The sequence below is a fragment of the Manihot esculenta genome, chromosome 9, assembly GCF_001659605.2.
Source record: "Manihot esculenta cultivar AM560-2 chromosome 9, M.esculenta_v8, whole genome shotgun sequence".
Classification (NCBI taxonomy): Eukaryota; Viridiplantae; Streptophyta; class Magnoliopsida; order Malpighiales; family Euphorbiaceae; genus Manihot; species Manihot esculenta.
The window spans coordinates 24,177,861-24,249,949 of NC_035169.2; positions in this window are offsets into that span (position 1 = coordinate 24,177,861).

Here is a 72,089-nt window from a genome sequence, read left to right on the forward strand (position 1 = left end):
ACCGCTTTCATGGTACTCGGTTCAGAATGAATACAGCTGTTTCCAAGGCGTAACCCCAAAACTATAAAGGGAGATCTGTTTGACTCATCATAGATTGAACCATATCTAATAAAGTTCGAATTTTCCTTTTAGAAACACCAATCCATTGTGGATTTCTTGGAGGAATTAATTGTGAAACAATTCCACAGTTTTTAAGATGTTCATCAAACTCTTGGCTCAAATATTCACCACCTCGATCAGATCGAAGCATCTTAATAGTTCTACCAAGTTGATTTTATACTTCATTTTTGAAAAGTTCTAAACATTTCAAAAGATTCATGCTTATGTTTCATTAGGTAGACATAGCCATACCTACTGAAATCATCAGTGAATGTAATGAAGTACTGATAACCTCCCCTAGCACTAATGCTTAGTGGGCCACAAACATCTGTATGTATTAAGCCCAATAAGTCTGAAGCCCTTTGACCTTGTCCAGTAAAAAGGTCCTTTGTCATCTTACCTAGCAAACAAGATTCACAATTTTCAAATGATTCAAAATCAAATGAATCTAATAAACCATCTTTATGGAGCTTAGATATGCGATTCTCATTTATATGGCTAAGACGACAGTGCCATAAATATGTTGGGTTTAACTCATTTGGCTTAGTTTTCTTAGAAGTTATGTTATAGATATTGTTGTCTCTAGAATCATCTAGATTAAGGACATAAAGGCCATCATATGAATTTGCAATACAATAAAGCAAACCATCTTTATTAATGGAGCATTTCTTATCCTTGATAAGAAATGAAAAACCTTCATCGTCCAAAACTGAAACTGAAATAATATTCCTACTCAAAGTAGGAACATAAAAGCAATTATTTAGAACTAGCAAAAGCCCATTGGGCAACACAAGTTCATATGTCCCTACAGCTATGGCAACAACTCTTGCTCCATTGCCTACACGTAGGTCCACATCGCCCCTTTTCAGTTTTCTACTCCTTTTGAGACTCTTCACATTTGTACAAATGTGAGAACCACATCCGGTATCTAATACCCATGAAGTAGAAATAGATAAATTAATATCTATAACATAAATAACTGAAGTCGTAGTCTCACTACTCTTCTTCTTCTTGCACTCATCCAAATAGAGTTTGTAATTTCTCTTCCAATGTCCTGGTTCCTTGCAATGGAAGCAGATTCCTTCCTTAGGAACTATTTCCTTAGGAACTATTTCCTTAGGAACTTTTACCTCGGATTGCCATTTAGGCTTGCCTCGTCCCTTAGGCCCATTACCACCTTTAGACTTAGGCTTCCCCTTAATTTTCATGGGCTGACCCTTATTGACATTCAAAATTTGGGTAGGCCTTTCATCTTTAAAACATGAGCACTAACTGATTCACATTCAGCCATTTTGCAATCATGCAATGCAATGGTGGTTTCATACCTATCCTGCCTAGCTTATTGTTGGACAGCCTGTTTGAGATGGACACTCATCTCATAGGCCTCAAGGTGCTCCAGATCCTTCTGAAGTTCTGGTCACATAGTTGCCAACATAAGACATCCAATGTCATTAGAATCATCCATATGCTTCTTATGCTTGTTCTTAACAGCATTAGTAGCATCAGCAGGAGGTGGTTCAGGGACAGCTTCATCAAGCACGTAGGACTTTTTCTCTTGCTTGAGAACAATTCTCAAGTTTCTAAACCAGTCAACAAAATTAGTCCCATTTTCTTTCAGTTTATCCTTCTCAAGGATAGATCGCAGTGATAAGGTGGAATTGTTATTAGCAGCCATAATTGTAACGCCCCGGTAATCCGGACCGCTACCGGCGCTAGGATTCAGGTCGGCTTAAGGCCGCCGGAACCCGTAGCAAGCCTACATACATCCTGTATACCTGTTTAATCCCATACATGATCAACAAACATACATAAGAATTAAAAACTTTTCTTTTTCTTCATTCACCAAACTCAACCTGTGCATGCACTATAATCATCATATACATAAACATTAATCCCTCTGTGGGATTTCATCAAAGCCTCAATGGCCAATATATATCCTGTGTTGAGTTGGTTCACATATACATCATAAAATAAGATCATGTACATACCAAGGGATTAACATACACTATGGTCAAGCACAACTCTATCCTCAATAACATAATTACATTACATTCTTATCATTTTCATGTCCACATACTCTAACTATTACATACATATGACTTTTCTCTTCTTTTCTTCTCTATCAATCCCGTACCTGCAAACCTGGGGTTAGGGGAGAGGGGTGAGCTAAAAGCCCAGTGAGCAGAAACTAAAAACATCATATTAAAATTCATGCTTTCATGAAATGCATCACATCACAGACAATCCACATCAAGGGTGAACCTGTCACCAATTAGTCCCAACATAGTCTCGTGCCAGGCCGTAGCATGGGGTCCTGGTCTTCCTGTCATAACATACATAAAGTCTCGTGCCAGGCCGTAGCATGGGGTCCTGGTCTTCCTGTCATATCATATATAAAGCCTCGTGCCAGGCCGTAGCATGGGGTCCTGGTCTTCCTGTCATATCATATATAAAGCCTCGTGCCAGGCCGTAGCATGGGGTCCTGGTCTTCCTGTCATAACATACATAAAGTCTCGTGCCAGGCCGTAGCATGGGGTCCTGGTCTTCCTGTTATATCATATGGACTAATTGGATCATACAGCATTCACCCACAACCACAGAGTAAAATGCAATGCGACATATTCGTGAACTAATGCAATCAGCCTATTACATGTCATCATGATGCGTGAAGCATGCTCAAAACATTTAATTGCTTGATTTAAAACATTAAGCTTGTTTCCACTCACCTCTGGTTAGCTCTGACCAGACACTGAAGCAGCTCACTCACTGCTGGGGTCCTCGGTTCCTCGGGTCCGAACCTACACAGGTGGACTCCAATGAGGGACCAAACATATATAAACATAGCTCTAATATATCCCCCAAAAACCCCCTAAAACATCAGGAAAACATCACAGAAAATATGCATGAAAAGGCTGAACAGGGCACCTTCGGCGGCACCTTCGGCGGCCGAAAGTCCTGGACAGAGACGAAACTCAGCTAGGTTCGGCGGCACCTTCGGCGGCCGAAAGTGCCAGACAGAGACGAAAGTCTCTTTTCGGGGGCACCTTCGGCAGCCGAAAGCTGCCTTCACAAGAGGGGTTCGGCGGCCGAAACTCCCTTCGGCTGCCGAACCTGGTTTCTGCCAAACGGCAGAAACTTGGTTCAAATGAACCTCCTGCCTCCCAAAACCATAGATCATGCATATTTCTCAACCAAAACACACATACAAGCTCCTAGGGGCCTCCAACATGCATATACCCCATCTACAACACTTCATTCACACACAAACAAGCTACATTGCTCAAACATCATCAAAACCCATAAACTCAACATATACCCTAACATGCATTCTACCCATAGATCTTACTTAAAACTTGTTTAAAACATAAAAAGGGTTCAAGATCGACCCTTACCTCTTGAAGAAACGAGAGGAAAGCGATCCTAGCTTGGAGATGGAGAGATTAAGCTCTTTGAACCTCCAAGCACTCAAAACTTGCTCAAAGCTCACAAATCTTCAAAACAAAGTTATAAACTTGTTAAAACCATGAAAGATCTAGAGGAAACACTCAAGATCGAGGGAGGAACGGTGGAGACTCACCTTGGCCGACAATGAGAGAGAAAAAGCTCGCCCGTGCGGACCAAGGGGACCCTTTTATAGTGGCTGGCCAGGCCACGTTCGGGGGCCGAATGTGCCTCCGCATCCATGCAATGTTCGGCGGCCGAACATGAGGTTCGGCGGCCGAACCTGCACTTCCCTCACTTAGACTTTCGGGGGCCTAACGTGCCTCCCAAAGTCCATGCATGTTCGGCGGCCGAAAGTGAGTTTCGGCGGCCGAACTTGAGTTTTTCCCTTAAAGAATTTTCATGCAAAAACTTATTTAAAATCATACTTAAAACATTAAAATACATGAAAACATTTTATAAAAACATGCTTTTACCCTTCTAGAGGTTTCCGACACCCAAATTCCACCGGACGGTAGGAATTCCGATACCGGAGTCTAGCCGGGTATTACATTCTCCCCCCCTTAAGAACATTCGTCCCCGAATGTTCCTCAACTAATACATGCATAGAGAAACAAACATAACATACACATATAGTACATGGAACACATCTCAACTAACCTTAGAAGAGGTGGGGGTACTGCTGGAGCATGGACTCCCGGGTCTCCCAAGTGCATTCTTCCAAATTGTGGTGGTTCCAAAGGACTTTCACCATCGGGATTTCCTTGTTCCTCAACTTTCTGATCTGAGTGTCAAGAATCCGCACTGGCTGTTCAACATAAGTGAGATCCTCTTGGATCTCCACATCAGGCTCGCTAAGAACCTTGCCCGGATCTGACACGAACTTCCTCAACATGGAAACATGGAAAACCGGATGGATTCTCTCCATAGAAGCAGGCAAGTCCAGCTTGTACGATACATTCCCAATCCTTTGCAGGACTTCAAAGGGTCCAATGTACCGCGGAGCTAGCTTACCCTTCTTACCAAATCGAACCACCCCTTTCATCGGAGACACCTTGAGCAATACTAGATCCCCCTCCTGAAACTCTACCTGTTTCCTGCGGATGTCTGCATAACTTTTCTGCCTGCTGGTGGCAGTCTTTATCCTTTCTCTGATAATGGGCACCACCCTGCTGGTGATCTCAACAAGCTCAGGCCCTGCTAAGGACCTCTCTCCAACCTCTTCCCAGCAAACGGGTGACCTGCACTTCCTCCCATACAAAGCTTCATATGGAGCCATCCCTATGCTAGCATGATAGCTGTTATTGTAGGCAAACTCCACCAAAGGTAGATGTTGCTTCCAAGAACCGCCAAAATCTAGCACACACATTCTGAGCATATCTTCTATGGTCTGGATGGTCCTCTCTGACTGTCCGTCTGTCTGTGGATGGAAGGCAGTGCTAAAATCCAGCCTAGTACCCATAGCACTCTGCAGACTCCGCCAAAACCTGGAGGTAAACTGGGGCCCTCTATCTGACACTATAGATACCGGGACCCCATGTAGTCTGACGACTTCATCCACATAAACCTGCGCTAACTTATCCACAGAGTAGTTGCTCCTAACTGGAATGAAGTGAGCAGATTTGGTAAGTCTGTCCACAATCACCCATATGGAGTCTAGTCTGTTGGATGTTGCCGGTAACCCCACTACAAAATCCATAGCTATGTTCTCCCATTTCCATTCTGGAATAGGTAGCGGGTTAAGCATTCCAGCCGGCTTCTGATGTTCCAGCTTCACCCTCTGACATATTTCGCAGGCTGACACGAATTGTGCCACTTCCCTCTTCATAGCTGGCCACCAATAAACCTTCTTTAGATCTTGATACATCTTGGTGGCTCCAGGGTGAATGCTGTATCTTGCATTATGAGCCTCTCTCATAATGTCTCCTTTAAGCCCGATGTCATCTGGTACACATAGTCTGTTCCCATAGCGGAGGATCCCCTTATCATCGAATCTGAACTCACTATCTTTGCCTGACTGAACAGTCCTGGCAATCTTCACTAACTCTGGGTCCTCGTGCTGTTTCTGAGCCACCTGCTCCAGAAACACGGGGGTTACTTTCATCTGTGCAATCAAAGCACCTGTACCAGACAACTCCATCTGTAGACCCTCCTCAATGAGCTTATAGAATTCCTTCACCACCGGTCTCCTCTCTGCCGTGATGTGGGATAGACTGCCAAGTGATTTCCGGCTTAAGGCGTCAGCTACTACATTAGCCTTACCCGGATGGTACTGTATCTTACAATCATAGTCACTGAGCAGTTCCACCCATCTCCTCTGCCTCAAGTTCAAATCTCTCTGACTCAAGATGTGCTGCAGGCTCTTATGATCTGTGAAGATCTCACATTTTACCCCATAGAGGTAATGCCTCCACATCTTGAGGGCAAAGATAACTGCTGCCATCTCCAGATCGTGTGTGGGGTAATTCATCTCATGCCTCTTTAGCTGTCTAGAAGCATAAGCGATCACCCTACCATTCTGCATCAACACACAACCCAAGCCTACTCTGGATGCATCACAGAATACTGTGAAGTCCTCATTGCTGGTTGGCAGAGCTAACACTGGTGCTGAAGTCAACCTCTTCTTGAGCTCCTCAAAGCTTTCTTCACATCGATCGGTCCACTCGAACCTCTGATTCTTTCTGGTCAATCTGGTTAAAGGAGCTGCAATTTTGGAGAAGTCCTGTACGAACCTCCTGTAATAACCAGCCAAACCCAAGAAACTTCTGATCTCTGTCACTGAGGTGGGTCTGGGCCAGTTAGTCACAGCCTCTACTTTCTTGGGGTCTACCTCTATTCCATTCTCTGACACTATATGCCCCAAGAATGATATGCTCCTTAACCAGAACTCACACTTGGAGAACTTGGCATACAAGCCATGTTCCCTCAAGGTCTGCAGAACTATCCTCAGATGATGGGCATGCTCCTCTGCATTCCTGGAATACACTAGGATATCATCTATGAAGACAATAACGAAGTGATCCAGGTATGGTCTGAATATTCTGTTCATGAGGTCCATGAATGCTGCAGGGGCGTTGGTTAACCCAAACGGCATTACAAGGAACTCATAGTGCCCATATCTGGTCCTGAAGGCCGTCTTTGGCACGTCCTCCTCTCTGATTCTCAACTGATGGTACCCGGATCTCAGATCTATTTTGGAGAAACAACCCGCTCCTGCTAGCTGGTCGAATAGATCGTCGATCCTTGGCAATGGGTACTTATTCTTGATGGTGACTTTGTTCAACTGCCTGTAGTCGATACAAAGCCTGAGGGATCCATCCTTTTTCTTCACAAAGAGTACTGGAGCACCCCAAGGTGAGGTACTCGGTCGGATGAAACCCTTGTCTACCAGTTCCTGCAACTGTTCTTTCAACTCTTTCATCTCAGCTGGTGCCATCCTGTAGGGAGGGATAGAGATAGGCCTAGTTCCATGCATCAGCTCTATTTCAAACTCTATCTCCCTTGCAGGTGGTAACCCTGGCAGCTCGTCTGGGAAAACATCTAAGAACTCACCACAGGCACTGAGGCGGGCTCTCTAACATGACTATCCAACTCCCTCACATGAGCTAGAAACCCCTGACATCCCCTCCTAAGCAACCTACGAGCCTGAAGAGCTGAAATTAGACCTCTAGGTGTACCCCTCTTGTCTCCTCTGAAGACGACCTCTGACCCATCCTGACATCTGAACTTAACTACCTTGTCCCTGCAGTCCAAGGTAGCACCATGGGTAGATAGCCAATCCATCCCTAGAATGACGTCAAAGTCTGTCAAATCTAGAACCACAAGGTCGGCGGACAAGCATCTTCCCTCTATAAAAACTGGACTACACTGGCAGACTGCCTCTGCCACTGACGGGTCACACTTGGGTCCACTGACCCATAGGGGACACTCTAACCCAGAGACCATCAATCCTAACCTCTGAACGGCTCTCGGTGCAATAAAAGAGTGAGATGCACCCGGGTCCATTAATGCATACACATCAGAACACCCAATGATGAGATTACCTGACACCACGGTGTTGGATGTGTTAGCCTCCTGCTGCGTCATGGTGAAGATCCTGGCTGGAGCTGACGGACCCTCACCTCTGAACCCTGCTGAAGAAGAGGCTGACCCTCTCCCTCTGCCTCTGCCACTGGCCTGTGTAGCAGCTGGAGCTACTGGCTGTGCCACACTTCCTGAAGCTGTCTGCTGTGTCTGTGCCATAGGAACTGCTTTAGGACATTGCCATGACATATGCCCCTCTTGCCCACATCTGTAGCAGGTCGCCGTCCCATACCGGCATAAACCCCTGTGTGGCCTACCACACTTCGCACAAGCTGCATTATCTGCCCCAGAACTAGAACCACTGCCAAATCCCAGACTAGACTTGACCTTGTTCCAGAACTTATTCTTCTTGCCCTTGGGCTTACCCCATCTCTTACTGCCTGAAGCTGCTGCACTCAAGGTAGAGGGATCTAACCTTCCCCCACCCGGAGTTTTAGAACCAGAAGCTTGTGCCACTGTCTGTTTGACTGTCCCCTGAACGATGGCACTAGCCTCCATTCTCCTAGCCATGTCTACTATGGCGTGAAAACTCTCTCTATCTGCTGACTGTACCAAGGAGGAATACCTGGGATGGAGCTTCATGATATACCTCCTTGACTTCTTCTGGTCTGTGCTAAGGTCTTGCCCAGCAAAAGGCAGCAACTCCATAAACCTGTCAGTATACTCGTCTACACTCATGTCATCGGTTTGCCTCAACTGCTCGAATTCTATCATCTTCAATTCCCTTGAACTATCAGGGAAAGCCCATCCTGCAAATTCATTAGCGAACTCTTCCCACGATAGGCTATCCACCCTCGGCTTCACATAGTTTTTGAACCACTCACGGGCCTTTTTGCATTTCAAGGTGAAACCAGCCATCTGAATGGCTCTACTATCATCAGCTCCGATCTCCTCTGTGATTATCTTGACCTTCTCCAAATACACAAACGGGTCATCACCTGACTCAAACTGGGGAGCACCCAACTTCATGTAATCTGTCATTTTAGCCTTACTTCCCCCAGATGAGCTAGGCTGAGGTATCTGTGTATCTGGGCATGTAGGTGCTGGTGGTGGTGGAGGTACAGCATCCCCCGGAGTGGGGTTTGCTGGATTTGGATAGTATGGTGGAGGTGGGTACACTGGGTACTGTGGATATGGTGGGTAGTATGGTGGGTATGGCATCTGTGTGGGGTAGGGGTTAAAACTGGGGTAATCCGATGTACCTCCCATCGAATACCCGGGATTTTGGGTGTAGGGCGGATAGTGAGGTGGCTGAACAAATCCCGAGGCCTGAGTGCCTCCTTGGGATTCCCCCATACCCTCTTCTGACATACTGACGCCCAAACTGCCATCCCTCCTTTGATCAACATCCATCTGATCCCCCATATCTTCTGACATACCTCCCTGCACTGTTCCTCTGACTGATCTGCTTCTTCCCAGATCTAAAGACCTTCTAGGGTCTCTCACTGCTCGGTCCCTGTTGGACCTACTTGACATTGCCCTAGGCAATGTTGAAGGACGGGCATCAGTGCCCTCGTCCTGAGGTGGTATTCCAGTCAATCGTGCAGATCGACGGGTTCCTCTCATCCTGTTTTCTGAAAACAGCACATAGCACAGCAAATATTAGCATCATATGATTCATGTGGACACACATGAATCCTCATCACATACATATCATCATGGCATATCATACAATCATAGCAAGACAGGACTCTACATCCTATCCTAGTGGACATGATTTTTGCCTATTGTGCTTGACCTTCTATAACATCTATGAGCCCGACACTCTAGGTCCGACCATATGAACCTAGGGCTCTGATACCACTCTGTAACGCTCCGGTAATCCGGACCGCTACCGGCGCTAGGATTCAGGTCGGCTTAAGGCCGCCGGAACCCGTAGCAAGCCTACATACATCCTGTATACCTGTTTAATCCCATACATGATCAACAAACATACATAAGAATTAAAAACTTTTCTTTTTCTTCATTCACCAAACTCAACCTGTGCATGCACTATAATCATCATATACATAAACATTAATCCCTCTGTGGGATTTCATCAAAGCCTCAATGGCCAATATATATCCTGTGTTGAGTTGGTTCACATATACATCATAAAATAAGATCATGTACATACCAAGGGATTAACATACACTATGGTCAAGCACAACTCTATCCTCAATAACATAATTACATTACATTCTTATCATTTTCATGTCCACATACTCTAACTATTACATACATATGACTTTTCTCTTCTTTTCTTCTCTATCAATCCCGTACCTGCAAACCTGGGGTTAGGGGAGAGGGGTGAGCTAAAAGCCCAGTGAGCAGAAACTAAAAACATCATATTAAAATTCATGCTTTCATGAAATGCATCACATCACAGACAATCCACATCAAGGGTGAACCTGTCACCAATTAGTCCCAACATAGTCTCGTGCCAGGCCGTAGCATGGGGTCCTGGTCTTCCTGTCATAACATACATAAAGTCTCGTGCCAGGCCGTAGCATGGGGTCCTGGTCTTCCTGTCATATCATATATAAAGCCTCGTGCCAGGCCGTAGCATGGGGTCCTGGTCTTCCTGTCATATCATATATAAAGCCTCGTGCCAGGCCGTAGCATGGGGTCCTGGTCTTCCTGTCATAACATACATAAAGTCTCGTGCCAGGCCGTAGCATGGGGTCCTGGTCTTCCTGTTATATCATATGGACTAATTGGATCATACAGCATTCACCCACAACCACAGAGTAAAATGCAATGCGACATATTCGTGAACTAATGCAATCAGCCTATTACATGTCATCATGATGCGTGAAGCATGCTCAAAACATTTAATTGCTTGATTTAAAACATTAAGCTTGTTTCCACTCACCTCTGGTTAGCTCTGACCAGACACTGAAGCAGCTCACTCACTGCTGGGGTCCTCGGTTCCTCGGGTCCGAACCTACACAGGTGGACTCCAATGAGGGACCAAACATATATAAACATAGCTCTAATATATCCCCCAAAAACCCCCTAAAACATCAGGAAAACATCACAGAAAATATGCATGAAAAGGCTGAACAGGGCACCTTCGGCGGCACCTTCGGCGGCCGAAAGTCCTGGACAGAGACGAAACTCAGCTAGGTTCGGCGGCACCTTCGGCGGCCGAAAGTGCCAGACAGAGACGAAAGTCTCTTTTCGGGGGCACCTTCGGCAGCCGAAAGCTGCCTTCACAAGAGGGGTTCGGCGGCCGAAACTCCCTTCGGCTGCCGAACCTGGTTTCTGCCAAACGGCAGAAACTTGGTTCAAATGAACCTCCTGCCTCCCAAAACCATAGATCATGCATATTTCTCAACCAAAACACACATACAAGCTCCTAGGGGCCTCCAACATGCATATACCCCATCTACAACACTTCATTCACACACAAACAAGCTACATTGCTCAAACATCATCAAAACCCATAAACTCAACATATACCCTAACATGCATTCTACCCATAGATCTTACTTAAAACTTGTTTAAAACATAAAAAGGGTTCAAGATCGACCCTTACCTCTTGAAGAAACGAGAGGAAAGCGATCCTAGCTTGGAGATGGAGAGATTAAGCTCTTTGAACCTCCAAGCACTCAAAACTTGCTCAAAGCTCACAAATCTTCAAAACAAAGTTATAAACTTGTTAAAACCATGAAAGATCTAGAGGAAACACTCAAGATCGAGGGAGGAACGGTGGAGACTCACCTTGGCCGACAATGAGAGAGAAAAAGCTCGCCCGTGCGGACCAAGGGGACCCTTTTATAGTGGCTGGCCAGGCCACGTTCGGGGGCCGAATGTGCCTCCGCATCCATGCAATGTTCGGCGGCCGAACATGAGGTTCGGCGGCCGAACCTGCACTTCCCTCACTTAGACTTTCGGGGGCCTAACGTGCCTCCCAAAGTCCATGCATGTTCGGCGGCCGAAAGTGAGTTTCGGCGGCCGAACTTGAGTTTTTCCCTTAAAGAATTTTCATGCAAAAACTTATTTAAAATCATACTTAAAACATTAAAATACATGAAAACATTTTATAAAAACATGCTTTTACCCTTCTAGAGGTTTCCGACACCCAAATTCCACCGGACGGTAGGAATTCCGATACCGGAGTCTAGCCGGGTATTACAATAATTATCTACAAAAATATGCAAACATAATTATCTACAAAAATATGCAAACATAATTAATTTAGTAAACAAATTAATATTGAGGTGATAATAATCTCCCACTAAAATATAACCCTCAAAATAATAATAATGTTTTAGTGGGCTAAGATCCATATTTCACCTAATTCTAAGTCAGCTTTGGCATGACGCTTAGAATTAAGTTATTTAGGTAGGTAACCCCTTACCAATTACATCTAATGTAACTCTTAAATTATGAGGTTTTGACATCATATGTCAAATGCATGTTATACCTCATCTAATGCCTTAGGCCCAAAACCGTTTTGATAGCCTAATTAAGCTGAACCAAAATTAAATAAATGAGTAACCATTACTCATCCTACCTTACTAGGATAACCTAATGCACTTTGCTTTGGCAAAACCTGCATTTTGGTGATCTTAGTCTTGATAGGTTTTTAATATTTGGGTGGCATTAAAACTTAAAATTTTGAAATGAGGGTTCAATTTTAATTTTAATTATTTTGTCTTGCATGTGTATATATTATGACATCCAATATGCATACATATATAAACCATCATGCATAGTATCTCATACTAATGTATAACAAAATAATAAAATTATTTTACATAGTCATTTAAATCTGATTTAAAGACTAAAATAATTTATTTTCTAGTTTCTTATAATTATTTTGTCTTGCATATATATATTATAGCATCTATATGCATATGTATATATAGACAATAATATATAGTATCTCATACTAATATAAGACAAAATAATAAAATATAGTCATTTAAATCTCATTTAAAAGACTACAAATAATAATAATAAAATATAGTCTTTTAAATCTAATTTAAAGACTAAAAGAAAATAATTTTAAAATATTAAAATATTATTTTTTTATTATTATTATTATTTTTTTAATTTTAATTATAGGGGCATTATTGTAAATAGGCATCTTCTTCCTCATCAGGAAGAAACCATGGCCGCCGCTGTCGCTGCCCCTGCCGGCACGCAAAGCGCGCCAAGCCGGCGCTTGACCCACGGGCGTGCGACTCGCTGGGCGCACGGCCATCCGCGCCGCGCAGCCCTCCGGTCGTGCGACCCCCGGGGCGCGCAACCCATAGGGCTCGCGCTCCACCGGTCACCGCGCGACCCACTGGCGTTGCCAGCCCAGGAACCAGCGGATCGCGCAACGATTGCGCCTCCTTCGGTGCCGAGGCAGTGAGGTCGCGGCTCCCTTCGGTGACGCTTGAGCCTGCTGGTGTCCTACAGCCCAATGCAGGCAAGCTCGGAATTGCCGACTCACGAAATTCGGAGCTTCGCCGGTGACAGGCACACGACGGTTGCTCGACACATCGCTGCCATTGAGCAGCCCGATTGGTGATATAAGGGGCATTCATGTTCCACCATGAACACAATTTCTGGGTCACGATGAACAGTGAATCCAGTTGCAGATTCCAAATCCCAAATTCCCCTTTTTTTTTTTAATTAATAATTGTTGTTTTAATTTTAACAATTAAAACTTAAAACAACAAATCAACAATTTTGATTCTATATGTAAAATTTCAAGAAGATCAAAAATTTTAATTTTTCTAACAAAATTATCTAAATGATCCCATCATTCAACCAGAAATTTAACCATAATTATCATGCCATTCTAATAAATATATATCGCATATATAATTTCAATCATGGCATAATTAATTTAAACGAAAAGCACAGGTAAGCTCTGATACCACTGTTGGGAAATCCGGAGATTAATTGCAATCTAATTGCGCAGCGGAAAAATAAAATTTTGGATTTCCTTTCCCAGAATCCGAGTGCTCCGTTTAAATCATAAGAAAGATGTGAGACTAACCTGTTAATCTCGTAGTGAAGATACACTGGCGGACTGATGGTGCTGCCTTTTCAAACGAACACCCTCTATGGTATCCACACGAACGTCTTCTATCCTTCTAGAGTGCTAGCTCTTTTTAAGATGGATAGATTATGTGCTCTATGTTCTACAATCTTTTAGACTGAGTTTTCTCAAAACTTTTTAACCAAAAAAAAAAACACTACTCAATCTGTAGAAGGAGTATTTATAGGCCTCAGTCTTTTTATTTTCCCACAACTCTTTTCCTAAAAGAGTTGTGCTTAGAACCCACTATCACAATCTCACAGATACTCAAATATCTTTATGTGATAGAGTCCTTTATCTGTAACACTTACAGATAGACTGCAGATCTTTTAAATATTATTATCTCATAATAATAAATTATTATTATTAATAATAATAACACTTATTATTATTAATTATATTAATAATTAATATTAATAATAATATTAATAATAATAACACTTTATTATTATTAATTATACTAATGGGCTTTTAGCCCATTAATATAGCACATCAACAACGTTCTTGTGTGTGACCCAATAGGCTCATATTAATTGGCAATAGGCCCAGTCCAACAAGGCCTATAAGTCATAAGTGGCCTCTAGCAAGACATTATGACTACCCAACTAATATGAGGATCAATAGTCCGATAAAGCCTATTAAATAGAACATGTATTAATCCCTTTGTCTCACGATATCTAGTTTGAACATAAGTCATGGTCAATGTCAAACTTATAATGTTCAAACTTATGATTTCTCGATCTCTAAGTAGACTGATAAATTCAAATGATATTGATCACACTATCAATTCATTTGAGCACGGCCATGCATTTCTCAGTCTCACTTATCGAGGGGCCCAGAAGATATCTCTCTCATAGAGAGGGACAAATCCTATCTTGATTGTTCATTTTCCTCTACATAATTTCTATTATGCTCAATCATAACCTTTATGATTGTCCGATTAAAGACAACGTTTGATTATGTCAAAACATAACAGTCCTTATGTTGGAAACTATGACAATCTCAAGTCAAAGGATTAAGACATAACTACTTTGAGATTCACTTATGACAATGACCCATGTAGTGATCTCAATGCGGGTCCATCCAATACTTTGTTCTCTAACAAGTATTTATGATTATTGATTTATATCAACATATACATAATCATCTCATGATTATCAATCAATAATCATACTAGTTATATTTTATTATTATCAACATAATAATAAGTAACCAGGGATGATAATCATTATTATGTAACATGCAAACAAATAATAATGATAAAAACCTCTTTTATTAATAACCAAAATGACATACAAAAAGGTCCAAGATAATGGCCTAGGGCATATACACTAACACGAACCCCACTGACTTGCGGAAGCCACACCCATCGCCGAAGCTCACTCCGCAAACTGAACAGATTCGGCCGCCGAACCCAGAACCTTTTCGGTCGCCGAACCTCACCCAGCAGACTTCATCACAAGCAAGCTCCTCCGAACCTCCTTTGCAACCACCTTCTGATCTGAAGCCTCTTCCAGACCATCTGAAATACATGTACTTGGGAGCAAACAAGACACTCCCAGTAATAGTGTCCAATGAATTGAGCCAACAAGAAGAAGCAAGCCTCTTGAAGGTACTACAAAAACACAAAGGAGCCATAGGATGGACCATTGATGACATCAAAGGTATCTCTCCCTCCACCTGCATGCATAGAATTCATATGGAGGATGAGTGCAAGCCAGTCCGAGATGCCCAAAGAAGATTGAATCCACCCATGATGGAGGTAGTGAAAAAAGAGATAGTCAAGCTCCTTGATGCATGAATCATCTACCCAATCTCTGATAGCAAATGGGTGAGCCCTGTACATGTAGTTCCAAAGAAAACTGGAATCACCATTGTTCCAAATGCTAAAGGGGAACTTGTCCCCACTAGAGTTCAAAATGGATGGAGGGTATGCATGGACTATATGAAGCTCAATGCTGCAACAAGGAAGGACAACTTCCCACTGCCTTTCATTGATCAGATGCTAGAAAGGCTTGCAGGTAAAACTCACTATTGTTGTCTTGATGGATATTCAGGTTTCTACCAGATTCCAGTTGCTCCAGAAGACCAAGAGAAGACTACCTTCACTTGCCCTTTTGGCACTTTTGCCTTTAATCAAATCATCTCAAAACCCCCCCTTTTTTACTTTCCTTGCACTTGTTTCTATTTTTGTTTGATCACTTGCTTTCATTTGCGCTTTCAATTAGTTCTATTGGTCTTGATTGAGTTGAATAAATAAGTAATCAATTCTCTGTGGATACGATCCTTCACCACTGTCTACAGTTGTAATTTGTAGGTAACCAAGAAGGTCATTTTTGACCGGCTTCGACAACCGCTCCTGTCAAAAATTGGCGCCGTTGCCGGGGAATTGATTCACTTGTTTGTTTATTTTTCTTTCATGACCAGGTCTGAAAGAAGGGACACACTGCCCTTTGATCCAGAAATTTAACGCACTCTTGGAAGACTTGGAAAGCAAGCCGCACAACCTTCTGCCGAACCTTCGGCCGCTGAAACTCACCAACATTCAGCCGCCGAAAGTCCTTCAATCCAGCAACCGCATCTTGCACCAATGGCAGAACCTCAAGCACCAGCTGCTGCCCATGATGGACATGTTGTCCAAGGCCAGATCATTCAAGAAAATCCAGCAAATAGGCCACAAGCACAAAGGGAAAGAACCATGAGTGAGTTAGCAACCCCTATAGGTGATTATGCTCCACTTTGCATCACCTATCCACCTCTTACAGTTCCCTTTGAACTAAAATCAGGTTTGATTCATCAGCTCCCTAAATTTAGAGGTTTGCCAAATGAAAATCCACATAAGCACTTAAAAGAATTTAAAATTATTTGCTCATCCATGAGACCTCAAGGGATCTCTGAAGATCATGTTAAACTAAGAGCCTTCCCTTTTTCATTAGATGACCATGCTAAGGATTGGTTATTTTACTTGCCATCTGGATCTATAACTTCTTGGGATGATATGGTCCAAGCCTTTTTGGACAAATACTTCCCACCATCTAAATCAATTGGCATAATAAGAGAAATCACTAGCATAAAGCAAAGACCAACTGAGGACTTATATGATTATTGGGAAAGGTTTGAAAGACTATGTACAGGTTGTCCACAACATGATATGTCAGACAAAGCCCTCATTCAATTATTCTATGGAGGATTGACTCCATCAGAAAGGAAACTCATAACTGTAGCCTGTGGAGGATCTATCCTAGACAAGACACCTAGGGAGATGAAGGAACTCATATCCAGTCTTGCAGCCTCATCCAAGCAACATGAAGAAGAGGGGCAAACGCAAAGAGGAATCCATGAGGTAAGCACTCCTTCTGTTGAATCTCAAATTGCAAAACTAACCTCTCTTGTGGAAAAGATTGCCCTTGGCCAGATCCAACAAATTCAAGCACCCCAGCTTCGTAGGCCATGTGGGATTTGTTCATATGTGGGACACCCTACTGATCAATGTCCCACCCTCCAAGATGACAATCAGCAAGCCAATGCAATTGGGAGGTACAACAACCAACCTAGATATGATCCCTATTCCAATACATACAATCCAAGTTAGAGGGACCACCCCAATTTTAGCTATGGAAAGAGCAACAGTGATCAGAATAACCAAAATTACCAAAGAATTCAAGCCCAACCAACACCTTCAAATCCAAATCAGAACCTTGAGAAGATCATGCAAACAATGATGGAAACAATGGTGAACACCATGCAAAGCGTGCGACAAGACAGAAGCCAAATGGCCACCTCTATAGGCCAACTGCAATCTCAAGGTAAGCTCCCTTCTCAAACTGAAACTAACCCCAGACAGAATGTTAGTGCTATTACTTTGAGAAGTGGCAAAGAGCTTCAATATAATAATCATGAGCAAGAGGTAGAACCAAGGCCACATGAAGCCTCTCCATCTCAACTTGAACCACCTCCTGCACACAAGACTGATCCAAAGGTGAACTTTCACATCCCACCTCCTTTTCCAAAAAGATTTGAAAGAACGCAAAAAGAAAAAGAGGAAAAGGAGATTCTTGAGACCTTCAGAAAAGTAGAGATCAACATACCACTGCTAGATGCTGTCAAGCAAATTCCTAGGTATGCCAAATTTCTGAAAGAGTTGTGCACCAACAGAAGAAAGCTAGCTGAAAGAGAGAAAGTAAGTATAGGTGAGGTAGTTACTGCTGTTATTAAAAGAGAACTCCCTACCAAATGCAAGGACAAAGGTATGTTTGCTATCTCTTGTAAAATTGGGAATGTTGGTATCAAGAAAGCCATGTGTGATCTAGGTGCATCTATTAATGTCATGCCTCTCTCCATCTATAAATCTCTCAATGCATGTGCACTCAAAGAAACAAGGGTTGTGACACAATTGGCTGATAGATCTGTGGTATATCCCATAGGTGTTTTAGAAGATGTCTTAGTCTAAGTAGATGAACTTGTCTTTCCTGCTGATTTTTATGTGATTGATACTAAGGAAGATAGTTGCAATACTACTTCTGACATCCTTCTTGGGCGTCCTTTCTTGAGTACTGCTAGAACTAAGATTAATGTGCATGGTGGTACTCTTACCATGGAATTTGAAGGGGAAGTCATAAAGTACAATGTGTATGATGCCATGAAATATCCACATGATATGTCCCCTGTTTATGGTCTTGATATTATTGATTGTTTGAGCCAGGATGTGTTTAATGAAAATCAAGATTCTGTTCTAGATGATGATCTTTGCAGGATTGACAATCTGAAACTAAAGGAAACAATCTACAGCATTCAGCAAGTGGAGATCAAGCAGACAGAAGACATTCGGCCGCCGAACATCTTTCGGCCGCCGAACCCCACTGACTTGCGGATGCCACACCCATCGCCGAAGCTCACTCCGCAAACTGAACAGATTCGGCTGCTGAACCCAGAACCTTTTCGGCCGCCGAACCTCACCCAGCAGACTTCATCACAAGCAAGCTCCTCCGAACCTCCTTTGCAACACTTTCCTGAATCTGAAGAATCCAAGGAAGACCTACTTGAACAAATCTTTCTTGCTCAGTCTGATGAGCCATGGTACGCCGATATGGTAAACTACTTGGCCACGGGTAACTTACCTTCTGACATGCCTAAGCACACTAAAGATAAAATAAAAAAGGAGGCCAAATACTATGTTTGGGATGAACCTTATTTGTGGAAACATTGTGCTGACCAAATGATAAGGAGATGCATTCCTGATCAAGAAATAGCCTCTGTACTTACTTTTTGTCATTCATATCGTTGTGGAGGATACTTTGGTCCAAGGAAAACTGCTCACAAGATACTTGAAAGTGGCCTATTTTGGCCCACCATGTTTCGAGATGCTTTTCTGTTTTGCAGGACATGTGCTAGGTGTCAACAGACTGGAAATCTGAGCAAAAGAAATCAAATGCCACAGAAACCCATCATGGTATGTGAGGTATTTGATGTTTGGGGCATAGACTTCATGGGACCATTCCCACCATCCTTTGGATACACTTATATCATCCTTGCAGTGGATTATGTATCCAAGTGGGTGGAGGCTAGAGCAACTAAGACTGATGATGCCAAGGCAGTGGTAGACTTTGTGAAGACCGACATATTTGCCAGACATGGAGTATCAAAAGCAATCATCAGTGATAGAGGGACCCATTTTTGCAATAGGGTAGTGGAAAGCCTTCTCAGAAAACACAATGTGATCCATAGAACATCTACAGCCTACCACCCTCAGACAAATGGACAAGCTGAAGTATCCAACAGAGAAATCAAAGCCATCCTAGAGAAAACAGTTTCTCCGAACCGAAAGGATTGGAGTTTAAGATTAGAGGATGCCTTATAGGCCTATAGAACAGCCTACAAGACCCCCATCGGTATGTCTCCTTATAGACTTGTCTATGGGAAAGCTTGTCACCTTCCAGTTGAGCTTGAGCACAAGGCATATTGGGTTGTAAAGAATTGCAACATGGACCTCAAAGAAGCCGGACACCATCGCAAGTTACAACTGCAAGAGCTTGAGAAAATAAGACGAGATGCATATGAGAACTCTTGGAACTATAAAACAAAGACCAAAGCCTCCTATGACAATCATCTCTCAAGAACACAATTTGAGGTTGGTGATAAAGTCTTACTCTTTGATTCTCGTCTGAAATTGTTCCCAGGAAAGCTACGGTCTAGGTGGATTGGACCATTCATCGTAGAACATGCATACCCACATGGAGCTGTAGACATCAGAAGCATATAAACTGGAAAAATCTTCAAGGTGAATGGACATCGTCTGAAACCATACTTTGAAGGGTTCGCAGTACAAGTGGTGGAAGAAATTTCACTACAACATCCTTCTGCCTAGAGGATCATGCCACGCACACCACACCCCAGGGAAGTACTCAGTTTCTTTTGTTCTCTTTCTTCTCTTCTCTTTTACATTGAGGACAATGCATGATTTAAGTGTGGGGGTGCATATCTCTTCTTCATTCTTCCTTCTTCTTCTCTTCTCCTACTCTTCTCATGTTTTCTCATGCTTTCAGATGCAAAATTTTTTTCTTTTTAAGTCCTTTTTAGTTAATTTGCCACAGTTAAATTTTAATTTGTTTATGCTTTTAATAAAACACACACAACCACAACCATCTTCTTCTTTTTGTTTTGCTCTACTCAAACTGATGAACTATGTTAGATGAGTTTTTCTTTCCATGACCCCATTGATGTTGTTGCTAGAGTCCGGCATCGGAATTCTGCTTTCTGGTGGAGTTCAAGATGTCGGAAGTCTTTAGAAGGGTGAGATTTATGTTTTTCTTAAATGTTTTGCTTTGTTCATGAAGTTTTAAGCATAATGACATGTGTTTTTTGAGTGAAATGAACCAAGGCAGAAAAGCTAGGTTCGGCCGCCGAAGTTGAGGTTCGGCCGCCGAACATGCATGGCTTTCGGTTTCACGTGTGGCCGCCGAAGGTGGTCTGGCCAGCCACCTATAAATGGCCCTCAGTCGGTTGAAGCGGTAGAACACCGTTTCTTTCACTTGCTGAGGTGAAACTCTGCCCTTTTTGAGTATTTCTTCATGTTTTCATTAAATCATGCAAAGATTTGATTAGTTTTTATGATCTTTTGAAGGTTTTAAGCTAAAAACTTAAAGTTGTGAAGTTTGGAGAGTTTGAAGGAGAGTTGCTCCAAAACTCCACGTGAGGATCCTTCATCTACTTGTTTTCACAAGGTAAGTGAAGATCCTGAGCTTGTTTGTATGTTTTCTGAAGGTTTTATGGGATTTATAGAAAGAGATGCATGAATAGGGTTATGTGTGAGGTTTTGATGATTTTGTGCATAGAGCTTGTTTCTGTGTTGTTTGCGTTGTGTTTTTGGGGTTTTCAGGTAGTTTTTGACCCCTTGGAGCATATACATGAGTGTATGCAAGTGGAGGAAGTGTGGTGTGAAGTTGGAGGAGAGTTTGGTGCATTTGGCGAGAGGCAGGGCAAGTTTCTGCCCTGCTGATGAACTCAGGTTCGGCAGCCGAAGGTACATTCGGCCGCCGAACCCTTGAAGAGGTGTGAGGAGGTGGCTTCGGCTGCCCAAGCTTGCCCCCGAGCTTTTAGACTTTCGGCTCTGGAGGGAAGTTCGGCCGCCGAAGGTGCCGCCGAAGGTTAGAGACTTTCATCTCTGGAGTGCCTTTTGGCCTCCGAAACTTGCCCCCGAAAGGGTTCGGCAGCCGAAAGTGGAAGTTCGGCCGCCGAAGGTGCTTGAGTTTCGTCTCTGGAGAGGACTTTCGGCCGCCGAACCTGCCGCTGAAAGTGTTCTGTCCAGCTTTCTTTTGCATGCTTTGCATGGATATTAGAGTGAGTTTAAGGGGATTCTTGGGGAGTTTAATAGAATTGTTCAGAAGCTAGTTTGGTCCCTCATATGAGTCTATCTATATAGGTACAGACCAGAGGAACCAGAGAGAGCAGCAGTGAGTACTGCTCCAGAGTTTACAGAGCCTGCAGAGTCAGTCAGTCCAGATAGCCAGAGGTGAGTGGAACTAAACTTAACTCTTTTACTTGCACAATGGAATGTTTTAGCATATTTCATGCATCATGATTATGCAATAGGTTGAGTGCATTAGTATCCACGAATATGTTGCATTGCATAATACATTGTTGATGTGGGTAAATGCTGAATGATCCAATAGTCACAGACAGGAAGTCCAGGAGCCTTTGACTACGCCCTGGCAGGTATAGCAAAGTCCAGGAGCCTTTGACTACGCCCTGGCAGATTTATAGTAAAGACCAGGAGCCTTTGACTACGCCCTGGCAATGGTAAGTACACAGGTGTTATATACACATATACATATATGACAGGAAGATCAGGTGCTCGATGCTACACCCTGGCACAGAGTTACTGGGACTATGTGGTGACAGGTTTACTCTTGATGTGAATTGGCTGTGTTATGACGCATTTCATGAGATCATATTTTAATGAATTGTTTTACTGTTCTACTCACTGGGCTATAGAGCTCATCCCACTCCCTTTACCCCAGTCTTGCAGGTTCAGTGTACAGTGTACAAGGCAAGTCAGCAGATCACAGAAAGAGTAAAGAGAAATGTAATAGTGTAGAGTGGACATGTAATGTTAAAGAGATGTAATAGTTATGTTTTCAGTTACAGATGTGCTTGACTTAGTAGTTTGTATTGTAAATCTATTGTTATGTACATGATCTGTATATGTATATGTTTGACTGAGTATGTGAAAACCAGGCTTAACAGATATGAGTAACCCATCTAGAGCAAGCTCTAGTCAGGAGTACAGAGTACAGAGTACAGAGTACAGAGATAGCGCATGCACAGGTTAAGCCTTGGTATAGAGAAAAGAGTTTTTATTTTCACAGAAAATGTGTGATCATGTATGAGATTTACAGGTACACAGAGAGTATAGCAGGCTTGCTACGGGTTCTGGCGGCCTTAAGCCGACCTGAATCCTAGCGCCGGTGATGGTCCATTTTGGGGTCGTTACAGATTGGTATCAGAGCCCTAGGTTCACATGATCGGACCTATAGAGACAGTGTCGGGCTCAGACAAGTTAGAAGTGGTCAAGCACAACAGGAAATCATGTCCACTAGGATAGGGTCTTGAGTCCTATCTGCTATGATATGCCATGATTTTTGCATGTGTATTACTGATGTGTGATGTTTATGTGCTAAAGTGTTATGTTATATGTTGTGTTTCCAGAGTAAAGATGAGAGGAACTCGTCGATCAGCTCGATTGACTGGAGTCCCACCAGAGAGTGAGAGACCAGCTGCTCGTCCTCCTGCATTGCCCAGGGCAAGGTCGCAGAGATCTAGCAAGGAAGGTACGTCAATAGACCCTAGAAGGTCCGTAGACGAGAGCAGAAGAGGTACAGCTAGGGGAGAAAGATCAGAGGAAAGGAGGGAGGCTATGGAGATTGACCAGTCGAGAGATGATAGCATGGGTATAGGCAGATTTGAGGAAGGTATGGGAGAGTCGCAAGGAGGCGCTCAGACCTCAGGTTTTGGCTATCCAAAGTATCCGATGGGAGGTATGTCGGAGTACTCAAGTTTTGTGCCATATCCTTCTTACATGCCATATATGCCTTATCCTCCTTACTATCCACCATATCCTATGTATCCACCCTCCCCTACCCATCCAAGTGCAGCACACCCAGAGCCAAATGAACCAGTACCACCACCAGAACCAGTAGCTCCTGTTGTTGACAGACATCAACCTAGCTCATCTGGAGGTAAAGTGCAAATGACGGAGTATTTGAAATTGGATGCTCCTAAATACAACACGGGAGATGATCCATTTGATTACCTCAGAGCAGTTAGAATGATAACCAGTGAATTGGGAGCAGATGATAGGAGAGCCATTGAGATGGCGGAGTTTACACTTAAATGCAAGAAGGCCAGAGAATGGTTTAAGAACTATGTGGAACCCAGAATGGACAGCATGTCATGGGGAGAGTTCGCTAATGAGTTTGCAGGGTGGGCTTTTCCTGATAGCTCCAGGGAGATGAAAGTAATCGAGTTCGAACAGTTGAGACAGACAGATGAAATGAGTGTTGATGCATTCACAGATAAGTTCCTGGATTTGCTTCAGTACGTGGGTCAAGCCTATGATACTGATCAGAAGAAGGCAAGGAGATATACTATGAGATTGCATCCCAGGTATTCTTCCTTGATTCTTCCAGCAGAAAAGGAAAGTTTCCACACAATAATGGATGCAGCCAGGAAAATGGAAGCTAGTGCCAATATTCAGAAACAGTCAAAGGCACGGGCTTCGAGTTCTAAGGCCCCCAGTTCAGGCACGTCAGGCAGCAAGAGATGGGATAGAGCAAAAGGAACAAAGAGTAAGTTATGGAGTAAAGTCAAGTCAGGTCTGGGAATAGGTAGTGACTCAAGCTCTGGCACAGCTCCAGTATGCAGACGATGCGGAAAACCACATGGAGGAGTTTGTCGGTTGGGATCTACAGCTTGTTTTCAATGTGGACATGAAGGGCATATTGCTCGGGATTGTCCGCAGATGACTTTTGCACCATCCCAGCAGATGAGTTCAGGCAGTGTGGTACAGCCAGTTGTTCGGCCAGCAGCTTCAGTCATGCCTCAGAGTAGTGGCAGAGGTAGAGGGAGAGGGGCAGCCTCTACTTCAGCAGCAGGTTCCCGAGATGGAAATCCGGTAGCCCCAGCACGGATTTTCACTGTGACACAGGAGGAGGCTAACACGTCGAACACAGTGGTGTCAGGTAATCTCATCATTGGGTGTTCAGATGTGTATGCTTTGATGGACCCCGGTGCTTCTCATTCCTTTATTGCTTCGAGAGCCATAGAGAGATTGGGTTTGATCAGTTCTGAGTTAGAGTATCCTCTATGGGTCAGTGGACCTAGATGTGACCCATCAGTGGCAGTGTCAGTCTGTCGTTTCAGTCCAGTGTTCATATAGGGTAAATGCCTTCCAGCTGACCTTGTGGTTCTAGACTTGACAGATTTTGATGTCATTCTAGGGATGGATTGGCTATCTGCATATAGTGCTACTTTGGACTGTAGAGAGAAGCTAGTGAGTCTCAGAGACCAGGATGGGTCAGAGTGTGTCTTCAGAGGAGACAGGAGAGGTACACCCAGAGGTATGATTTCAGCCCTTCAGGCTCGTCGTTTGCTTAGGAGGGGTTGTCAAGGGTTTCTAGCGCATGTGAAAGAGCTAGACAGTCAGGTGAGGGAACCAGTCACAGTACCAGTAGTCTGAGAGTTTCTCGATGTTTTCCCAGACGATTTGCCAGGACTACCACCTGATAGGGAGATAGGGTTGAAATTGAATTACTGCCAGGTACCAGACCTATCTCTATTCCTCCCTACAGGATGGCGCCAGCAGAGTTAAAAGAGTTAAAAGAGCAGTTGCAAGACTTGGTAGATAAGGGTTTCATCCGCCCCAGTACCTCACCTTGGGGTGCTCCAGTGCTTTTTGTCAGAAAGAAGGATGGCTCCCTCAGACTTTGTATCGACTACATACAGTTGAACAAGGTCACTACCAAGAATAGGTATCCTTTACCTCGGATTGATGATATATTCGACCAGCTAGCTGGAGCAGATTGTTTTTCTAAAATAGATCTGAGATCTGGGTATCACCAGTTGAGAGTTCGAGAGGCAGATGTGCCTAAGACAGCTTTCAGAACCAGATATGGGCATGATGAGTTCTTAGTGATGCCGTTCGGGTTGACTAACGCCTCTGCAGCATTTATGGATCTCATGAACAGGGTATTCAGTGAGTTTCTGGATCACTTTGTCATTGTTTTCATCGATGATATCTTAGTGTATTCCAGAGATGCAGAGGAGCATGCCCAGGATCTGAGGATAGTTCTGCAGACATTGAGAGAGCATGGGTTATATGCCAAGTTCTCGAAGTGTGAGTTTTAGTTGAGGAGCATTGCCTTCTTGGGACATGTGGTATCAGCAGAGGGTATTGAGGTAGATCCCAAGAAGATAGAGGCTGTAGCTAACTGGCCCAGACCCACTACAGTGACTGAGATTAAAAGCTTTCTGGGACTGGCAGGTTACTACAGGAGGTTCGTTCAGAACTTCTCAAAGATAGCGGCTCCTATGACCAAATTGACTCAAAAGAACCAGAAGTTGATCTGGTCAGACCAATGTGAAGCGAGCTTTGAAGAGCTCAAGAGAAGATTAACCACAGCACCAGTGTTAGCTCTGCCTGTAAGTCATGAGGACTTCACAGTGTTCTGTGATGCATCTCGAGTGGGATTGGGTTGTGTTTTGATGCAGAGTGATAGGGTGATAGCTTATGCTTCTAGACAGTTGAAGAAGCACGAGTTGAATTACCCCACCCATGACCTAGAGATGGCAGCAGTTATCTTTGCACTTAAGATGTGGCGGCATTACCTCTACGGGGTTAAATGCGAGATCTTCACTGATCACAAGAGTTTACAGTACATCTTGAGTCAGAGAGAGCTGAATTTGCGGCAGAGAAGGTGGGTAGAATTGCTCAGTGATTATGATTGTAAGATCCAGTATCATCCGGGTAAGGCGAATGTTGTGGCAGACGCCCTAAGCCGGAAGTCACTAGGCAGTTTATCCCATATAGCAGCAGAGCGGAGACCAGTCGTGATGGAGCTTTATAGGCTCTTAGAAGAAGGATTACAGTTAGAGTTGTCTGGTACAGGTGCATTGATCGCACAGATGAGAGTGACACCTGTGTTTCTGGAGCAGATAGCTCAGCGACAACATGAGGACCCTGAGTTGATGAAACTTGCCAGGACTGTTCAGTCAGGCAACAGTGCAGAGTTCAGATTTGACAGCAAAGGGATCCTTCGCTATGGGAGTCGACTTTGTGTACCAGATAGGGGCAGTGTGAAGGAAGACATTATGAGGGAAGCTCATAATGCGAGGTATAGTGTTCACCCAGGAGCCACCAAGATGTATCAGGATCTGAAAAGGGTCTATTGGTGGCCAGCCATGAAGAAGGAAGTAGCGCAGTTCGTGACAGCCTGTGAGGTTTGCCAGAGGGTGAAACTAGAGCATCAGAAACCAGCCGGAATGCTTAACCCATTACCAATTCCAGAGTGGAAATGGGAGAACATAGCCATGGATTTTGTAGTGGGTTTACCAGCAGCGTCCAACAGGATAGACTCTATATGGGTGATTGTGGACAGACTCACGAAATCTGCTCATTTTCTTCCAGTACGGAGTAACTACTCTGTGGATAAGTTGGCACAGGTCTATCTGGATGAGATCGTGAGATTACATGGAGTGCCAGTGTCTATAGTTTCAGACAGAGGACCTCAGTTTACTTCCAGATTTTGGCGAAGTCTGCAGAGTGCGATGGGCACGAAATTAGAATTTAGCACTACTTTCCACCCACAGACTGATGGACAGTCAGAAAGGACCATCCAGACTATAGAGGATATGCTTCGACTGTGTGTGTTAGACTTTGGCGGTTCTTGGAGGCAGCATTTACCTTTGGTAGAGTTTGCTTACAATAACAGCCATCATGCTAGCATTGGGATGGCTCCTTATGAAGCTTTGTATGGGAGGAAGTGCAGATCCCCTGTTTACTGGGAAGAGATAGAAGAGAGGGCTCTTGCAGGGCCAGAGTTAGTAGAAATTACCAGTCGAGTGGTGCCCGAGATCAGAGATAGAATCAGGACAGCTCAGAGTAGACAGAAAAGTTATGCAGACGTTCGCAGGAAATAGTTAGAGTTTCAGGAGGGTAGTATGGTATTGCTGAAAGTGTCTCCAATGAAAGGAGTGGTTCGGTTTGGAAAGAAGGGTAAGTTAGCTCCACGATACATTGGACCCTTTGAGATCTTGCAGAGGATCGGGAATGTGTCGTATAAGCTGGATTTACCTGCTTCTATGGCAAGGATTCACCCGGTATTTCATGTTTCTATGCTCCGGCAGTTTGTGTCAGATCCGAATCAGGTTCTAAGTGAGCCTGAGGTGGAGATTCTTACAGATCTCACCTATATAGAGCAGCCAGTGCGGATTCTGGACACGCAGATCAGACAGCTAAGAAACAAGGAGATTCCGATGGTGAAAGTGCTGTGGAACCACCATAATCTAGAAGAGTGCACCTGGGAGACGCGAGAGTCGATGCTTCAGCAGTATCCATATTTGTTTTGAGGTTAGTTTCCTCCTTTTATGTGTTAATTGTTTGTTTTACTGAGTATGTGAAAACCAGGCTTAACAGATATGAGTAACCCATCTAGAGCAAGCTCTAGTCAGGAGTACAGAGTACAGAGTACAGAGTACAGAGATAGTGCATGCACAGGTTAAGCCTTGGTACAGAGAAAAGAGTTTTTATTTTCATAGAAAATGTGTGATCATGTATGAGATTTACAGGTACACAGAGAGTATAGCAGGCTTGCTACGGGTTCTGGCGGCCTTAAGCCAACCTGAATCCTAGCGCCGGTGACGGTCCATTTTGGGGTCGTTACAGATGTGATGACTCTTTAAACTTATGTTGAATCAATTACAGTGAGTTATATTCATGTTTGAGAATTGCCTTTTGAATTTAATCTTCGAGTTTGCCATGGTGAAAAATATATTGATGACCCTCAATTGATTGAGAATAAATTAAAATTGTGTGAATGAACTTAACATGACTTGCTTTAGCAATTGGTGTTGATTTGCCCAAATCATTGAGAGAAAGAAAATTCAGCAAAGGCAAAGTCCTCAAAAGCACAAATTCTAGTAGCCACTTGGATAGGTGACCAACTGAAAAATATGAACCTCCAAATCAAAAATAGGTTGGTGACCTTTGCAAGCAAGATCTAAAGTGCAAAAGCCTGAATAAAGTACTTCAAGGTAAGGGCAAGTCAATCCAAAACCTAGAAAAAGTCTCAACAAATTAATGTGCACGATCTCTCTTGAGGAAAACAAATCCTAGCCATGGTAAGCAAAGGGAAACAAGGAAAAGAGGTAAGTAATCTTCATGCATATATTCTTCACTGCAATGCTTCAAAATAGGTGTCTTGAGTAAAGAGCTTAAGTGGTAATAAGGATATAGAGGAAGAAAACTTATTTGATTATGTTTGTTTGCTTGAGGACAAGCAAAAGCTTAAGTGTGGGGGTATTTGATAGAGCATATTTTAGTCCATATTTTCATGTTCTTATTGATGTTTATTTGCACCTATTCTACCTACTTTTGTGGTTTTAATCATGTTTTGCAAGTATTAGGTGTGAAGAGACAATTTGGAGAAAATACTCTTAAAAATGCCAAAAGAAGCCAAAATTAGAGAAGCAACCTTCGGAGGCAACTTTCGGAAGCCAAAAGTGGACCACCTTCGGCGGCAACCTTCGGCGGCCAAACCATGCAGACAGAGACGAAAGTCCACCACCTTCGGCCCCCGAATCCCAACCTTCGGCCGCCGAACCTCCAAAATTCCAGCCTCCGAAACTCAACTTAGGCAGCCGAAAATGCGCTCTATTGCACTCCTTCCTTGTTCAAGAAGCCATATCCCAAGTTGCCATATTTGAGGAGCCAAATAAGGGAAATATCTTGAGATGCAAATCTCCAATATTCACATTCAATTATTGGATTTCAAGATCCCTCTTATTAAGGAAAGAAAATCCAAAGATCACATGCTTCCCACTTAGTGCCATGCACATTCAAAATTCAAAAGGAGTCTCTACCTTTCTTATTAGTGCATAGGCAGCCTCTTAACTATTTAGGCAACATCTTGAAGACCTTGGACAGCAAGTAAAAAGTCCAAAGTGCCCCCACTTGCCTTCAATCACATGCAACTCGTTTTTGCCTTCATACATGCACAAACAAGGCACATGCAACACCAAGGACACTTTGGACAGCCTCTAAAAGCCTCCTGGACTTCCATGAAACCCTAGGCAGCCTCTCAAGACATATTTAAAGGCTTCAAGAAGACAAGAAGAGGATTTTTCACTCTCCCAAAATCGGCAAGGCTCCAAGGCTCTCTCTCCACTTTAGATCTTTTTCTTTTGCTTTCTTTTCTTTTAATTTCTGTTTGGTTCAGCCATGAGTGGCTGAAACCTTCTTTCTAGTTGAGGATTGGTTGAAACTAAGGTTGTTTAAAGGGTTGTGAGATCTGAACAGAAACTTTTGTCTTTGATTTTATTCAATATTCATGCAATTGTGCTTTGATTCTATGATTGCTTTGTTGTTTATATCAAATTGGCCACTTGACTCTTAATTGCAAAGTTAATTGATTGTTGGATTAGGATATTTGTTAGTCCGTAATTGCTGAAAATATTCTGTCCATATAACACTTGGTGTAAAAACCCAAGAAATTGCATGATCTAGCATCATCTCATGCGTTTGAGTAGTTAGGGTTTGGATCTTTCTTGTTCTTCATGCAATTGGCAATTGTTTTGATGCCTATGGCCCAAGGACGTTCCTTGGCAATTTGTTGATTAGTAATTGGTTAGAGGACGTTCCCTAATCAGTTTGTTCATAAGGAAAGACATGGTGGTGAGAAGCGTCTTCCACCCCCATAACCAACCTATTGAATCAATCAAGATAACCATGTTTCAATGATCAACCCAAACAACCAAAGTGGATCCATATCTTCAACTAGACTTTTCTCACATTGATTTCTTCTTTTATTTTAATTACTTGCTGTTTTAATTGCTTTCAATAGTGGTTAATCAAATCATCTCAAAACCCCCCCTTTTTTACTTTCCTTGCACTTGTTTCTATTTTTGTTTGATCACTTGCTTTCACTTGCGCTTTCAATTAGTTCTATTGGTCTTGATTGATTTGAATAAATAAGTAATCAATTCTCTGTGGATACGATCCTTCACCACTGTCTACAGTTGTAATTTGTAGGTAACCAAGAAGGTTATTTTTGACCGGCTTCGACAACTGCTCCTGTCAATTCTAATAGGATGTTAGTTAATGTGAGAATAGCAGAGTGTAGCAGAGTTAAATGTTCAGAGCAGAAATTAAGAGACAGAGGTTTAGAAAAGAGTTCAGGACTAGAGGTTAGTAAGTCAGAGAAGAGCTAGAGAGAGAGTTGCTATGAGATGTTATGGCTTCAGGTTGTTATGATCCCAGGTATAGTGAGAATTGAGCCTTCATCTTTAAGTGTAACCTCTCAAGAAGAATAAGAATAAGAGGAAGTAAGATAAAGTAAGAAGAATAAAAGAGAAAGTATGTAAAATAGAGCAGAAGGATAAGTGAGATAGAGCAGAGTAAGAGATAGAGAAGGGGAATAGTAAGTGTAAGATCAGAGAAAGAGTAAGAATAAGAAAGAGAGAGCAGAAGAGTAAATAAATCATATTAGAGTAAAAAGGAAGAGAAGAAAAGAGCCGGTCTGGGAATAAGTGGTGGTTGAGGTAGAGGAAAAGGTTAGCTTTTTTCTTCAGTAGATTTCTGAAGGAAGTTCCGTTAGTTTTAGCCCGGATCTTCACCCTGACTCAATAGGAGGCTAACACATCGAACATGGTGACGTCAGGTACGTTCACTTAAGGGTGTTCGGATGTATATGCTATTTGTTTTGAACCCTCTGCTTCTTTCTCTATTGCTTTAAGAGCCGTAGAGGATGGGTTGATAGCTTCTAAGCGTAGAATGTTCTCTTTGGGTCAGTGGACCTAAATATGATCCATCTGAGGCAGAGTCAGTCAGTTAGTTCAGTTCAGAGTTTGTGGTGAGTAGATGCGATCCAGCTGACCTTATGGTACTAGATTTGACTGTGTGATGTCATTCTAGCAGTGGATTGGCTAGCTACTCATAGTACTGCTTGTGTCCACAGAAACAAAGTAGGAGAACTCAGAGTGCCGAATGGATCAGAGGTTGTCCTTGGAAGGGACAGAGTATAGGTGCCTAGAGGTTAGAGGTCAGCCCATCAGGCTCATCGTTAGCTCAGGAAAGGTAGTCAGAAGGTTCTAGCTATTGTGAGCGAGGTTAGTAGTCAGGTCAGGGAATTAGCCTCAGTGCCCGTTACTAGTGAATTCTAGATGCTTTTCCCAGACGAGTTGTCAGGGTTACCATCTGTTAGGGAGCTAGAGTTTGGAATAGGAGTGGTGTCTGGACGCGGAACCATTTCTTTCCTTCTACCCTACAGGATGGCACCTGCAGAGTTGAGAGAATAGTCAGAGTAGTGTAGAAGCTTAGTAGATAAAGGTTTTATCTGACCTAGTACCTCACCCTGGAATGTTCCAGTGTTGTTGTGGGAAACGAAGGATGGATCCTTGAGACTTTGTTGTGACTGTAAGCAGTTAACAAGGTCACTAATAAGGACAGGTATTCCCAGTTAGGATTGTTGATCTATGAAAACAGCTAGTAAGAGATGGTTATAGTTTTAGTGTGATCAGAGATTTGGGTACTACCTATTGAGAGTTAGAGTAGAGGCCAGGTTAATTAAGAGGAAAAGAGAAGAGTAAGGATCAGAGTAGCGCAGCGGAAGCTTGTGGAGTTTAAGAGAAGGTTGAAATGAGGTTCTTAAGTAATCAGCGGTGTGAATCTTAGAGAATATTCCATGTTAGGCAATTAGTGAGGAGTATGGATACAGATCAGAAAAGTTAAGAAGTAAGGAATTCAGGTGGTGATTGGCTTTTGGAATCACTATAATAGGGAAGTGTGACAAAGAGACCCAGGAGTTCTCTCTATAGAGAGAAGTGTTAGACTTTGCTAGTTTACTTTCTTGTTTGTTGTTTGAACATTCGAGGACAAATGTTTTTAAAGGGGGGAAGAATGTAATACCCGGCTAGATCAGGCATCAGAATTCTTACCGTCCGGTGGGATTCGAGGATGTCAGAGGTTTCTAGAAGGGTAAAAGAAAGGTTTTCTAAAAGGTTTTTAAGTATTTCAATGATTTTTAAAAGGAAAGGAATTGAGTTTTGAAGAAAATAGACTAAGGAGGCAAAATGCAGGTTCGGCCGCCGAAAGTGCTTGAGGTTTGGCTTCCGAAACTCCAAATTCGGCCGCCGAACATTGCATGGTTTCGCATGCAGGTTTGGCCGCCGAAGCTGAGGCGGTCAGTCGCCTATAAAGAACCCTCAGTCGGTGAAAGGGATCAGATTTGCTTCCTTTCCACTCCCAGAGGTGAGTTCTTGTTTCCCTTGGATGGTTTTCATGGTTTTTCATTAAATCTTTCAAAGATAAGTGAGTTTTATCCTTGTTTTTTAAGGTTTTGCACTTTGAGCAAGGTTTTGGAGAGTTTGGAGTTTAGATCCTCCATACCTCTAAGATTGGATCACACCAGCCTTTGTTCTGCAAGAGGTAAGGGTTGATCCTTCGTTTTTATGATGTTTTACATAAGTTTTATGAAGGGAAAAGGGAGTTTATGCATGAGTTGTATGAGTGGTGCATATTGGGGTTGTTGCACCCTTTACGCTTTATGTATGCTTGATGAGCTTGTTGTTTGTTGGAGTTTAAGTTGTTTTAAGCTCCTATATGCTTGTTGTATGAGTTATGCATGTTTTAGAGAGGTTGGATGCATGTTGTGGAAGGTTTGAGAGGTTTAGGAGGCTTGTTGGACGCGAGGCTGAGTTCTGGATGAACTCAGGTTCGGCAGCCGAAAGTATGTTCGGCCGCCGAACCCCTTGTGGAGGTGGTTTTGGCTGCCTAAGGTTTCCCCCAAACTTGTGGACTTTCGGATATGTTATGCACATTCGGCCGCCTAAGGTGCCGCCGAAGATGCTCTGTTTGGCCTTCCTTTGCATGATTTCTATGCATGTTTTGTGAGGTTCTAGAGGGTTTTTGGGGAATTGTTTATGAGTTATATAGAGTATGTTTGGTGCCTCATTTGAGTCCTCCATTGTAGGATTGGACCCGAGGAACCGAGGAGTTTAGCAGTAGTAGCTGCTTCAGAGTTAGAGGTGGCCCAGAGTTAGCCAAGCATTGGCTACAGGTGAGTGGAACTAACCTAATGTTTTAACTTGAAATGACATGTTTCTAGCATGATCCATGCATCATAAAATGCCATGTTATGTATTAGGCTGTGTTGCATTAGAATTCACGAATATGATGCATTGCATAAGATGTTATTTGTGAGGATGAATGTTGGATGATCCTTAGCCCTTGATATTAGATGAGATCCCATGAGATCAGATGAGATATGGCATGAGATAGCCATACCAGGTCGCCCCTGGATAGTCCAGGTCGCTCCTGGTACTATGAGATAGACAGTCAGATAGTAAAGAGAAGTCCAGGTGACGACCTAGTCTCCCTAGCACAGTTGGACATGTTATGATATCAGTTAGTAAAGAGAAGTCCAGGTGACGACCTAGTCTCCCTGGCACAGTTGGACATATTACTATATGTATAGAGTAGAGGGCTATTAGTGACAAGTTCATCCTTGAGATGATATGTTTGTGATGTGACGCATTTCATGAAAGCATGTAATTAATGAACTGTTTTATTGTTCCTCCTCACTGAGCTGTAGTAGCTCATCCCACTCCCTTAACCCCAGTTTTGCAGGTTCCGAGGTAGCTAAGAGAAGTCAGAGATAGCAAGAGTAAAAAGTACAGTTCTGCATGGTTGTATATATCTAATAAAGTAGTGGACATGATGTAAATTACTGTATTAGTTTGTAATGTAATGTATAGAGATGTACTATCAGATAATGGATAGAATTATGCTTTACCCTAGTGTTTTTGCCTTAGTGTGGTGTATGATTAATCCCTTTGTACATGGATCTTGTTTTACGTTTCTTGATGAGAAATGGATGAAACCAGGTTTAATGTATGGCTTTGATGAGATACCAATGTGTTGTGTTGGGAAGAAAGGGTATTAATTCCCTTGACCCAAGAGCATAACAGTGAGGGAAGAAAGGGTTTTATTCCCTTGACCCACAGCAGTCAGTAGTCGCTGGTATAGGCCCTGAGGGCCGTTTTAGATTTGTATATCTGAGTAGCAGTAGTTAAGCCTGTTAGGTTTACAGGATTGTTGATTATGTTTGATCATGTATGGGATTTATCAGGTACACATGAGAATATAGTCGGCTTACTACGGGTCCCGGCGGCCTTAAGCCGATCTGGATCCTAGTGCTAGTGATGGTTCGGGCCGTTACAGAGGGGTACCGGTTTTCGGGCTGTTACACTTAGGGCATGTGGTGTCAGAAAATGGAATAGAGGTGGACCCCAAGAAAGTGGAAGCTGTAGCTAACTGGCCTAGACCCACTACAGTGACAGAGATCAAGAGCTTCTTGGGTTTGGCTGGATACTACAGGAGGTTCGTTCAGGACTTCTCCAAGATTGCAGCTCCCATGACCAGGTTAACTAAGAAGAATCAGAGGTTTGTGTGGACCGACCAGTGTGAGGAGAGCTTTGAGGAGCTAAAGAAGAGGTTGACTTCAGCACCGGTGTTAGCTCTGCCGACTAGTAATGAGGACTTCACAGTGTTCTGTGATGCATCCCGAGTGGGATTGGGTTGTGTGTTGATGCAGAATGACAGAGTGATAGCTTATGCTTCTAGACAGCTGAAGAAGCACGAGCTGAACTATCCTACTCATGACCTGAAAATGGCAGCAGTAATCTTTGCACTCAAGATGTGGAGGCATTACCTTTATGGGGTAAAATGTGAGATCTTCACCGATCATAAGAGCCTGCAGTACATCCTGAGTCAGAGAGAGCTGAATCTGAGGCAAAAGAGGTGGGTTGAACTGCTTAGTGACTATGATTGCAAGATACAGTACCATCCGGGTAAGGCGAATGTTGTGGCGGACGCCTTAAGCAGGAAATCACTTGGCAGTTTGTCCCACATATCAGCAGAGAGGAGGCCGGTGGTGAAGGAGTTTTACAAGCTCATCAACGAAGGTCTACAGTTGGAGTTGTCTCGTACAGGTGCTTTGATTGCCCAGATGAGAGTGGCACCCGTGTTTCTGGAGCAGGTGGCTCAGAAACAGCATGAGGACCCAGAGTTAGTGAAGATTGCCAGGACTGTTCAGTCAGGCAAAGATAGTGAGTTCAGATTTGACAGCAAGGGGATCCTCCGCTATGGGAGTCGTTTATGTGTACCAGATGACATAGGGCTAAAGGGAGACATTATGAGAGAGGCTCATAATGCAAGATACAGCGTTCACCCCGGAGCCACCAAGATGTATCAAGATTTGAAGAAAGTTTATTGGTGGCCAGCTATGAAGAGAGAAGTGACACAGTTCGTGTCAGCCTGCGAAGTGTGTCAGAGGGTGAAGCTAGAACATCAGAAGCCGGCTGGAATGTTGAACCCACTGCCGATTCCAGAGTGGAAATGGGAGAATATCGCTATAGACTTCGTAGTGGGGTTACCGGTGATGTCCAACAGATTGGACTCCATATGGGTGATTGTGGACAGACTCACCAAATCTGTAACAGCCCGGCCCCGTACGACCGGCCCTGTTACCGCTCACAGCCCGTTACACCTCCTGGGGGCGGCCACTGTGAGCAGCTCTTAACATCCCTTCACCCTCACGGGTTCCAGGCAGGATTTGTCCCTCGGGGGAGCCAGTACGGCCCGCCCTAGCCCGAGTGGATTTGGCCCAAATTTCCCTTTGGAAATTAGGTCGCCTCCCCCACTGCTCGAACCCTTGACCTCCCACTTTAAGGGAATAGTCTGGTGAGAGTGAGTACCAATTCTTCTAGTAGAAGAATTGGTACTCACTCTCACCAGACTATTCCCTTAAAGTGGGAGGTCAAGGGTTCGAGCAGTGGGGGAGGCGACCTAATTTCCAAAGGGAAATTTGGGCCAAATCCACTCGGGCTAGGGCGGGCCGTACTGGCTCCCCCGAGGGACAAATCCTGCCTGGAACCCGTGAGGGTGAAGGGATGTTAAGAGCTGCTCACAGTGGCCGCCCCCAGGAGGTGTAACGGGCTGTGAGCGGTAACAGGGCCGGTCGTACGGGGCCGGGCTGTTACATAAAAAGGCGCCTGTAACGACCCGGAAACCGATACCCCTCAGTAACGGTCCGAACCATCACTGGCACTAGGATCCAGATCGGCTTAAGGCCGCCGGGACCCGTAGCAAGCCGACTATACTCTCTGTGTACCTGATAAATCCCATACATGATACAAAGATACTCAACAATCCTGTAAAACTTTGTAGGCTTAACTACTGCTACTCAGATATAGCAATCTGAAATGGCCCTCAAGGCCTATACCAGGGACTACTATCTGCTGTGGATCAAGGGAATGAAACCCTTTTAATCTGTAACACATTCCACTGGTATCTCATCGAAGCCATACATTAAGCCTAACTCACACATTTCTCATCAAGAAACGTAAAACAGGATTCATGTACAGGGGATTAATCATACATCACACTATAGCAATGATACTAGGAAAAGCACAAGTCTATCCAGTATACGACAGTACATATCTATACATTACATTACAACTAATCTTTTAATTACATCATGTCCACTACACTATTACAGCATACATTCAAGCACAACTTTCCTCTGTACTCTTGCTGACTTTGACTTCCCATAGCTATCTCAGAACCTGCAAAACTGGGGTTAAGGGAGTGGGATGAGCTCTAGAGCCCAGTGAGGAGGAACAATAAAAACAGTTCATTCATTACATGCTCTCATGAAATGCATCACATCACAAACATATCATCTCAAGGATGAATTTGTCACCAATAACCCTTAACTACATGTTATAATAATGCCAACTGTGCCAAGGAGACTATGTCATCACCTGGTCTACACTTATCTCTCTGATATCATAACATGACCAACTGTGCCAAGGAGACGAAGTCTCACCTGGTCTACACTTAACTCTGATTTGACAGCCCAGCTGTCTCACTCATAGTACCAGGAGCGACCTGGACTATCCAGGGGCGACCTGGTATGGCTATCTCATGCCATAACTCTGTATCTGCTCTCTGTCAAGGGCTAAGGATCATCCAACATTCATCCACAGGAACAACAACATATGCAATGCATCATATTCGTGAATTCTAATGCAACACAACCTAATACATCACATGGCAGTTTATGATGCATGGATCATGCTAGAATCGTGTCATTTCTCAAAATAAAATATTCAGTTTAGTTCCACTCACCTCTAGCCAATGCTGGCTAACTCTGGGCCAACTCTAACTCTGGAGCCTCCTCGGTTCCTCGGTCCAATCCTACACAGATGGACGTAAATGAGGTACCAAACATACTCTAACATAACTATGAACATCTCTCCAAAAACCCTCTAAAACATCACAAAACATGCATGCAAAACAAGCAAAGGAAGGCTGGACAGGGCACCTTCGGCAGCACCTTCGGCGGCCGAATGTCTCCTCCAGAGACGAAAGTCAGGCATGTTCGGCGGCCTAACTTGGACTTTCGGGGGCCGAACCTGAGTTTAGCCAAAACTCAGTTTCGTGCACAAGGACGCCTGCCAGTCCCTCCATCACCTGTTCAGACCTCAACACATGCATTTAACCCTTCTAAAACATGCATAAACACTTCAACAAGCCTAAGGGAGCTTCAAATAACTTTAAACTCCAACAAACAAGCTCACAAGACACACATCAAACATAAAGGATTCATAAACCCTATGATGCACATCTCATGCAAACTCATGCCTAGCTCCCTTTTCCTTTTACAAAACTCATAAAAACATCATAAGAACCATGGATCAACACTTACCTCTTGAAGAACAAAGGCTGAGATGATCCAAACTCAAAGATATGGAGAAACCAAGCTTCAAAAGCTTCAAACTCCAAAACCTTGTTTAAAGCTCACAACTCTTCAAAACAAGGGTAAAACTCATTCAAACCGTGAAAGATTTGAAGAAAAACCATGAAAATACTTTAAGGAGATCAAGACCTCACCTAGATCAGAAGGAGAGAAGAAACCTCCTCCTTTTTCTGCCACTCGGTGCACTTATAGATGAGCAACCGCCTCAGGTTCGGCTGCCGAATCGCATGCAAAACTATGCAACTTTCGGGGGCCGAACATAACCTTCGGGGGCCGAACATTGGGCACTTTAGGCGGCCGAACTTAACCTTAGGGGGCCGAACATGGCAAAATGCCTCCTTGGCCATATCTCTTCAAAACTCAATCCTTTTCTACGCTAAACCTTTAAAACACTTGCACATATTTTAGAAAACCTTCTCTTACCCTTCCAGAGACCTCTGACATCCTCGAACTCCCCCGGATGGTAGGAATTCCGATGTCTGAATCTAGCCGGGTATTACATTCTTCCCTCCTTTAAAAACATTCGTCCTCAAATGTTAAAACAATAACAAGAAACATACAGGGAAACAAGAAGAAAGCCTACCATCGGTCTCTACGACGAGACACAGATACCCCTGGAGTAAAACTCCCGGGTTGGCTATACTGTCTGACTTTGCTGACCCTTCACTGCTTAAGTTGTGTCTACACTGAGTGTTTACCACTCTTGCTTGTACACAAACGACCTGACTCTTTCATATGACTACTAACTTTTCTTTTCTTTGCCTTTTCTCAGCTTATTCGCACTCCTCTGGTTATACTAACCTGTACTTCTGACTACGGATCTTCCTTTCTCTTTGATGCTTCTCGGCTTAATAACTCTACGGAAATGCTAGATGACTTGGCTATCACGTTCTCTCTCTCTACTTACTTTCGATGTTATATTGTGACACATCACAATGAAACAGACATGCCCTGAAATTGCACTCAGCTTACAGAACTTGACCTCTATGCCATGTTCTCTGAAAATCTACAACATTTCGTAGATAACGGGCATGCTTCTCTGTTTCTCTAAACTATTCTACGATTTTGCTGCGCACTCTGATCCTTGCCCGCTTTTCTTCTTCTTTACTATACTGGCTTCTTCTCTTTTGATCCCTTTTTTAACTACACTGGACTATCTCTAGCGCTCTAGCTCTCTAGCTCTCTAGCTATCTGTTTCTGTAGGATAACTTGAAAAGCAACTTCTGACTGAGGGCAGCTAACATCTCATCTGCCTCACCTAGGACATACTGTCTTGTATACTCAGAGTCGCTGAGCAGTTTTACCCCTTACCTCTGGTTTAGACTCTTCACTATCATAAAGATCTCACCTCTACGCAACTGCTAAATTGCCTTTTCTCTAACTGACTTTGGCCATATAGTTCCCAACTCTTAGATCTATTATGGAAAACAACCAGCTGCTACTAGCTGGTCCTATAGATCCTCCATTCTGCATGGGAACACCTGTCCTTGGTAGTGATTTTGTGCAACTAGTCACAGTTGTGACAAAATCTCAAGGTTTCATCCTTCGTTTCTCACAACGATACTGGAACACTCCAGGGTATAGTACTAAGTCGGATAGAAGCCTTCTCTACCACGTTCACAACTGCTTTACTATCTCTTACATGCTACAGGTACCATTTCAAAAGAAGAGATGAAGATGTATCTAGTCTCCATTCTCACTTAACTTTCAAACTCTACTGGGATAACATATAACACTCTTTCTCTTTTCCTGTCTATGAATACTGAGGCTGGTTCCCTGACCTGGCTATGCGCTCAAACAAGAGCAAGAAAACTCCTGACTAACTTCCCTAACGAATTCACGAGCCTGTAGGGTTGATATCAAACTTCTGGGTATGCTAAACTGTCCCCCTCTAAGGACTAACTCTGACCCATCCTAGTCTCTGAACTCTGAACTGTCCTACCTTGTCTTTGCAGACGTAGGTAGTACCTCGAGTAGCTAGCCAATCCGCCCTAGGTTGACATCACCAGTCACCCCTAGAACCATAAGGTCAGCTGGATTGCATCCACTACTCTCACCATACGCCACAGACTCTGAACTGACCCGACAGACTGACTCTGCCACAGATGGATCACACTCGGGTCTACCAACCCAAAGAAAACACTCTAAGCCCAGAAGTTATCAAACCCCCCTCTATCTACGGCTCTCAAGATAACAGGGAAAGCAACATCAGGATCCACGATAACCTACACATCTGAACACCCTCAAGTGAACATATCTGACGTCACCGTGTTCGATGTGTTAGCCTCCTACTGAGTCAGGATGAAGATCCAAGCTAAAGCTAACGAATCTTCCTTCGGGAACCGACCAAAGAAAAGGAGAACTCTCTTCTCTTGCCTCGACCCCTGTCCTAAAACATGGCTAGAGCTCCAGGCTGAGTTACACTACTAGAAGTCATCTGCTGGGACTGTGCCAATCAGGGCCGCAGTAGGACACTCACATAACATGAGTCCTTCCTGCTCGCATCTATACATGCCGTAGTCCCATACTAACAGACCACTTTCGTGTAAACCCCACACCTCACGCATCCAGAACTATCTGAACCAGAGCTCATCGCCATCTAATCCCAGACTAAACTGAAATCTCCTTCTACACTTTCGTACTTTACCTTTATTCTATTCTGTTCTTTCTCTGCTCTATCTTATCTCATTTACTCTTTTCTTTGCTTACTTTTCTCTTACTTACTTTTATTCTTTTTCTTACTCTGCACTTTCTTACGCTATTCTCTGCCTTATTTCTTTACTTGAGGTCTACACTCAGAGATGAGAGATCACTCTCTCTCTACCTGGATTTCAAAGCCACGGCTATAGCTCTCGAGCTTTTTCCTGGCTCACCTTTAACAAAACACTCGTCTCTGAACCTTTATCTCTGAACATCTAACTCTACTATACCTTATTATTCTCACATCAACTGATATTCTATTACTGTCCAGAAAACCACACACATCAGAACACGCAAAAGTGAGCTTACTTGGCACCACTGTGTTCGGTGTGTCTGTCTCTGGCTGAACCTGGGTGAAAATCTGAGCCGGAACTAACGGACTTCCACTTAAGGCACCTCCGGAAGAAGGGACTATCCCTCTTTCTCTATCTCTGCCCTGTACTGAGGTTGGAGCTTCTGGTGGACTTCTATTATCTGAGGGTGTCTGCGGGAACTGTACGGATACGGTCATAATGGGACACTCTTGTACCATGTGCCCCTCCTGTCCGCACCTGAAACATGCTGTTGTCCCAGCCCGACATACACCTTTGTGCCTCCTACCGCACTTCACACATCTAGAACTATCCCAACCAGAACTCGAACCCTCGCGACAACCTATGCCAAACTTTACCCTATTCCAAAACTCTCTTTTCTTTGACCCTTTCAGGCCTCTCACTTTCTTTTTATTCTTTGCAGCAGCTTCACCCAAAGGAAAACGATCACTAGTCTCTGGGTCATTTTCTATACTCATGTTTTCTGTCTGCCCTGGCTGCTCACAGTCACTCTCTTTATGCTCCCTTGAGCTATCTGAACAAGCCCATCCTGCAAACTCTATAGCAAACTGTTCCCAGGATAAGCTTTCTACCCTCGGGTCCACATACTGGTTGAACCATTCCCTTGCCTTCTCACATTTCAATGTAACCCCTGCCATCTGTATGGCTCTACTCTCATTAGCTCCCAACTCATCGGTTATCAGCTTAACCATTCTAAGATACTCAACAGGGTCATCACCAGTCTCAAATTTGGGAACATCCAACCTCAAATAAGCTGTCATCTGCACCATACTTTCCCCAGGTGAACTAGGCTTGGGTGTTTGGACAATTGGGGCTACTGGTTCTCCTGGTGGTGGAGGAGGTGCAACATTCCCTGAGGTAGGGTTTGCTAAACTTGGATAACCAAAGAAGGGTGGAAACATGGTATACTGTGGATGTGGCGGTGGATATGGCGGATAAAAGGAAGGATAAGGCATAAAGGTGGGATATGGGTTATATCTAGGAAACTCTGATGTACCTCTCATCGGGTACTCTGCCCCCCACTAGTAGGGTGGATACTGAGGTGGAACAAATCTCGAGGCCTGAGTGCCTCCTTGGGACTCACCCAAATCTCCCCCCAACCTACTCCTGCCAAAGCTACCATCTCTACTATGCTCATTCTCCTCTATTTCTCTCATAAACCCTGACATACCACTCTGGACAACTCCCCTTCTACTCTCATCAACAGACCTTCTAGGGTCCCTTGATGTACCTTCTCTGCTTATACTATCTGATGTTGCCCTTTGCAGAACGGGGAGATGAGCATCCATGTCCTCATCCTCCGGCGGAGCTCCTGTCAATCTAGCAGATCGACGAGTTTCTCTCATCCTGCCTCTGAAAAGCACAACATCACACACAAAATCATCAAATGATCCATGTGAAAACACATGAATCCTTAACACATATCAAACATATCAATACTGCACATGCAACTTATCATGGCATTTCACATCAGCATGCAAAATAGGACTCCACATCCTATCCTAGTGGACATGATTTTAACTTATTGTGCTTTCCTTCCTATACAAGACAATACCTCTTTCCGATGTGGGATATCCCAACACACCGTACTCTTGAGGCCCTATGCTCTGATACCAATCTGTAACGACCCGGAAACCGATACCCCTCAGTAACGGTCCGAACCATCACTGGCACTAGGATCCAGATCGGCTTAAGGCCGCCGGGACCCGTAGCAAGCCGACTATACTCTCTGTGTACCTGATAAATCCCATACATGATACAAAGATACTCAACAATCCTGTAAAACTTTGTAGGCTTAACTACTGCTACTCAGATATAGCAATCTGAAATGGCCCTCAAGGCCTATACCAGGGACTACTATCTGCTGTGGATCAAGGGAATGAAACCCTTTTAATCTGTAACACATTCCACTGGTATCTCATCGAAGCCATACATTAAGCCTAACTCACACATTTCTCATCAAGAAACGTAAAACAGGATTCATGTACAGGGGATTAATCATACATCACACTATAGCAATGATACTAGGAAAAGCACAAGTCTATCCAGTATACGACAGTACATATCTATACATTACATTACAACTAATCTTTTAATTACATCATGTCCACTACACTATTACAGCATACATTCAAGCACAACTTTCCTCTGTACTCTTGCTGACTTTGACTTCCCATAGCTATCTCAGAACCTGCAAAACTGGGGTTAAGGGAGTGGGATGAGCTCTAGAGCCCAGTGAGGAGGAACAATAAAAACAGTTCATTCATTACATGCTCTCATGAAATGCATCACATCACAAACATATCATCTCAAGGATGAATTTGTCACCAATAACCCTTAACTACATGTTATAATAATGCCAACTGTGCCAAGGAGACTATGTCATCACCTGGTCTACACTTATCTCTCTGATATCATAACATGACCAACTGTGCCAAGGAGACGAAGTCTCACCTGGTCTACACTTAACTCTGATTTGACAGCCCAGCTGTCTCACTCATAGTACCAGGAGCGACCTGGACTATCCAGGGGCGACCTGGTATGGCTATCTCATGCCATAACTCTGTATCTGCTCTCTGTCAAGGGCTAAGGATCATCCAACATTCATCCACAGGAACAACAACATATGCAATGCATCATATTCGTGAATTCTAATGCAACACAACCTAATACATCACATGGCAGTTTATGATGCATGGATCATGCTAGAATCGTGTCATTTCTCAAAATAAAATATTCAGTTTAGTTCCACTCACCTCTAGCCAATGCTGGCTAACTCTGGGCCAACTCTAACTCTGGAGCCTCCTCGGTTCCTCGGTCCAATCCTACACAGATGGACGTAAATGAGGTACCAAACATACTCTAACATAACTATGAACATCTCTCCAAAAACCCTCTAAAACATCACAAAACATGCATGCAAAACAAGCAAAGGAAGGCTGGACAGGGCACCTTCGGCAGCACCTTCGGCGGCCGAATGTCTCCTCCAGAGACGAAAGTCAGGCATGTTCGGCGGCCTAACTTGGACTTTCGGGGGCCGAACCTGAGTTTAGCCAAAACTCAGTTTCGTGCACAAGGACGCCTGCCAGTCCCTCCATCACCTGTTCAGACCTCAACACATGCATTTAACCCTTCTAAAACATGCATAAACACTTCAACAAGCCTAAGGGAGCTTCAAATAACTTTAAACTCCAACAAACAAGCTCACAAGACACACATCAAACATAAAGGATTCATAAACCCTATGATGCACATCTCATGCAAACTCATGCCTAGCTCCCTTTTCCTTTTACAAAACTCATAAAAACATCATAAGAACCATGGATCAACACTTACCTCTTGAAGAACAAAGGCTGAGATGATCCAAACTCAAAGATATGGAGAAACCAAGCTTCAAAAGCTTCAAACTCCAAAACCTTGTTTAAAGCTCACAACTCTTCAAAACAAGGGTAAAACTCATTCAAACCGTGAAAGATTTGAAGAAAAACCATGAAAATACTTTAAGGAGATCAAGACCTCACCTAGATCAGAAGGAGAGAAGAAACCTCCTCCTTTTTCTGCCACTCGGTGCACTTATAGATGAGCAACCGCCTCAGGTTCGGCTGCCGAATCGCATGCAAAACTATGCAACTTTCGGGGGCCGAACATAACCTTTGGGGGCCGAACATTGGGCACTTTAGGCGGCCGAACTTAACCTTAGGGGGCCGAACATGGCAAAATGCCTCCTTGGCCATATCTCTTCAAAACTCAATCCTTTTCTACGCTAAACCTTTAAAACACTTGCACATATTTTAGAAAACCTTCTCTTACCCTTCCAGAGACCTCTGACATCCTCGAACTCCCCCGGATGGTAGGAATTCCGATGTCTGAATCTAGCCGGGTATTACAAAATCTGCTCACTTCATCCCTGTTAGGAGTGGCTATTCTGTGGACAAGTTGGCGCAGGTGTATGTTGATGAGGTTGTCAGGCTGCATGGGGTCCCTGTTTCTATAGTGTCTGGTAGAGGGCCCCAGTTCACCTCCAGGTTTTGGCGGAGTCTGCAGGATGCTATGGATACCAGGCTAGACTTCAGCACTGCTTTCCATCCTCAGACTGATGGACAGTCAGAGAGGACCATCCAAACCATAGAGGATATGCTCAGAATGTGTGTGCTAGATTTTGGCGGTTCTTGGAGGCAGCATCTACCCTTGGTGGAGTTTGCCTACAATAACAGCTATCATGCTAGCATCAGGATGACTCCATATGAAGCTTTGTATGGAAGGAAGTGCAGGTCACCTGTCTATTGGGAAGAGGTAGGAGAGAGGTCCTTAGCAGGGCTCGAGTTAGTAGAGATCACCAGCAGGGTGGTGCCCATGATCAGAGAAAGGATTAGAACGGCCATGAGTCGACAGAAGAGCTATGCAGACATCCGCAGAAGACAGGTAGAGTTCCAGGAGGGGAATTTGGTATTGCTCAAGGTGTCTCCAATGAAAGGGGTGATTCGGTTTGGAAAGAAAGGTAAGCTAACTCCACGGTACATCGGACCCTTTGAAGTCTTGCAAAAGATTGGGAATGTATCGTACAAGCTGGACTTGCCTGCTTCTATGGAAAGAATCCATCCGGTTTTCCATGTTTCCATGTTGAGGAAGTTCGTGTCAGATCCGGACAAGGTTCTTAGTGAGCCTGATGTGGAGATCCAAGGGGATCTCACCTATGTTGAGCAGCCAGTACGGATCCTAGACACCCAGATCAGAAAGCTAATGAACAAGGAAATCCCGATGGTGAAAGTCCTTTGGAATCACCATAACATCGAGGAGTGTACCTGGGAGACACGGGAGTCTATGCTCCGGCAATATCCCCATCTCTTTTAAGGTTAGTACCTATGTGTTTTATGTGCTTTATGTGTTGTATGTTATGCATGTGTTAGTTGAGGAACATTTGGGGATGAATGTTCTTAAGGGGGGGAGAATGTAATACCCGGCTAGACTCTGGTATCGGAATTCCTATCGTCCGGTGGAATCTCGGATGTCGGAGACCTCTAGAAGAGTAGAATCATGTTTTCATAAAATGTTTTCATGTTTTTTTAATGATTTTAAGTAAGAAAGAAATTGAGTTTTTAAATGAAAAAGGCCTAGGAGACCTTTCTAGGTTCGGCCGCCGAACCTCAAGTTCGGCCGCCGAACATTGGATGGTTTTGGAGGGTAAGTTAGGCTTCCGAAAATTTCAAAGGTTCGGCCGCCGAATCTCATGTTCGGCCGCCGAACATGCATGAGATGTGGGAGCACGTTCGGCAGCCGAAAGGTGGTCTGGCAGCCCTTATATATGAGTTCCATGGCCGAAACGAGCGAGTTTTCTCCCCATTTTCGGCCACGGTGAGTTCATGCCCTCCTAAGATTGTTTCCAATGCTTTTCCTTCCGATCTTTCATGTTTTAACAAGGTTTTTGTCGATTTGAAGGTATTTGAGGATTTTAAGCAAGTTTTGAGCTTGGAGACCAAAGGATTGAAATCTACTCCGTTCTCCAAGTTTAGGTCGTCTCTCACTCGATCTTCAAGAGGTAAGAGCCGATCTTGAACTCATTTTATGTTTTAAGTAAGTTTTAAGTTGATTCATGGGGTAGAAATGCATGTTTAGGATGGTTGAGCTTAGTTAGGTTCTATGTGATTATTTGGTCAATGTGTGCTTAATGTGTATGTTTGATGTGTTGTAGTTGGGGTTTAGGGTAGTTTGAGACCCCTAGGTGTTGATGTATGTGAGTATGCATGTTGTAGAGTGAGTTTTTTGCATGATTGGTGAGTTTAGGAGGCTTTGTGCATGTTTGAACCAAGTTTCTGCCACTTTGGAGAAACTCAGGTTCGGCCGCAGAAGGGGACTTTCGGCCGCCGAACCCGCTTGTGGAGGCAGCATTCGGCTGCCGAAGCCTGCCCCCAAAAGAGGACTTTCGTCTCTAGAGGGCAGTTTCGGCCGCCGAATGTGCCCTCGAACATGCATGAGTTTCGGCTCTGTCTGGAGTTTCGGCAGCCGAAGGTGCCGCCGAACCTGCCTGACCTTCGGCTCTGGAGGGACTTTCTGCCGCCGAACCTGCCGCCGAAAGTGCCCTGTCTAGCCTTGCTTTGCATGTTTTTCTATGTTTGTTTCATGATGTTCTAGGGGGTTTTTGGGGAGTAGTTTAGAGTTATGTTTATGTATGTTTGGTCCCTCATTTGAGTCCACCTGTGTAGGTTCGGACCCGAGGAACCGAGGACCCCAGCAGTGAGTCAGCTGCCCCATGTCTGGTCAAAGCTAGCCAGAGGTGAGTGGAATAACTCTATGTTTTAAAATAAATAATGAATGTTTTAGCATGATTCACGCATCATGGATACCATGTGATGTGTTAGGGTGTTTGCATTAGTATTCACGAATATGTTGCATTGCATAATATATTGTTGATGTGGATGAATGTTGGATGATCCTTTAGCCGCACTACGTATGATATGATGTGATACGGTATGGAAGACCAGTGAGGCCCATTCTACGCCTATGGCACTATGTAAGAGAAAGACCAGTGAGGCCTATTCTACGCCCCTGGCATATTGGAATGTTATGCTATGTTATGTTATGTTAAGAGAAAGACCAGTGAGGCCCAGTCTACGCCCCTGGCACTATTGGATTCAGTAGTGGGCTATAGGTGACAAGTTCATCCTTGATGTGAATTGTTTGTGCTGTGTTGCATTCCATGAAAGCATGAAATATAAATTTAATGTTTTTATTATTCTGCTTACTGGGCTCTTGTAGCTCATCCCTCTCCCTTAACCCCCAGGTTTGCAGGTACGGGCTAGATCAGGAAGTCCAGAAGAGTAAGGAGTCATGGTCTATGTAATAGTTAGAAGTTGTGGACATGATAAATTGTAATGTAATGTAATGAATAGTTTTATTATGTAATGTAATGTTGATATTGAGGTTTAGAAGTGTGCTTGACCATAGTATGTTGTTAATCCCTTTTTTTAAGACATGATCTTATATATTAATGATGTTTATGTTTAACCAAGCTTAATGTATGAGATGATACCCCATTGGAGCATTTGATGAGGGCTCCAGTGTGTGGTTTATGTTTATAGTTATGTGCATGCACAGGTTAAGTTTGGTAAAGGAAAGAAAAAGTTTACAGTTTTTATGTATGTTGTTGATCATGTATGGGATTAAACAGGTTCACAGGATGTATGTTAGGCTTGCTACGGGTCCCGGCAGCCTTAAGCCGATCTGGATCCTAGCGCCAGTAGCGGTCCGGTTTTCGGGTCGTTACAGTGGCACCCGTGTTTTTGGAGCAGGTGGCTCAGAAACAGCATGAGGACCCAGAGTTAGTGAAGATTGCCAGGACTGTTCAGTCAGGCAAGGATAGTGAGTTCAGATTTGACAGCAAGGGGATCCTCCGCTATAGGAGCCGTTTATGTGTACCAGATGACATAGGGCTGAAGGGAGACATTATGAGAGAGGCTCATAATGCAAGATACAGCGTTCACCCCAGAGCCACCAAGGTGTATCAAGATCTGAAGAAAGTTTATTGGTGGCCAGCTATGAAAAGAGAAGTGGCACAGTTTGTGTCAGCCTGCGAAGTGTGTCAGAGGGTGAAGCTGGAACATCAGAAGCCGGCTGAATGCTTAACCCGCTACCTATTCCAGAGTTGAAATGGGAGAACATATCTATGGACTTTGTAGTGGGGTTACCGGCGACGTCCAACAGATTGGACTCCATATGGGTGATTGTGGACAGACTCACCAAATCTGCTCACTTCATCCCTGTCAGGAGTGGCTATTCTGTGGACAAGTTGGCGCAGGTGTATGTTGATGAGATCGTTAGACTGCATGGGGTTCCTGTTTCAATAGTGTCTAATCGAGGGCCCCAGTTCACCTCCAGGTTTTGGCGGAGTCTGCAGGACGCTATGGGTACCAGGTTGGATTTTAGCACTGCTTTCCATCCATAGACGGACGGACAATCAGAGAGGACCATCCAGACAATAGAGGATATGCTCAGAATGTGTGTGCTGGATTTTGGCGGTACTTGGAGGCAACATCTAACTTTGGTGGAGTTTGCTTACAATAACAGCCACCATGCCAGCATAGGGATGGCCCCATATGAAGCTTTGTATGGGAGGAAGTGCAGGTCACCCGTCTGCTGGGAAGAAGTTGGAGAAAAGGCCTTGGCAGGGCCTGAGCTGGTAGAGATCACCAGCAGAGTGGTACCCATCATCAGAGAAAGGATCAAGACTGCTACAAGCAGGTAGAAGAGTTATGCAGACATCCGCAGAAGGCAAGTAGAGTTTCAGGAGGGGGATTTGGTATTTCTCAAGGTGTCTCCAATGAAAGGGGTGATTCGGTTTGGGAAGAAAGGTAAGCTAGCTCCACGGTACATCGGACCCTTTGAAGTCTTGCAAAAGATTGGGAATGTATCGTACAAGCTGGACTTGCGTGCATCTATGGAAAGAATCCATCCGGTTTTCCACTTTTCCATGTTGAGGAAGTTCGTGTCAGATCCGGGCAAGGTTCTTAGTGAGCCTGATATGGAGATTCAAGAGGATATAACCTATGTTGAGCAGCCAGTACGGATCCTAGACACCCAGATCAGAAAGCTAAGGAACAAGGAAATCCCGATGGTGAAAGTCCTTTGGAATCACCATAACATCGAGGAGTGTACCTGGGAGACACGGGAGTCTATGCTCCAGCAATATCCTCATCTCTTCTAAGGTTAGTTTTATGTGTTTTATGTGTGTGTTTTGCTGTATGTTATGTATGTGCTAGTTGAGGAACATTCGGGGACGAATGTTCTTAAGGGGGGGGAGAATGTAATACCCAGCTAGACTCCGATATCGAAATTCCTACCGTCCGGTGGAATCTCGAATGTCGGAGGCCTCTAGAAGGGTAGAATCATGTTTTCATAAAATGTTTTTGATGTATTTTATGGTTTTAAGTAAAAAATGAATTTAAGTTTTGAATGAAGAGGGCTTTGGAGACTTTGTCAGGTTCGGCTGCCGAAAGTCATGTTCGGCCGTCGAACATAGGGAGGTTTTGGAAGCGCTTTTGGCCTCCGAAAGCCTTGTTTGAATCAGCCAAGGTTCGGCCGCCGAACCTCATGTTCGGCCGCCGAACTTGCATGAGTTGTGGAGGCACGTTAGGCCGCCGAAAGGTGGTAGGGTCAGCCCTATAAAAGGACCCCATGGCCGAAACGGGCGAGCTTTTCTCTCCATTTTCAGCCAAGGTGAGTTCTCCACCGTCCCTCCTCTGTTTTGAACTTCTTCCTTCGAGTTTTCATGTTTTTCTTATGAGTTTTCACTTGTTTTTGAAGATCTCGAGCTTAGATCGAAGTTGTAAAGCTTGGAGACCCAAGAAACGAGATTTCCTAAATCTCCAAGTTAGTTCACGCTCTCTCTCAATCTTCAAGAGGTAAGAGTCGATCTTGAGCTTATTTTATGTTTTAAACAAGTTTTATGCAAGTTTATGGGGTAGAAATGCATGTGTAGGATTTTATTGAGTTTTGATGTTTTTTGAGGTTATGTACAATGTGGGTTGTGTGTATGTGTTTTATGTGTTGTAGTTGGGGTTTAGGGCAGTTTGAGACCCCTAGTTGTTGATGTATGAGTGTATGCATGCTTAGAGAGAGTTGGATGCTTGATTAGAAGGTTTGGGAGGAGTTTGTGCATGTTGAGCTGAGTTTCTGCCATTCTGCAAGAAACCAGGTTTGGCCGCCGAAAGAGGGTTCGGCCGCCGAAAGAGGGTTCGGCCGCCGAACCTGCTTGAGGCAGCTTATTTTGGCTGCCGAAGCCTGCCCCCAAAAGAGGACTTTCGTCTCTGGAGGGCAGTTTTGGCCGCCGAACATGCATGAGTTTCGTCTCTGTTTGGGAGTTTGGCCGCCGAAGGTGCCGCTGAACCTACCTGACTTTCGGCTCTGGAGGGACTTTCGGCCGCCGAACCTGCCGCCGAAAGTGCCCTGTCCAGCCCTCCTTTGTATGTTTTTCTATGATTGTTTTATGATGTTCTAGGGGGTTTTTGGGGAGTAGTTTAGAGTCATGTTTATGTATGTTTGGTCCCTCATTTGAGTCCACCTGTGTAGGTTCGGACCCGAGGAACCGAGGACCCCAGCAGTGAGTCAGCTGCCCCAGTGTCTTGTCAGAGCTAGCCAGAGGTGAGTAGAATAAATCTTTATATTTTAAAGTAATTAAATAAATTCAGAGCATGATACACGCATCATGAATGCCAGGAGATGTACTAGGGTGCTTGCATTAGAATTCACGAATATGTTGCATTGCATAATATGTTGTTGATGTGGATGAATATTGGATGATCTTTTAGCCGCACTACGTATGATATGATGTAATACGGTATGGAAGACCAGTGAGGCCCATTCTACGCCCCTGGCACTATGTAAGAGAAAGACCAGTGAGGCCCATTCTACGCTCCTGGCATATTGGAATGTTATGTTATGAATGTAATGTAAGAGAAAGACCAGTGAGGCCCAGTCTACGCCCCTGGCACTATTGGATTCAGTAGTGGGCTATGGGTGACAAGTTCATCCTTGATGTGAATTGTTTGTGCTGTGTTGCATACCATGAAAGCATGAAATATAAATTGAATGTTTTATTATTCTACTCACTGGGCTTTATAGCTCACCCCTCTCCCTTAACTCCCAGGTTTGCAGGTACAGGGTAGACCAGGAGATCAGCAGGAGTAGAGTTATGTTATTGTTTTAGCTAGATGTGGACATGAATATGATGTAATGTAAAAGTACAGTATAGAAATGTAATGTAATGATGTTCTTAAGGATAGAGTGGTGCTTGACTATAGTATGTTGTAATCCCTTTATGAGTACATGATCTTTTTATTGATGTTTATGTTTAACCAAACTTAATGCATGTTTATATCACCCCATTGGAGCATTGATGAGGACTCCAAGGTGGGTTTAATGTTGATGTTATGGTTATGTGTAGTGCATGCACAGGTTGAGTTTGGGTTGATGAATGAAAAGAAAAAGTTCAAAATTTTTATGTATGTTGTTGATCATGTATGGGATTAAACAGGTTCACAGGATGTATGATAGGCTTGCTACGGGTCCCAGCGGCCTTAAGCCGATCTGAATCCTAGCGCTGGTAGCGGTCTGGTTTCCGGGTCGTTACACTCATACAGTGGCTATTTCTACATCTGTTCCTAGCTGTTATACACAGGCAATTAAACAACCCAGTGGCGTGAAGCCATGATCACTGAACTTAATGCTTTAATTCAGACTGGGACTTGGAAGCTTGTTCCTCGACAACAAGCTCAAAATATCATCGGATGCAAGTGGGTTTTTCAAGTTAAACAAAAATCAGATGGTAGTCTTGATAGATACAAAGCTCGACTTGTGGCCAAGGGCTTTCATCAGAGACCAGGTGTTGATTTTTCATAGACCTTTTCTCCGGTGGTTAAACCGACAACCATCAGAATTATTTTGTCACTTGCTGTTTCTTTTGGTTGGCACATTAAACAATTAGACGTCTCTAATGTATTTTTGCATGGAGACTTGGATGATCTTGTGTTTATGGAGCAGCCACCGGGATTTGTGGATACTGCACATCCTGATTATGTGTGTCATTTAAGGCTATCCTTATATGGCTTACGTCAAGCACCTCGCCAGTGGTATAAACATCTGTTTAATGTTCTTTTACAACAAGGCTTTTGTTTATCACCTACTGATAGAGCATATTTTAGTCCATATTTTCATGGTCTTATTAATGTTTATTTGCACCTATTCCACCTAATTTTGTGGTTTTAATCATGTTTTGCAAGTATTAGGTGTGAAGAAACAATTTGGAGAAAATGCTCTTAAAAATGCCAAAAGAAGCCAAAATTAGAGAAGCAACCTTCGGAGGCAACTTTCGGAAGCCAAAACTCAGTCACCTCCGGCGGCAATCTTCGGCGGCCGAAAGAGGACTCCAGAGACGAAAGTGGACCACCTTCGGCGGCAACCTTCGGCGGCCGAACCATGCAGACAGAAACGAAAGTCCACTACCTTCGGCCGCCGAATCTTTATGTTAGGCCGCCGAACCTTTAGAACACAGACGCAAATCCAGCCTCCGAAACTCAACTTAGGCAGCCGAAAATGCGCTCTATTACACTCTTTCCTTGTTCAAGAAGCCATATCCCAAGTTGTCATATTTGAGGAGCCAAATAAGGGAAGTATCTTGAGATCCAAATCTTCAATATTCACATTCAATTATTGGATTTCAAGATCCCCCTTATTAAGGAAAGAAAATCCAAGGATCACATGCTTCCTACTTAGTGCCATGCACATTCAAAATTCAAAAGGAGTCTCCACCTTCCTTATTAGTGCATGGGCAGCCTCTTAACTCTTTAGGCAACATCTTGGAGACCTTGGGCAGCAAGTAAAAAGACCAAAGTGCCCCCACTTGCCTTCAATCACATGCAACTCGTTTTTGCCTTCACTCATGCACAAACAAGGCACATGCAACACCAAGGACACTTTGGACAGCCTCTAAAAGTCTCCTGGACTTCCATGAAACCCTAGGCAGCCTCTCAAGACATATTTAAAGGCTTCAAGAAGACAAGAAGAGAAGCTTTTCTATCCTCTCAAAATCGGCAAGGCTCCAAGGCTCTCTCTCCACCTTAGTTCTTCATCTTTTGCTTTCTTTTCTTTAATTTTCTGTTTTGGTTCAGTCATGAGTGGCTGAAACCTTCTTTCTAGTTGAAGTTTGGTTGAAACTAAGGTTGTTTAAAAGGGTTGTGAGATCTAAACAAAAAGTTTTGTCTTTGATTTTATTCAATATTCATGCAATTGTGCTTTGATTTTAAGATTGCTTTGTTGTTTTGATCAAATTGGCCACTTGATTCTTGATTGCAAAGTTAATTGATTGTTGGATTAGGATATTTGTTAGTCCGTAATTGCTGAAAATATTCTGTCCATAGAACACTTGGTGTAAAAACCCAAGAAATTGCATGATCTAACATCATCTCATACGTTTGAGTAGTTAGGGTTTGGATCTTTCTTGTTCTTCATGCAATTGGCAATTGTTTTGATGCCTATGGCCCAAGGACGTTCCTTGGCAATTTGTTGATTAGTAATTGGTTAGAGGACGTTCCCTAATTAGTTTGTCCATAAGGAAAGACATGGTGGTGAGAAGCGTCTTCCACCCCCATAACCAACCTATTGAATCAATCAAGATAACCATGTTTCAATGATCAACCCAAACAACCAAAGTGGATCCATATCTTCAACTAGACTTTTCTCTTATTGATTTCTCTCTTATTTTAGATTACTTGCTGTTGTAATTGCTTTCAATAGTTGTTAATCAATCATCTCAAAACCCCCCTTTTTTACTTTCCTTGCACTTTACTTTTGTTCCGTTTGCGATTACTTGCTTTCTATTGTGTTTTCAATTGGTTTTATTGGTCTTGATTGAGATAAATAAATAGGTAGTCAATTCTCTGTGGATACGATTCTTCACCACTGTCTACAGTTGTAAATTGTAGGTAACCAAGAAGGTTATTTTTGACCGGCTTCGACAACTGCTCCTGTCAAAAATTGTCGCCGTTGCGGAGGAATTGATTTTACTTGTTTATTTTCTTTCATGACCAGGTCTGAAAGAAGGGACACACTGCCCTTTGATCCAGAAATTGAACGCACTCTCAGAAGACTCGGAAAGCAAGCCGCATAACCTTCTGCCCAACATTCGGCCGCCGAATCCAACCCACCTTCGGCCGCCGAAAGTCCTTCACTCCAGCAACCAAGACTTGCACCAATGGCAGAACCTCAAGCACCAGCTGCTGCCCATGATGGACATGCTGTCCAAGTCCAGATAGTTCAAGAAAATCCAGCAAATAGGCCGCAAGCACAAAGGGAAAGAACCATGAGGGAGTTAGCAACTCCTATAGGTGATTATGCTCCACTTTGCATCACCTATGCACCTCTTACAGTTCCCTTTGAACTGAAATCAGGTTTGATTCATCAGCTCCCTAAATTTAGAGGTTTGCCAAATGAAAATCCACATAAGCACTTAAAAGAATTTAAAATTATTTGCTCATCCATGACACCTCAAGGAATCTCTGAAGATCATGTTAAACTAAGAGCCTTCCCTTTTTCATTAGATGACCATGCTAAGGATTGGTTATTTTATTTGCCATCTGGATCTATAACTTCTTGGGATGATATGGCCCAAGCCTTTTTGAACAAATACTTCCCACCATCTAAATCAATTGGCATAATAAGAGAAATCACTAGCATAAAGCAAAGACCAACTGAGGACTTATATGATTATTGGGAAAGGTTTGAAAGATTATATACAGGTTGTCCACAACATGATATGTCAGACAAAGCCCTCATTCAATTCTTCTATGGAGGATTGACTCCATCAGAAAGGAAACTCATAACTGTAGCCTGTGGAGGATCTATCCTAGACAAGACACCTAGGGAGATGAAGGAACTAATATCCAATCTTGCAGCTTCATCCAAGCAATATGAAGAAGAGGGGCAAACGCAAAGAGGAATCCATGAGGTAAGTACATCCTCTGTTGAATCTCAAATTGCAAAACTAACTTCTCTTGTAGAAAAGATTGCCCTTAGCCAAGTCTAACAAATACAAGCAATTCAGCCACCTAGGCCATGTGGGATTTGTTCATAAGTGGGACACCCTACTGATCAATGTCCCACCCTTCATGAAGACAATCAGCAAACCAATGCAATTGGAAGGTACAATAACCAACCTAGATATGATCCCTATTCCAATACATACAATCCAGGTTGGAGGGACCACCCCAATTTTAGCTATGGGAAGCCCAACAATGATCAGAATAACCAAAATTACCAAAGAAGTCAAGCCCAACCAGCACCTTCAAATCCAAATCAGAACCTTGAGAAGATCATGCAAACAATGATGGAAACAATGGTGAACACCATGCAAGGCATGCGACAAGACCTAAGCCAAATGGCTACCTCTATAGGCCAACTGCAAACTCAAGGTAAGCTCCCTTCTCAAACTGAAACTAACCCCAGACAGAATGTTAGTGCTATTACTTTGAGAAGTGGCAAAGAGCTTCAAAATGCAAATCATGGTCAAGAGAAGGAAGTTGAACCAAGGCCACCTGAAGCCTCTCCATCTCAATCTGAACCACCTCATGCGCACAAGACTGATCCAAAGGTGAACTTTCACATCCCACCACCTTTTCCAAAGAGATTTGAAAGAACGCAAAAAGAGAAAGAGGAAAAGGAGATCCTTGAGACTTTCAGAAAAGTAGAGATCAACATACCACTGCTAGATGATGTCAAGCAAATTCCTAGGTATGCCAAATTTCTGAAAGAGTTGTGCACCAACAGAAGAAAGCTAGCTGAAAGAGAGAAAGTAAGTGTAGGTGAGGTAGTTACTGCTGTTATTAAAAGAGAACTCCCTACCAAATGCAAGGACAAAGGTATGTTTGCTATCTCTTGCAAAATTGGGAATGTTGGTATCAAGAAAGCCATGTGTGATCTTGGTGCATCTATTAATGTCATGCCTCTCTCCATCTATAAATCTCTCAATGCATGTGCACTAAAAGAAACAAGAGTTGTGATACAATTGGCTGATAGATCTGTGGTATACCCCATAGGTGTTCTAGAAGATGTCTTAGTCCAAGTAGATGAACTTGTCTTTCCTGCTAATTTTTATGTGATTGATACTAAGGAAGATAGTTGCAATACTAGTTCTGACATTCTTCTTGGACGTCCTTTCTTGAGTACTGCTAGAACTAAAATTGATGTGCATGATGGTACTCTTACCATGGAATTTGAAGGGGAAGTCATAAAGTACAATGTCTATGATGCCATGAAATATCCACATGATATGTCCCCTGTTTATGGTCTTGATATCATTGAGTGTTTGAGCCAAGATATGTTTAATGAAAATCAAGATTCTGCTTTAGATGATGACCTTTGCAGGATCGAAAACCTGAAACTTAAAGAAACAATCTGCAGCATTCAGCAAGTTGAGATCAAGCAGACAGAAGACATTCGGCCGCCGAACATAGCCCACTTTCGGCCGCCGAACCCTACTGTCCCTCAGGAACCAGCTTCTGTCGCACCACTTCAGGAAAACATTGTGCAGAAAGAAGACATTCTTCGGCCGCCGAACCCCATTGTCTTGCGGAAGCCGCACCCATCGCTAAAGCTCACTCCGCAAACTGAAGAGATTCGGCCGTCGAATCCAGAACCTTTTCGGCCGCCGAACCTCACCCAACAGGCTCCATCGCAAGCAAGCTCCTCCGAAACTCCTCTGCAACAACCTACTGATCTGAAGCCTCTCCCAGACCATCTAAAATACATGTACTTGGGAGCCAACAAGACACTTCCAGTCATAGTGTCCAATGAATTGAACCAACATGAAGAAGCAAGCCTCTTAAAGGTATTACAGAAACACAAGGGAGCCATAGGATGGACCATTGATGACATAAAAGGTATCTCTCCCTCCACCTGCATGCATAGAATTCATATGGAGGATGAGTGCAAGCCAGTCCGAGATGCTCAAAGAAGACTAAATCCACCTATGATGGAAGTAGTGAAAAAAGAGATAGTCAAGCTCCTTGATGCAGGCATCATATACCCAATCTCTGATAGCAAATGGGTGAGCCCTGTGCATGTAGTTCCAAAGAAAACTGGAATTACCATTGTTCCAAATGCTGAAGGAGAACTTGTCCCCACTAGAGTTCAAAATGGATGGAGGGTTTGCATTGACTATAGGAAGCTCAATGCTGCGACAAGGAAGGACCACTTCCCACTACCTTTCATTGATCAGATGCTAGAAAGGCTTGCAGGTAAATCTCACTATTGTTGTCTTGATGGTTATTCAGGTTTTTACCAAATTCCAGTTGCTCTAGAAGTCCAAGAGAAGACTACCTTCACTTGTCCTTTTGGCACTTTTGCCTTTAGAAGAATGCCATTTGGACTATGCAATGCACCTGCGACTTTTCAGCGATGCATGATGAGCATATTTTCTGACTATGTGGGTAAGACCATTGAGGTATTCATGGATGATTTCACAGTACATGGTAACTCCTTTGATGAATGCCTTGCTAACTTGGAAAAGATCTTACAAAGATGCATTGAGTCTAACCTTGTGCTTAATTATGAAAAATATCATTTTATGGTTAACCAAGGTATGGTCTTAGGACATGTTGTTTCAGCTAAGGGCATAGAAGTGGACAAAGCTAAGATGGATACCATAAAAAATCTGCCTTACCCCACGAATGTTAGAGACATCCGTTCCTTCCTTGGACATGCAGGATTCTACAGAAGATTCATCAAAGATTTCTCAAAAATTACTTTGCCATTATGCAGATTGCTCCAACAAGATGTAACATTTGATTTTGATGCAGATTGCAAAAAGGCGTTTGATTTTATTAAAGAATTGCTTGTGACTGCCCCAATTATTCAAGGGCCTGACTGGAACTTACCTTTTGAAATCATGTGTGATGCAAGCAACTATGCGGTAGGAGCAGTTTTGGGGCAACGTGTGGGAAACTCACCACATGTCATTCACTATGCCTCTCGCACATTGGATTCTACACAAAGCAACTGTAATACCCGGCTAGAATCCGGCACCGGAATTTCTCTTGTCTGATGGAATCCGGGGTGTTGGGATTCTATATAAGGGTAGGAGGTTTCTAAGTGTGATGATGTGTTTTATAGTTTTTCAGTTCGACAATTTTGAGTTTTGAAGAGAAACTAGTTCATGGAGACTTCAGCCAAGTTCGGCCACCGAAGATAAGTTCGGCCGCCGAAAGTGCTCAATGTTCGGCTTCCGAAGGTCAAGTTCGGCCCCCGAATGTTGCATGGTTTTGCATGCGATTCGGCAGCCGAAGCTGAGTTGCTTAGCCAGCAGTTTTGTATCCCTTAGTCAGCATTTTGGACAGGTGTTATCACCAGCTCATGTCCAGACGTTGGCCACGTCTCCTATGCTTTATTTGCTAAGTTTGAGCAGCTCATGCAGGAGTTTGCTCGTTTACCAAATTTTGAAAGTTTTGGAGCAAAACAAGTGAGCTTTGGAGAGTTTGAGAGTGTGAAGAGAGGTGGTTCGTTTCCTTTGATCAGAGTGTTTATCTTCTTATAACAGGAGGTAAGTGATGCTCTTGAACATGTTTTTATGTTTTCTGAAGGTTTTATGGGAGTTATGGAAGGAGATGCATGCTTAGGTTATAAATGATAGTTTTGATGATTTATGCATGTATACATGTTTATGTGTTATGTTTGTTCTGTTGTTTGGGGTTATTAGATAGTTTGGGACCCCTGTGGACATATACATGAGTATATGTAAGTTGAGTAGAGGAGGTAGGCATGTTTGGAGAGCTTGAAGGGAAGGAGGAGATGGTTTGCCGTTGAAGCTGAGTTCTGGATGAACTCAGGTTCGGCAGCCGAAGGTTCATTCGGCCGCCGAACCTCTTGTATGGTGGCTTAGGCTGCCACAGTTTGCCCCCGCGAGTTTTGCATGTTCGGCTCTGTGTGGGGGATTCAGCCGCCGAAGGTGCCGCCGAAGGTGCTTGAGTTTCGTCTCTGGAGAGGACTTTCGGCCGCCGAACCTGCCGCCGAAAGTGTTCTGTCCAGCTTTTCTTTTGCATTTTTTGCATGAGTTTTAGAGTGAGATGAAGGGGTTTCTTGGGTAGTTTAAGAGAGGTAGTCTTACGATAGTTTGGTCCCTCATTTGAGTCTTTATGTGCTTATACAGACCAGAGGAACCAGAGAGAGCAGCAGTGAGTCCTGCTCCAGAGGTTCAGAGCCTGCAAAGTCAGTCAGTCCAGATAGCCAGAGGTGAGTGGAACTAAACTGATGGCGTTTAATTGAACCATAAACTGCTTTTGAGCATATCTCATGCATCATGTTTATGCCATAGGTTGATTGCATTAGTATTCACGAATATGTTGCATTGCATCGTTATTTGGTGATGTGAGTGAATGCTGAATGATCCAATAGTCTCAGACAGGAAGTCCAAGAGCCTTTGACTACGCCCTGGCAAGTATCGCAAAGTCTAGGAGCCTTTGACTACGCCCTGGCAGGTATAGCAAAGTCCAGGAGCCTTTGACTACGCCCTGGCAATGGTAAGTACAGAGGTGTTATATACACATATACATATATGACAGGAAGACCAGGTGCTCGATTCTACGCCCTGGCACAGAGTTACTGGGACTATGTGGTGACAGGTTTACTCTTGATGTGGCTTGTCTGTGATATGGTGCATTCCATGAGATCATATTTTACTGAGATGTTTTACTGTTCTACTCACTGGGCTATAGAGCTCATCCCACTCCCTTAACCCCAGTTTTGCAGGTTCAGTGTACAGTGTACAGGGACAGTCCAGCAGAGGACAGGAAGAGTAAAGAGATCTGTAATAGCTTAGAGTGGACATGTAATATTAAAGAGATGTAATAGTTGTTGCTTGACCTAGTGATGTATGTTTTGTACATGATCTGTATATGTATATATGTTTTCCTGTATGTGAAAACCAGGCTTAACAGGTATGAGTTAACCCATCTAGAGCAAGCTCTAGTCAGGGATACAGAGTACAGAGTACATGAGTACAGAGTACAGAAATAGTGCATGCACAGGTTAAGCCTTGGTTCAGAAAAGAGTTTTATTTTCACAGAAAATGTATGATCATGTATGAGGTTTACAGGTACTCAGAGAGTATAGCAGGCTTGCTATGGGTTCTGGCGGCCTTAAGCCGACCTGAATCCTAGCGCCGGTGACGGTCCATTTTGGGGTCGTTACAGATTGGTATCAGAGCCCTAGGTTCACATGATCGGACCTATAGAGACAGTGTTGGGCTCAGATAGGTTAGACGTGGTCAAGCACAATAGGAAATCATGTCCACGAGGATAGGGTCTTGAGTCCTATCTGCTATGATATGCCATGAGTATTGTATGTGTATGATATGTGATGTTTATGTGCTAAGTGGTATGTTATATGTTGTGTTTTCAGAATAAAGATGCGAGGAACTCGTCGATCAACTCGATTGACTGGAGTCCCACCAGAGAATGAGAGACTAGCTGCTCGTCCTCCTGCATTGCCAAGGGCAAGGTCTCAGAGATCTAGCAGGGAAGGTATGTCAATAGACCCTAGAAGGTCTGTCGACGAGAGCAGAAGAGGAACAACTAGAGGAGGTAGATCAGAGGAAGAGAGGGAGGCTATGGAGACTGATCCGTCTATGGATGAAGGTATGGGAGAATCCGAGGGAGGCGTTCAGGCCTCAGGTTATGGCTATCCATCCTTGTTTCAGGATCCAGAGTATCCGATGGAGGGTATGTCGGAATACTCTCGTTTTGACCCATATCCTACATACATGCCATATATGCCATATCCTCACTATTACCCACCATATCCGATGTATCCATCTTCCCCTACCCATCCAAGTGCAGCACACTTAGAGCTAAATGACCCAGTACCACCACCAGAACCAGTAGCCCCTGTTGTTGACAGACATGAACCTAGCTCATCTGGAGGTAAAGTCCAAATGACGGAGTACTTGAAATTGGATGCTCCGAAATACAACACGGGAGATGATCCATTTGATTACCTCAGAGCAGTTAGGATGATCACCAGTGAATTGGGAGCAGATGATAGGAGAGCCATTGAGATGGCAGGTTTCACATTAAAATGCAGGAAAGCCAGAGAATGGATTAAGCATTATGTGGAGCCTAGAATGGACAGCATGTCATGGGGAGAGTTCGCTAATGAGTTTGTAGGGTGGGCTTTTCCTGATAGTTCCAGAGAGCTGAAGATAATTGAGTTTGAACAGTTGAGACAAACAGATGAGATGACTGTTGATGAGTTCACAGATAAGTTCCTAGATTTGCTTCAGTACGTGGGTCAAGCCTATGATACTGATCAGAAAAAAGCAAGGAGATATACTATGAGACTTCATCCCAGGTATTCTTCTTTGATCCTTCCAGCAGAAAAGGAGAGTTTTCACTCTATTATAGATGCAGCCAGGAAGATGGAAGCTAGTGCTAATAGTCAGAAACAGTCAAAGGCACAGGCTTCGGGTTCTAAGGCCCCCAGTTCAGGTTCTACAGGCAGTAAGAGATGGGATAGAGCGAGAGGAACAAGGAAAGGGTTCTGGAGTAAAGTCAAGTCAGGTCTGGGAATAGGTAGTGGCTCAAGCTCTGGCACAGCTCCAGTCTGCAGACGATGCGGAAAACCACATGGAGGAGTTTGTCGGTTGGGATCTACAGCTTGTTTTCGATGTGGACAGGAAGGGCATATTGCTCGGGATTGTCCGCAGATGACTTTTGCACCATCCCAGCAGATGAGTTCAGGCAGTGTGGTACAGCCAGTTGTACGGCCAGCAGCTCCAGTCATGCCTCAGACTAGTGGCAGAGGTAGAGGGAGAGGGGTAGCCTCTACTTCAGCAGCAGGTTCCCGAGGTGGAAATCCGGTAGCCCCAGCACGGATTTTCACAGTGACACAGGAGGAGGCTAACACGTCGAACACAGTGGTGTCAGCTAATCTCATCATTGGGTGTTCAGATGTGTATGCTTTGATGGACCCCGGTGCTTCTCATTCCTTTATTGCTTCGAGAGCCATAGAGCGATTGGGTTTGATCAGTTCTGAGTTAGAGTATCCTCTCTGGGTCAGTGGACCTAGATGTGACCCATCAGTGGCAGTGTCAGTCTGTCGTTTCAGTCCAGTTTTCATAGAGGGTAGATGCCTTCCAGCTGACCTAGTGGTTCTAGACTTGACAGATTTTGATGTCATTCTAGGGATGGATTGGCTATCTGCATATAGTGCTACGTTGGACTGTCGAGAGAAGCTAGTGAGTCTCAGAGACCAGGATGGGTCAGAGTGTGTCTTCAGAGGAGACAGGAGAGGTACACCCAGAGGTATGATTTCAGCCCTTCAGGCTCGTCGTTTGCTTAGGAGGGGTTGTCAGGGGTTTCTAGCTCATGTGAGAGAGCTAGACAGTCAGGTGAGGGAACCAGCCACAGTACCAGTAGTTCGAGAGTTTCTCGATGTATTCCCAGATGATTTGCCAGGACTACCACCTGATAGGGAGATAGGGTTTGGAATTGAATTACTGCCAGGTACTAGACCTATCTCTATTCCTCCCTACAGGATGGCGCCAGCTGAGTTAATAGAGTTGAAAGAACAGTTGCAGGACTTGGTAGATAAGGGTTTCATCCGCCCTAGTACCTCACCTTGGGGTGCTCCAGTGCTCTTTGTCAGAAAGAAGGATGGATCCCTTAGACTTTGTATCGACTACAGACAGTTGAACAAGGTCACTATTAAGAATAGGTATCCCTTACCTCGGATTGATGATCTATTTGACCAGCTAGCTGGAGCAGGTTGTTTCTCGAAAATAGATCTGAGATCTGGGTATCATCAGTTGAGAGTCAGAGAGGCAGATGTGCCTAAGACAGCTTTCCGGACCAGATATGGGCATTATGAGTTCTTAGTGATGCCGTTCGGGTTGACTAACGCCCCTGCAGCATTTATGGATCTCATGAACAGGGTATTTAGTGAGTTTCTGGATCACTTTGTCATTGTGTTTATCGATGATATCTTAGTGTATTCCAGAGATGCAGAGGAGCATGCCCAGCATCTGAGGATTGTTCTGCAGACACTGAGAGAGCATGGTTTGTATGCCAAGTTCTCGAAGTGTGAGTTTTGGTTACGGAGCATTGCCTTCTTGGGACATGTGTTATCAGCAGAGGGTATTGAGGTAGACCCCAAGAAGATAGAGGCTGTAGCTAACTGGCCCAGACCCACGACAGTGACTGAGATTAAAAGCTTTCTGGGACTGGCAGGTTACTACAGGAGGTTCGTTCAGAACTTCTCAAAGATAGCAGCTCCTATGACCAAATTGACTCAGAAGAACCAGAAGTTTATCTGGTCAGACCAGTGTGAAGAGAGCTTTGAGGAGCTCAAGAGGAGACTGACTACAGCACCAGTGCTAGCTCTGCCTATTAGTGACAAGGATTTCACAGTGTTCTGTGATGCATCTCGAGTGGGATTGGGTTGTGTATTGATGCAGAGTGATAGAGTAATAGCTTATGCTTCTAGACAGTTGAAGAAGCACGAGTTGAATTACCCTACCCATGACTTAGAGATGGCAGCAGTTATCTTTGCACTTAAGATGTGGCGGCATTACCTCTACGGAGTGAAATGCGAGATCTTCACCGATCACAAGAGTTTACAGTACATCTTAAGTCAGAGAGAGCTGAATTTGCGGCAGAGAAGGTGGGTCGAATTGCTCAGTGATTATGATTGTAAAATTCAGTATCATCCGGGTAAAGCGAATGTTGTCGCAGACGCCCTAAGCCGGAAGTCACTAGGCAGTTTATCCCATATAGCAGCAGAGCGGAGACCGGTTGTGATGGAGCTTTATAAGCTCTTTGACGAGGGATTACAGCTAGAGTTGTCTGGTACAGGAGCGTTGATAGCACAGATGAGGGTGACACCTGTGTTTCTGGAGCAGATAGCTCAGAGACAGCACGAGGACCCTGAGTTGATGAAAATTGCCAGGACTGTTCAGTCAGGCAACAATGCAGAGTTCAGATTTGACAGCAAAGGGATCCTTCGCTATGGGAGTCGACTTTGTGTACCAGATAGGGGCAGTGTGAAGGAAGACATTATGAGGGAAGCTCATAATGCGAGGTATAATGTTCACCCAGGAGCTACCAAGATGTATCAGGATCTGAAAAGGGTTTATTGGTGGCCAGCCATGAAGAAAGAAGTGGCGCAGTTCGTGACATCCTGTGAGGTTTGTCAGAGGGTGAAATTAGAGCATCAGAAACCAGCCGGAATGCTTAACCCATTAACGATTCCAGAGTGGAAATGGGAGAACATAGCCATGGATTTTGTAGTGGGTTTACCAGTAACGTCCAACAGGATAGACTCGATATGGGTGATTGTGGACAGACTCACGAAATCTGCTCATTTTCTTCCAGTACGGAGTAACTATTCTGTGGATAAGTTGGCACAGGTCTATCTGGATGAGATAGTGAGATTACATGGAGTTCCAGTGTCTATAGTTTCAGACAGAGGACCTCAGTTTACCTCCCGCTTTTGGCGGAGTCTGCAAAGTGCAATGGGCACAAGGTTAGATTTTAGTACTGCTTTCCACCCACAGACTGATGGACAGTCAGAAAGGACCATCCAGACCATAGAGGATATGCTTCGCCTATGTGTGTTAGACTTTGGCGGTTCTTGGAGGCAGCATCTACCTTTGGTAGAGTTTGCCTACAATAACAGTCATCATGCTAGCATTGGGATGGCTCCTTATGAAGCTTTGTATGGGAGGAAGTGCAGATCCCCTGTTTGCTGGGAAGAGGTAGGAGAGAAGGCTCTTGCAGGGCCAGAGTTAGTAGACATTACCAGTAGAATGGTGCCCATGATCAGAGAGAGAATCAGAACAGCTCAGAGTAGACAGAAAAGTTATGCAGACGTTCGCAGAAAGCAGTTAGAATTTCAAGAGGGTAATTGGGTATTGCTGAAAGTGTCTCCAATGAAAGGAGTGGTTCGTTTTGGAAAGAAAGGTAAATTGGCTCCACGGTACATTGGACCCTTTGAGGTATTGCAGAGGATCGGAAATGTGTCGTATAAGCTGGATTTACCTGCTTCCATGGAGAGAATTCACCCGGTATTTCATGTTTCTATGCTACGACAGTTTGTGTCAGATCCGAAACAGGTTCTGAGTGAGCCTGAGGTGGAGATTCATACAGATCTCACCTATATAGAGCAGCCAGTGCGGATTCTGGACACGCAGATCAGACAGCTAAGGAACAAGGAGATTCCGATGGTGAAAGTCCTATGGAACCACCATAATCTAGAAGAGTGCACCTGGGAGACGCGGGAGTCTATGCTCCAGCAGTATCCACATCTGTTTTGAGGTTAGTTTCCTCCTTGTGTTTTGTTTTTGTTGTTTTAGGAACATTCGAGGACGAATGTTCTTAAGGAGGGGAGAATGTAATACCCGGCTAGAATCCGGCACCGGAATTTCTCTTGTCTGATGGAATCCGGGGTGTTGGGATTCTATATAAGGGTAGGAGGTTTCTAAGTGTGATGATGTGTTTTATAGTTTTTCAGTTCGACAATTTTGAGTTTTGAAGAGAAACTAGTTCATGGAGCCTTCAGCCAAGTTCGGCCGCCGAAGATAAGTTCGGCCGCCGAAAGTGCTCAATGTTCGGCTTCCGAAGGTCAAGTTCGGCCCCCGAATGTTGCATGGTTTTGCATGCGATTCGGCAGCCGAAGCTGAGTTGCTTAGCCAGCAGTTTTGTATCCCTTAGTCAGCATTTTGGACAGGTGTTATCACCAGCTCATGTCCAAACGTTGGCCACGTCTCCTATGCTTTATTTGCTAAGTTTGAGCAGCTCATGCAGGAGTTTGCTCGTTTACCAAATTTTGAAAGTTTTGGAGCAAAACAAGTGAGCTTTGGAGAGTTTGAGAGTGTGAAGAGAGGTGGTTCGTTTCCTTTGATCAGAGTGTTTATCTTCTTATAACAGGAGGTAAGTGATGCTCTTGAACATGTTTTTATGTTTTCTGAAGGTTTTATGGGAGTTATGGAAGGAGATGCATGCTTAGGTTATAAATGATAGTTTTGATGATTTATGCATGTATACATGTTTATGTGTTATGTTTGTTCTGTTGTTTGGGGTTATTAGATAGTTTGGGACCCCTGTGGACATATACATGAGTATATGTAAGTTGAGTAGAGGAGGTAGGCATGTTTGGAGAGCTTGAAGGGAAGGAGGAGATGGTTTGCCGTTGAAGCTGAGTTCTGGATGAACTCAGGTTCGGCAGCCGAAGGTTCATTCGGCCGCCGAACCTCTTGTATGGTGGCTTAGGCTGCCACAGTTTGCCCCCGCGAGTTTTGCATGTTCGGCTCTGTGTGGGGGATTCGGCCGCCGAAGGTGCCGCCGAAGGTGCTTGAGTTTCGTCTCTGGAGAGGACTTTCGGCCGCCGAACCTGCCGCCGAAAGTGTTCTGTCCAGCTTTTCTTTTGCATGTTTTGCATGAGTTTTAGAGTGAGATGAAGGGGTTTCTTGGGTAGTTTAAGAGAGGTAGTCTTACGATAGTTTGGTCCCTCATTTGAGTCTTTATGTGCTTATACAGACCAGAGGAACCAGAGAGAGCAGCAGTGAGTCCTGCTCCAGAGGTTCAGAGCCTGCAAAGTCAGTCAGTCCAGATAGCCAGAGGTGAGTGGATCTAAACTGATGGCGTTTAATTGAACCATAAACTGCTTTTGAGCATATCTCATGCATCATGTTTATGCCATAGGTTGATTGCATTAGTATTCACGAATATGTTGCATTGCATCGTTATTTGGTGATGTGAGTGAATGCTGAATGATCCAATAGTCTCAGACAGGAAGTCTAGGAGCCTTTGACTACGCCCTGGCAGGTATAGCAAAGTCCAGGAGCCTTTGACTACGCCCTGGCAATGGTAAGTACAGAGGTGTTATATACACATATACATATATGACAGGAAGACCAGGTGCTCGATTCTACGCCCTGGCACAGAGTTACTGGGACTATGTGGTGACAGGTTTACTCTTGATGTGGCTTGTCTGTGATATGGTGCATTCCATGAGATCATATTTTACTGAGATGTTTTACTGTTCTACTCACTGGGCTATAGAGCTCATCCCACTCCCTTAACCCCAGTTTTGCAGGTTCAGTGTACAGTGTACAGGGACAGTCCAGCAGAGGACAGGAAGAGTAAAGAGATCTGTAATAGCTTAGAGTGGACATGTAATATTAAAGAGATGTAATAGTTGTTGCTTGACCTAGTGATGTATGTTTTGTACATGATCTGTATATGTATATATGTTTTCCTGTATGTGAAAACCAGGCTTAACAGGTATGAGTTAACCCATCTAGAGCAAGCTCTAGTCAGGGATACAGAGTACAGAGTACATGAGTACAGAGTACAGAAATAGTGCATGCACAGGTTAAGCCTTGGTTCAGAAAAGAGTTTTATTTTCACAGAAAATGTATGATCATGTATGAGGTTTACAGGTACTCAGAGAGTATAGCAGGCTTGCTACGGGTTCTGGCGGCCTTAAGCCGACCTGAATCCTAGCGCCGGTGACGGTCCATTTTGGGGTCGTTACAGCAACTACACAACAACTGAAAAATAACTCTTGGCAGTTGTATTTGCTTTGGAAAAGTTCAGACCATACCATTTGGGAACCAAAGTCATTGTCTATTCGGACCATGCAGCCTTGCGATACTTGATCAAGAAAAAAGAAGCAAAACCAAGGCTCATTAGGTGGATCCTACTTCTATAAGAATTTGATCTTGAGATAAGAGACAAGAAGGGCAAAGAAAACCTTGTGACAGACCATCTCAGCCGACTTCCCTCTAGTTCTGCACCACGCCCAGTCAAAGAAGAATTCCCAGACGAACATCTGTTCGTCACTCATTCTGCCTAGAGGATCATGCCAAGCACACCACACCCCAGGGAAGTACTCAATTTCTTTTCTTCCCTTCTTTTCTCCTCTTCTCTCTTCTTTTACATTGAGGACAATGCATGATTTAAGTGTGGGGGTGCATATTTCTTCTTCATCCTTCCTTCTTTCTTCTTCTCTTCTTCTACTCTTCTCATGTTTTCTCATGCTTTCTCATGCTTTCTCATGCTTTCAGATGCAAAAATTTTTTCCTTTTTCCTTTTAGTTTTAAGTCCTTTTTAGTCAATTAGCCACAGTTAAGTTTTAATTTGTTTATGCTTCCAATAAAACACACACAACCACAACCATCTTCTTCTTTTTGTTTTACTCTACTCAAACTTATGAACTATGTTGGATGAGTTTTTCTTTCCATGACCCCATTAATGTGATAACTCTTTAAACTTATGTTGAATCACTTGCAGTGAGTTGTATTCATGTTTAAAAATTGCCTTTTGAATTGAATATTTGAGTTTGCCATGGTGAAAAATATATTGATGACCCTCAATTGATTGAGAATAAATTGAACTTGTGTGAATGAACTTAACATGACTTGCTTTAGCAATTGGTGTTGATTTGCCCAAATCATTGAGAGAAAGAAAATTCAGCAAAGGCAAAGACCTCAAAAGCACAAATTGAAAATTGTTTCAATGGTCAAAAGACTATGAACAAGGCAAGTAGCCACTTGGATAGGTGACCAACTGAAAAATATAAACCTCCAAATCAAAAATAGGTTGGTGACCTTTCCAAGCAAACTCAAAAGTGCAAAAGCCTGAATAAAGTACTTCAAGGTAAGGGCAAGCCAATCCAAAAGCTAGAAAAAGTCTTAACAAATTAATGTGCATGTCTCTCTTGAGGAAAACAAATCCTAGCCATGGTAAGCAAAGGGAAACAAGGAACGGGGGTAAGTAATCTTCATGCATATATTCTTCACTGCAATGCTTCAAAATAGGTGTCATGAGTATGAGCTTAAGTGGAAATAAGGATCTAGAGGAAGAAAGCTTATTTGACTATGTTTATTTGCTTGAGGACAAGCAAAAGCTTAAGTGTGGGGGTATTTGATAGAGCATATTTTAGTCCATATTTTCATGGTCTTATTAATGTTTATTTGAACCTATTCCACCTAATTTTGTGGTTTTAATCATGTTTTGCAAGTATTAGGTGTGAAGAAACAATTTGGAGAAAATGCTCTTAAAAATGCCAAAAGAAGCCAAAATTAGAGAAGCAACCTTCGGAGGCAACTTTCGGAAGCCAAAACTCAGTCACCTTCGGCGGCAATCTTCGGCGGCCGAAAGAGGACTCCAGAGACGAAAGTGGACCACCTTCGGCGGCAACCTTCGGCGGCCGAACCATGCAGACAGAAACGAAAGTCCACTACCTTCGGCTGCCGAATCTTTTTGTTAGGCTGCCGAACCTTCAGAACACAGACGCAAATCCAGCCTCCGAAACTCAACTTAGGCAGCCGAAAATGCGCTCTATTGCACTCTTTCCTTGTTCAAGAAGCCATATTCCAAGTTGCCATATTTGAGGAGCCAAATAAGGGAAGTATCTTGAGATCCAAATCTTCAATATTCACATTCAATTATTGGATTTCAAGATCCCCTTTATTAAGGAAAGAAAATCCAAGGATCACATGCTTCCTACTTAGTGCCATGCACATTCAAAATTCAAAAGGAGTCTCCACCTTCCTTACTAGTGCATGGGCAGCCTTTTAACTCTTTAGGCAACATCTTGGAGACCTTGGGCAGCAAGTAAAAAGACCAAAGTGCCCCCACTTGCCTTCAATCACATGCAACTCGTTTTTGCCTTCACTCATGCACAAACAAGGCACATGCAACACCAAGGACACTTTGGACAGCCTCTAAAAGTCTCCTGGACTTCCATGAAACCCTAGGCAGCCTCTCAAGACATATTTAAAGGCTTCAAGAAGACAAGAAGAGAAGCTTTTCCATCCTCTCAAAATCAGCAAGGCTCCAAGGCTCTCTCTCCACCTTAGTTCTTCATCTTTTGCTTTCTTTTCTTTAATTTTCTATTTTGGTTCAGCCATGAGTGGCTGAAACCTTCTTTCTAGTTGAAGTTTGGTTGAAACTAAGGTTGTTTAAAAGGGTTGTGAGATCTGAACAAAAACTTTTGTCTTTGATTTTATTCAATATTCATGCAATTGTGCTTTGATTCTAAGATTGCTTTGTTATTTTGATCAAATTGGCCACTTGATTCTTGATTGCAAAGTTAATTGATTGTTGGATTAGGATATTTGTTAGTCCGTAATTGCTGGAAATATTCTGTTCATAGAACACTTGGTGTAAAAACCCAAGAAATTGCATGATCTAACATCATCTAATGCGTTTGAGTAGTTAGGGTTTGGATCTTTCTTGTTCTTCATGCAATTGGCAATTGTTTTGATGCCTATGGCCCAAGGACATTCCTTGGCAATTTGTTGATTAGTAATTGGTTAGAGGACGTTCCCTAATCAGTTTGTCCATAAGGAAAGACATGGTGGTGAGAAGCGTCTTCCACCCCCAACCAACCTATTGAATCAATCAAGATAACCATGTTTCAATGATCAACCCAAACAACCAAAGTGGATCCATATCTTCAACTAGACTTTTCTCTTATTGATTTCTCTCTTATTTTAGATTACTTGCTGTTTTAATTGCTTTCAATAGTTGTTAATCAATCATCTCAAAACCCCCCTTTTTTACTTTCCTTGCACTTTACTTTTGTTCCGTTTGCGATTACTTGCTTTTTATTGTGTTTTCAATTGGTTTTATTGGTCTTGATTGAGATAAATAAATAGGTAGTCAATTCTCTATGGATACGATCCTTCACCACTGTCTATAGTTACAAATTGTAGGTAACCAAGAAGGTTATTTTTGACCGGCTTCGACAACCACTCCTGTCACCTACAGATTCATCCTTGTTTGTTTATATGAAAGACAAAAATATTGTGTTCCTCTTAGTCTATGTTGATGATATCATCATTACTGGTGACAATATTAATGTTGTGCAGCATATTATCAAGGCTCTTCAGTTGAAATTCATGCTTAAAGATCTTGGCAGCTTGACTATTTCTTGGGTATGGAGGCTAAGTGGACAGTAGATGGTCTTTTTCTTACACAACAAAAGTATATCCAAGATCTTTTAGCCAAAGCTCAAATGGCCGATTGTAAGGGTCTTTCTACTCCCGCAACTATGAAAGATCGTGTATCTTCTCATCAAGGTGATACTTTTTCAAATTCCACATTATTTCATAGTATAGTTGGTGGTTTACAGTATTTAAGCTTGACACGGCCAGAAGTTTGTTTTTCGGTGCATAAAGTTTCTCAATTTATGCACTCTCCGACTGTTGATTATTGGGTTTATGTCAAACGCATTTTGAGATATTTAAAAGCTACTGTGCATTATGGTCTCTTTATTTCA